Source organism: Sorex fumeus, unplaced genomic scaffold (genome assembly GCF_029834395.1).
Source record: "Sorex fumeus unplaced genomic scaffold, SorFum_2.1 ptg000131l, whole genome shotgun sequence".
In the NCBI taxonomy this organism is placed as follows: domain Eukaryota; kingdom Metazoa; phylum Chordata; class Mammalia; order Eulipotyphla; family Soricidae; genus Sorex; species Sorex fumeus.
The window spans coordinates 34,358,319-34,430,407 of NW_026606188.1; the positions used below are offsets into that span (position 1 = coordinate 34,358,319).

Genomic DNA, 72,089 nt, shown 5'->3' on the forward strand with positions numbered 1-72,089 from the left:
GTTCTTTTTTGATGAAAAACATTTAACTGACAATTTCATCTCATAGTATCTCATCTTCTCTTGACCCGAATTTGAATTTATATTACTTGCTCACTCTTTATTATACCTTTGGTCTCCATCTTAGTTATAACCTTTGGGTCTCTAACTTATCTCAGATTTTGGGACTTGTTAAAGTCCATAACCATGTCATCAAAATCCTCATAATAAATTTTCTTTGTAGTTCCTTTACGGTTATCTGATAACTATATAATAAAAATATTTTATTTATGTGAAGTTGTATATATCCAATCATTTTTGTTTCTGTCAAGAAGTCAAGTAAGTCTAACAGTATGTTTGTTACTTCTTATTTTAAATTTTCAATTGTTCTGGAAACTTTCAGATTTTATAGTATTCTATTTTTCCATACTACCCAAAATTTTTACTCCTAATTAGATTGTGAAATTTAAACAATATAAAAATGAATGAGAAGCAAATGTAGAGAAATTCATATTTACTCTATTAGAATAATTTTATTATTTTGCCAGATATCACTGTATCACTGTCCTCCCGTTGTTCATCGATTTGCTTGAGCGGGCCCAGTAACATTGTGAGACTTGTTACTGTGTTTGGCATATTGAATATGTCACGGGTAGCTTGCCAGGCTGCCCTGCTGTGTAGGCAAGATACTCTAGGTAGCTTGCAGGGCTCTCCGAGAGGGGTGGGGGAACCGAACTCGGGTCGGCCATGTTGGCTGTGTGCAAGGCAAATGCCGTATCTGCTATGCTATTGCTCCAGCCCAATGATACTATAATCAAGAGGAAATTTTATAAAATTGGCAAGTTTGAACATATTTCTGATATCAGTTCATGACATTTTAAGAATGAGACAAAACTTCATAATATATATTTACCAGAGTGTATACTTATTATGACTAACAGATTGCAAGAAGCTGAATTTAAGGACAAGGAAAATTTTACTTTACAAATATAAGGCAGGATATGTGCATAACTTCAAATATCATTAATTTGTATTAGGGAAATCTTAAACATTTTTTGTATAGTCAATTATTTAAAAACTACTATAGAATATCTACTGAATATCTTAGAAACAACAGAATTTTTTTTTCTCACACAGTTCTGGAATCATGGAAGTATAATATCATTCAATGTTTCTAGTAATTCAGGTGAACGATCACTTTCTGCCGACCTTTTTATTCTGAACAAACATGGCACTATATATGTTCCTCTTTATGATCTCTTTATAAGGGCACTAATTTTGTGCATGAAGGTTCCATCCTCTGCATCAATCTCCTCACAAAGACCCCCATCTCCAAAACCTTGTGTTTAAATACAGGAATTTAACAAGAAGGGAAAACATTACATTCAATCTGTAGTCTCTATTCTACAACTAATCAACTGTTAGATGTGAGATGTCCAGTACAGCATATGCTTTAAAAAAAACAATTTTTGAGTATTTGAGTATACTGAGAATTAAGCATTCCATGAATGACCACTAAAGACAATAATTTAAGATATCTAAATTATCGAGGGATAGTTAAGTCTATAATTGTAAGGAAAAATCAAGTTTCTGAGTGGCTTAACTTCTTATGAATCCTATGATTAGCAAAAGATCAGAACATTTCATATTTTAAAGCCACTTTTCACATTTCAAGTGTAACAAAGACAAAAACTCTTAGAAGGATTATATGATGTCAGCAAAATAGCAAACGGGCAATCCCAAGGTTCTCAATAAAGCAAAACTCGCCTGAATCAAATACTAAAAAATTAATAAAAACAAAATTTTACCAAAAAATTAGAAAACCAAGTCAAGGAAAAGACAACATAAAAATTGGAGAAAAGATGTGTGGCATTTTTTATTTGCTTTTGCTCCCGCCCTTGCTGGCTCAGCAGAGGTCTCAGACCACAGCTCGCATTCCCCACAGATGACCTGATGCCAGGCAGAAAGAGCAGAAACAGACTTTGTTCTTACAGAATTCGTGTCAGTCTGGTAGCAAACTGAAAGAGAGATGTAAGGAATGCATTTATTTTGTGTAACTTAAAGTTCCCACTGAGCAGAAAAACTGCAGACCGCTCAACCACGTTATGACGAAAAGAACAACCTGTGACTGCCTCAAGCAAAAGATGAGGCTTGAGGCATAGTTGAGGCTGCAGTTGAGTGCCTAAAACCCCAGCAGGAAAACAATGATGTTTCCTTGGGCACATTGAAGAATTTAGAAAAGTCCGCAGTGTATGTTCATGAAAGCAAACAAACAAAATTATTTTTTTTAAAGCAGAGAAAAACTCCTATAATTAAATATGGATTATCTCTAGACTCAGTACACGGTACACGCATGAAGCGAAGTTGGAAGCAGAAACTTAAAGGGCCATAATAAATATTGGAAAAGAGGTAATACTAAGCAGAAGTGCAACCTGCAAAGATTAGCATAGTGTTTTCTCTCTGTGTCTGTCTCTCTCTGTCTCTGTCTTTCTCTCTGTCTCTGTCTCTCTCTGTTTGTCTCTGTCTTTCTATCTGTCTCTGTCTCTGTCTCTCTCTCCTCCCTCCACCCGCCGCAACTTTCCAGGAAATTTCTGTTGTTCAAACATTAGTTAAAATTCAAGTAAGCACAAGGAGTAAGGAGCTTGCCTCGCCTTGAATCTTGGGCACTGATTATGGTACCCCAGCATTGCCAAGAGTGATCCCTGAGCACAGACCTGGTGATAAACCCTAAAAAACACAGTGAATAGACCAAAAACCTTCTCTTCCTCTTACACCCTTTTCTTCCTGGACCCTGGTACAAAGTACTAGTTGAAAAAAAATGTAAAGAAGCAAACACCAGAGACTGTATAGGAAAATTGCAGACTTTTCAAAATAATTTGCTAAAGGCACTGAAGAGATAGTGAATCTTCAAGAAGCCCAAACCTTGGTAGAATATACTGTGACTTGCACATGACTGCACAATGTGTCAATATTTCCAGGTTTTTTTCCCTTTTTTTAAGGGAGAAAATAAAAATACTTTTATTTGCTTGTTTAGTCATAAACACATTCTTTTGGAAGAAACTAATATTAGTAATTAGAGGTCATGCAAAAGAGACTTCATGGTACACCTTCCTTTTAATGTATATGCATATACAAACATACAAATATATATATATATATATTCAAAAGAAGTTATCACATATTTAAGAATACTAACTTAAAAATTTAAGATTGAAATTCAGGCTTGCTTTAAGAGTTGAAACCAAGCAAAATAAACTTCATAAAATTACAAAGGTAATTATTTAACAAAATGTAAACATCAGATATCCTGTTTCTCAGACATTTTGTATTGTGTCTCAAACCATTTTTTAGATTTTCTTCTAAAGAGCTTAAGAAAATTTACAAAATATCAAAAGCTTTCTCCACATTTCTCACCATGGAACCCAAGCCCAATAGTAGCACGTACAGAAATAAGTGATTCTACATGATCTATGGTAAATCAGGCAGCCCACCATACCTTCAGGGTCTCCTAGCAGACCAAATCTAGGAGTATCCAATGCTAGCAGACAGAATGCATGTTTACACTCAAGAAAGAATGAAGAGGAAGCATAATATGAGCAGAACATCAGACACACTTGGGGACGGTCATTTGTTAGGATCCACTGGGTTAAGGTATTTCACAGAACAATGCGCATCAGAGCACTGTTTCCATCCAGGAAAGAACTGTTGAGCAGATCTTAGTGACAATCTAAGGCACTGCATGCTGTGTGAAGTTTTCAGTATCTCCCTAAAGAAGCTCATGCAAAGCCAAGGGACGGCTTCGTAGCTGTGGCGGGCCCAGGTTGAGGAGAGTCTCACTTGAAACTAGAAGTCTATGGAATGCCAGAGTCTCTATCCCCTGACTGACAGGCTAGGGTTGTTTTGCTTTGAGGAGTATGGTGCAATCAAAATGGAAAGTCTGGGCTACAGGCTGCTCCTGCTGCGGTCTGGTTTTTCCACCACTCCTCTCCCAGATTGCTATCTCCATGCGGACTCCTTCCCCAGGGACCAGCACAGAGCGAGCCCGAATTCCCCAGGAAAGGAGCAGCGGCTGTCAGCGCAAGCAGAGCCCAGTCTCCAGGTTTTTTTTTTCTTAACAACAAAACAAAAAGTCAAAAAAGAAACTTTGGTACATCTACACAATGGAGTACTATGTAGCTATTAGAAAAGATGAAGTCATGAAACTTACATACAAGTGGTACTACATGGAAAGTATCATGCTAAGCGAAATGAGTCAGAAAGAAAGGGATAGACATAGAAAGATTGCATTCATCTGGGTAACACAAAGTAACAAAATAGGAGACTAACATCAAAGAATAGCCAAGATAGGTACCAGGAGGTTTACTTCATAGCTTAGAGGCCAGTCACACACACTAGGGGAAAAGGCGGCTCAGATAGAGAAGGGAGCACCAAATAAAGGGTGTCGGGAGCATCCTCCCAGGATGGGAGATGCATGCTGAAAGTATACTATAGACCGAATATGATTGCCACTCAATGACTCTTTTGAAAACCACAGTATCCAAAAGGAGAGAGAGAACGAAATGGAATGCCCTGCCACAGAGGCAGGGTGGGATAGGGAGGATGGGGGGTGGGAGGGATACTGGATCCATGGTGGTGGGAAATGGGCACTGGTGGAGGTATGGATATTTGATCATTGTATAATTGAAACCCAAGCACAAAAAATTTGTAAGTCTACAACTGTACCTCAAGGTGTTTCACTAATAAAAATTTAAAAATAAATAAACAATAAAAAAATAGAAAAAAATGTATGCCTCCTTCACTTGATCACTTTACTTCCCATTAATCATCGATTTTCTCGAGTGGGTGCAGTAACATCCCCATTTGTCCCTGTCGTGTGCTAGTGTAGCCCAATGGCATATGTTCGTTCTAGGAACACAAAGAGCCTCAAACCGATTGTTCATGATCTTGATGAAGAAGTCTGACAATCTGGTAGGTGGGCAGCCACATGGTCTTTTGACATCCCATGGAATCCAGTCGGTAATGGCTCTAGTCCAGCAGTCATCTCTAAATCTCATTACGTGTCCAGCCCATCTGATTTTTCATGCCTTGGCAAACAAAACAGTGTCCCTGATTCTTGATCGTCGATGGAGGTCAGAACTCCGGATTCTTTCTCTCATTTGAGTGAAGCATGATACTCCAAGCATAGCTCTTTCAATTCCTCTTTGGGAGACCCAAATAGTGTTCTCATCCTGTTTGTGTAGGCCCAGGTCTCTGAGGCATATGTTAATGCAGGAAGAACAGTGGAATCGAAGAGATGTGCCCGGAGCCGCAGGTTCTTTGTCCTCTTATCTATTTCTTCGACGCTCTTGAAGGCATTCCAAGCCGCTCTCTTCCTCCTGCACAACTCAGGTGCCAGGTCATTCATCATGTTGACTTCTCGACGTAGGTACACATAACTGTTGCATTTGGAGATGGTCATTCCATTGAGAGTGAATAGAATGTCAGGAACAAGACTGTTTCTCATAAACATTGTCTTCATGAGATTCAGCTGTAGTCCGACGTTTCCACACTCATGGTCGAAGTCGGTCAGCATTTGTGCCACTTGGCTAATGTTTGGTGTTATTAGAACGATGTCGTCATCAAAGTGGAGGTGGTGTAGTTGCCGACCATCTATCTTCATTCCCATTCCTTCCCATTCCAGTCGTCGCATGACGTTCTCAAGGGTGGCACTGAAGAGTTTCGGTGAAATGGTATCACCCTGCCGAACCCCTATCTTAACGTCAATGATCGCTTCTTTGTAGAAGGGTGAGATCCTGGTAGTGAATCCATAATACAGCTCATGGAGGATCCTGATGTATTAAGTATGAATTCCCTGATTGGCTAGGACTTTAATGACTGCTTCTGTCTCAACAGAATCAAAGGCCTTCTTTAAATCAATGAACATTAGGCACAGCGGCATCTTGAACTCCTGAGAAACCTCAATGAGCTTGGTTACTGTGTGGATATGGTCAATCCTACTTCCGCTACCCATCTGCCGCCACACTCCAGGATGCTTTCCGGATGCTTGGGCCGAGACTCATGCACGACTGAAGCCCCACAGAACAAGATAAGCGGAACTCTGAGACCTTGGACTCCAGGCTCAACGGACCTGGGGACAGAGATCCTCTGCCTGCTCCCACCAACCACAGGTGACAAAGGGATTAAAACCAGGAGCCCCACCCTACTCTGTCCTGTCTGCTTCCACCTGCGACCCAGGGATTGGATTATGCACAGAAGACCCACCCTACCCCTACAATCACAAATCACAAATCATCCTGTTAATCGTCGATTGCCTCGAGCAGGCCCCAGTAACGTCTCCTTCATCCTAGCCCTGAGATTATATTCAAGGCTCTTTAGGAGAATGAGACCCATCATTGTTACTGGTATTTGGCATATTGGGTACGACACAGGGAGTTTACCAGACTCTGCCGTGTGGGCAGGCTACATTCAGTAGCCTGCCAGTTTGTCCAAAGTAGGAATGAGATAATAAGATGTCATAATAGGATGTCGCACGGCCGCGAATGCGGTTGCGTGGTTCCGGAAGCTGGTTTTTATAGTCTCTGAGTCTTGGCCGTTGATGGGATTACACAGCGCCAGGGGGCCAGTTGGTGGGTGTGACCCCCGCCTACTGGAATTTGGAGGATCTGGGTGGAGGATGCTCGGCCCAAATCCGAGTAGGCTTGGAGATCTCGGTCCTGGAAGCTGCGTGACTTTGTCCCTCTGCCAGTACCTTCATGTGTGCGGAGAGTGGTCTCAGCATGGTGGTGGCTGGTCCTGGAGGTCTTTGGCTGCTGGAGCCCTGGTCTGGCTGCTGGAGCCCTGGTCTTTGGCTGCTGGAGCCCTACCCCTACAGGTACCAGATAAATACCTCACTGGCAGAGCTCCACTATCTCCATTATCTCTACTACCCAGCTGCTGCTATGCTTCAGGATGCTTTCGGAACGCGTGGCCGGAATATAACACACTTAATACCCATCTTCCAAGATTGCTGCACCATATTTGATAGGGTCCAAATATGGTTTTAGCCATGGGAACACCTTCAAGGGCGATTAGAGGCTGCCCCAGAAGCCTCTATCCCTCTCAGAGAGCCTGGAAAGCTACCGAGAGTATTCCACCCACATGGCAGAGCGTGGCAAGCTATCCATTGTGTATTCGATATGCCCAAATCAGTAATTACAATGGGTCTCATTTCCTGGACCCTGAAGGAGTCACCAATATGGCAGCGTTGAGAAGGATGAGAAAGGAGAGGCTGATAAAACCTCAACGCCGAACTAGGCTGCAGAAATGAAGAAAGACAAAAATGATTGTCTGTACTTTCAATGCACGTATGCTAGCACCAGATGCATCCATCGAGGGCCTGATGGTACAAGCATGAAAGATCAAGTACAATATCATTGGTCTGATGGAGACAAGAAGGCATCAATCACATCATGCCGTTTTCGACACTGGAGAAGAACTTTTCCATAGAACATGCAATAGAAGAGGCATCAGGAGCATTGGTGTCCTTGTCAACACGAACTTGGCCATGAGCATTGATTCATTTGAATGCCTAACAACTCAAATTGGGCAATTACACTTGAGTAGATGTGGCTCACTGCCAGCAGTTTCTGTCTTCGTTGTCTACTCACCAACATTCAATTATGATGAAGGAGAAATTGAGAAGTTCTACATTGAGCTGGAGAAGTTCTATAAAGAAGATCACACCTTCTACAAGATCATTGTTGGTGATTTTAATGCCAAGATAGGACTGAGAAGATCTTGAAGTACTGATCTGGGTAATTGTTAGTAAGTTTAGTAATCCAATGCCAAGGGTTTTGCAGGGAAAAGTCAGGTTTTCATATGGATCCACAGGAACAGGGGAATCTTGTACTTAACCATTCCCCTAAGTTCCAATGCTTACTTCAGAAGTCTTTAGCTGACTTTATCCTGGCCCTCTATAGAGACTGTGTGTTGTGTGCAAGCAGTAGTAAAATATCAAGTTCTTGGTGGTGTATGTTAGTGGAGTCCATTAACTGGAACTAATATTTTCTATAGTTATATAATAATTTTTTATTATTCTATTCATTGTACCAGCCCTGAGAAAGGTCAATTACAAATGTCTTTGTTAAATGGGCTTTTTATTTAATTAATTTGATATCTTTTACTTTGAGTGGTTGATTGTAAAATTATATGCAATTGAAAATAATTAAACTTCATTCTCACCCTAATAGTTCAAAATTCTTCAATTGAAATGTTCCATAAGGCTCACATAAGCATAATTATTTTTGTTACCTTTATAATCTAAAATAATGACTTTATCTACTATTGCCCAGACATTAGTTTTTTTTCTGAAGATACTTTCCTAATCCCTGTCCAAAGTCACGGTCACGGTCCTCCCATTGTTCATCGATTTGCTCGAGCAGGCCCAGTAACATCTCCATCATGAGACTGTTACTGTATTTGGCATACTGAATACATCACGGGTAGCTTGCCAGGCTCTGCCGTGCGGGCAAGATACTCTCGGTAGCTTGCCGGGCTCTCCAAGAGGGGCAGAGGAATCAAACTCGGGTCGGCCATGTTGACTGCTTGTAAGGCTAATGCCCTACCGCTGTGCTATCGCTCCAGCTTGTCCAAAGTAAGTCAATTTTTTTTACCACTCCAGAAACTACAACAAAATAGTAGTCATAGTATGAAATATAATGCCTTTAAAAATTAAAGAAGTGATCTATCACATCTTAGTCTTCTTAGTGGTGAGAGTTATAAAATGCAATACATATTCTTTTACCACAGCCCTAGAATTTGGAATAAAATAGATATCATGAATTTGAAAGTTCTTAATACACTTTCTTGCTAGGTATGGAAGGAATTTGCTTCCCCCAGGTCAAGAGCTACATATTGTCCACCTGAGGTCAAATAACCTGGTCACAGAAATTAAAATTCTGAAGATAGTGCTGAAGTAGAGGCTAAATTCATATTCTTTTCTATATTATGATTACATCCTTTATGCCTTTATGGGTTGCACAGTGTTTTCTACCACCTCATTCATATGTCTATAAAGCAAAATTGTTTTTCTGGTATAATCTTATTGGAGGCGGGTTTAATATTTTAAACCTTTTGTTTTTTATTTTAAATTTCTTACATGAAAAGTCTCACACCAAAAATGAGTAACCTCTCTGTGAGTTAAGAAAAAATATGATGTAGGAACAAATATGAATATAATAATTATGCATTCAAATTCCTGATAGATTTTTAAGGGGTAAATTATTTAGAACAAATATCCATTGCTTGTATTTATACATCTCTATTGTTAAAAGAGGAGGAGAGATCCAAGATTTCGAATTCTGAGTTATCAGCAATGTGTGATTTATTTATTTATTTTTTTGCTAGGGGAGAGAGGGAGTTGGGACAAACCTGGCTGCACTCAGGGAGTACTCTTGTTTCTGTGCTCATTGACTAATCCTGGGTGAGCTCATATGTCTGGAACTGAACACAAGCACAACAGGGAAGGCAAATGTCTTTCTCACTGTAATATTTCTCCATCCCCCACAAGATAGCTTTTAATACTCTTGTCATATATTAATTACTTAGTGGTAATAATAGCGACACTCAAGGTATGATGTGTGCCTTTCTCTTGGGATTTTAAGTCTGAGAACTATCTTGATTCTGAAAAGGAGTTAAAGAATTCTTGATTAAACGGTTCCTCAGTTTTAGGCCATCTTTGGATAATCTACAGCTATCATTTTAATATTATTATAAGTTGAATAGTGATTTTGATGTGTAAGTCTCTTGCTTCTAGAGACAATGTATTTTGCACATTTTCATAATTCTCTGTCTGAGTTCATCATGTTGACCAAGACCATCCATTGTTACTCACAGTTCCAGAAGGCAGAATCTAAACGTTGGACATGGAAGTCTCCCGGTGGACGATTCCACAACGAAATAGACCACATCATATCCAATAGCCAGTTTTGCCTGACCGATGACGCTGTTGTACCAAAATTCCGAACGGGATCGGACCACCATCTCCTTCGTGCAAAATTCTACTTCACAGAGCGGGGAGAAAGGGCTGCAAAGTTTAAAAAGAGAACTCCCAGAACGACCACCAACTGGGAGCTCTTTGGCACTATTGTGGCAACATGGGAAGATGCCATTGTTGACAACATTGACGAGGAATACGATCGACTGGTTCAGCACCTCCATGAATGTGCGAGAAACGCCAAGAAAGAGATAGCCACAAAAAAAATGCCTGTCTTCGAAAACTCTTGAGCTAATTCGCCAGCATGGTTTGGCGCATGCCTCAGGCAACAGCAAGCTAATGTCCGAGCTCGGAAAGCAGTGCAGAGATGCGATCAAGGAAGACCTCAAAGAGAGAAGAGCAGAAGTGCTGGTAGATGCGGCAGAAGCCGGGAAAAGTATTCGTAATGCCCGCCTGTCCTTTGCCAACTACAAGACCAAGATGACTGCCCTCTGATATCCTGATGGATCCATCACATCCTCCAGAACAGCAATGGAGAAGATTATCCATGACTTCTACTCATGGATAATTTTCTCTTCGATAGCCATGTCCACTTGCCGACATACCAAATCCCACAGGATGGATATGTCATTCCTAACGTTCTCCCTTCTGAAATCCGACACGCCATTTCATCGGTAAAGAAACGAACAGCACCCAGCCCAGACAAGGTCAGACCTGAACACCTGAAGAACCTGCCGTCAGTACTCATCAATACACTGGCTTGGCTCTTCACACACTACCTGTCTGAATGCAAGGTTCCATCCTAATGGAAAACCAGCAGGACTGTACTACTGTTCAAGAAGGGAGACATCCATGACATTGGCAACTATTGCCCAATCTGCCTATTGTCTGTCATCTACAAGTTGTTCACTCAAGTCATCCTAAATAGGATTGGCAGAACACTAGATGAAGGACAACCCTGTGAGCAAGCCGGGTTCTGCAAAGGATTCAACACCATTGACCATATCCACACAATAATCAAGCTCATTGAGGTTTCTCGGGAGTTCAAGATGCCACTCTGTTTAACGTTCATTGACTTAAAGAAGGCCTTTGATTCTGTTGAGATGGAAGCGGTCATTGAAGCCCTAGCCAATCAGGGCATTCAAGCCCAATACATCAAGATCCTCCATGAGCTGTATTGCGGATTCACTACCAGGATCTCACCATTCTACAAAGAAGTGATTATCGGTGTCAAGAGAGGGGTTCAGCAGGGTGATACCATTTCACCGAAACTCTTCAGTGCCACCCTTGAGAACATCATGCGACGACTGGAATGGGAAGGAATGGGAGTGAAGATAGATGGTTGACAACTACATCACCTCCACTTTGCTGATGACATTGTTTTAATAACACCAAACATCAGCCAAGCAGCACAAATGCTGGCCGACTTTGACCGTGAGTGTGGAAAGGTAGGACGACAGCTGAATCTTATGAAGACAATGTTTACGAGAAACAGCCTTGTTCCTGACGCCCCATTTGCTCTCAATGGAACGACCATCTCCGAATGCAACAGCTATGTGTACCTAGGTCGAGATGTTAACATGACAAATGACCTGGCACTCGAGCTGTGCAGGAGGAAGAGAGCAGCTTGGAATGCCTTCAAGAATGTCGAAGAAATAGCTAAGAGGACAAAGAACCTGCGGCTCCAGGCACATCTCTTTGATTCCACTGTTCTTCCTGCGTTAACATATGCCTCAGAGACCTGGACCCTACACAAACAGATGAGAATACTATTCAGGTCTCTCAAAGAAGAATTGAAAGAGCTATGCTTGGAATATCACATTTCACTCAAATGAGAGAAAGAATCCAGAGTTCCGACATCCGTCAACGATCAAGAGTCAGGGACGCTGTCTCATTTTCCAAGGTGTCAAAAATCAGATGGGCTGGTCACGTAATGAGATTTAAAGACGACCACTGAACTAGAGCTGATACCGACTGGATTCCACGAGATGTCAAAAGACCGCGTGGCCGTCCACCTACCAGATAGTCAGACTTCTTCATCAAGATCATGAACGATCAGTTTGAGGCTCTTCATGTTCCCAGAGCGAACAGATGCTATTGGGACAAATGGAGACATTACTGGCGACTGCTCAAGCAAATCGACGACTAACGGGAAGTTAAGTGATTAAGTGAATTCTCTGTACCCTCAGACACAAATATGCTCTTCATTTTTACCACTTGTCACTAAATTCTAAAAAAATTTAAGTGTTCACAGAGGAGCAGCAAAGAGGAAGATAGTACTCTAGAACAAGAAAAACATGACCACCATTGACTGAGCTCATCCAGAATCCTTTCTCGCAGTGAGAGGGGTACACTGATAATATACTGAAGAAATAGCACAAATCCCCACCATGAGGAGTGGATGAAGAAAAGAGTCCAGGAGCCTCAACAGGGATGACCCACAAATACGATCTCTTTGATAAAGAATTCAGAGATGAAATGCTGAGGACAATCAATGAACTCAAAAAAATGGTGGAACAGACAACCAGTAAATTAAAGAAGGACATGAAAGAAATAGTGGAACAGACAGCCAAGAAAATACAGGAATAAATGAGAGCAGAAATAAGAAATCGACAAACAGAAGTGTCACTAATAAAGCATTCAGGAGATAAAATGAAAAACTCGGTGGGTGCCCTCAATAGTAGAATAACTACAGCTAAAGGCAGAATCAGTGAGCTTGGGGGACATCACAACAGAAACCAAAGAAATTCAAAAGATCATCAAAGATTACTTTGAAAGTTTGTATGTCATGAAACAAGAGGACCTACAAGAAGTGGATAAATTTCTGGATTCCTATAATCTCCCAAGGCTGAACCAAGAATATTTGGAATACCTGAATAGAGCTGTTACCATCAAGGAAATTAAAACTGTAATCAAAAGTCTTCCCAAAAACAAAAACCCATTTCCAGATGAATACACTAGCGAATTCTTCCAAATATTTAGAGGACCAGTTCTTTTCAAGCTTTTCCAGGAAATTGAAGAAACAGAAGTACTCCCAAACAGTTTCTATGAGGCACATATCACCCTAATACCAAAAGAAAACAGACACCACAAAAAAAAGAAAATTACAAGCCAATATCCCTGATGAACATGGATGCAAAGATTCTCAACAAAATATTAGCAAATAGAACAACTATTCAACAACTCATCAAAAGGGTCATACACCATGACCAAGTGGGATTCATTCAGGGATGCAAGGATGGTTTAACATTCAGAAGTCAATCACATAATCCATCATATCAATAAAAGAAAAGATATAAAGCATATGATCATATCAATAGATGCAGAGAAAGCATTTGACAAGATTCAGCATCTGTTTATGATGAAAACTCTCACCAAAATGAGTGTTGAAGGAATTTTCCTCAATATAGTCAAAGACATATACCACAAGCCTATGGCAGGTATTATCCTCAATGGGGAAAAACTAAGAGCCTTCCATCTAAGATCAGGGACAAGACAAGGATGCCCACTTACACCATTTCTGTTTAATATATTACTGGAAGTACTTGCAATAGCAATTAGATGAGAGAAAGATATTAAGGCATCCAGATAGGAAAGGATGGAATCAAGCTCTCACTATTTGAAGATGATGTGATACTGTATTGAGAGAATCCTAAAGCCTCTACCAAGAAGCTCCTAGAAACAATAGACTTGCATAGTAAAGTCCCAGGCTATAAAATCAATACCCAAAAGTCCTTGGCTTTCCTATACACAAATAATGAGAGAGAAGAAAGTGACATGAAAAAAGCAATCCTGTTCACAATCATGCCTCAGAAAATCAAATACCTTGAAATCAGCTTAACTAAGAAGGTAAAAAGCAAACTACAAAAATGCTACTTCAAGAAGTAAAAGAGAACAAGAAGAAATGGAAATATATCCCCTGCTCATGTATTGGGAGAATTAACAGTGTCAAATAACAGTACTCCCCAGAACATTATACAAATTCAATGTGATCCCTATATAAGAATACCCATGACATTCTTCAAAGAAATGGATCAAACACTCCTGAAATTCATATAGAAAAACAAGCCCCCGAAAATATCCAAAGCAATTCTTGAGAAAAAAAAAAGATGGGAGACATCACCTTCCCCAACCTCAAACTCTACTACGAAGTGTTAATAATTATTGGAATATGGCATTGGAGCAAAGGCAAAGCCACAAACCAGTGGAACAGTGTGGAATATCCTTACACACACCCTCAAATACATGATCATCTAATCTTTGATAAGGGAGTAAGAAATGTGAAGTGAAACAAGGAAAGCCTCTTTAACAAATGGTGCTGGCAAAACAAGACAGCTACATGCAAAAAATGGGCTCAGAACTCTACCTAACACATTGGACAAAAGTCAGATCAAAATGAATTAAAACCTCAACATCATACAAGAATCCATCAGGTACATTGAAGACAAGGTTGCCAAACCCTCCACAACATTGATGCTAAAGAAATGCCACTGACCAAGCAAGTGAAAACAGATATAAACAAATGGGACTATCTTAAAATAAGAAGCTTCTGTACCTCAAAAAAAAAAAAAAACCAGTGACCAGAATACAAAGACACTATACAAAATGTGAAAGGATATTCACCCAATACCCATCTGATAAGGGGTTAATATCAAGAATATACAAGGCACTAGTTGAACTCTAGAGGAAGAAAACAGCCAATCCCATCAGAAAATGGGGCGATTAAATGAACAGACACTTTCTCAACAAGAAATTCAAATGGCCAAAAGGCACATGAAAAAATGCTCTTCATCACTAATCATCAGGGAGATGCAGATCAAACAACAGTGAGCTATCATCTCACACCACAGAGACTAGACACATCCAAAAGAACAAAAACAACCAGTGTTGGCATGGGTTTGGGGAGAACTCCTTTACTGCTGGTTTGAATGCCGACTGGTTCAGTCCTTTTGGAAAACAATATGGATATTTCTCAACAAATTAGAAATGGATCTCCCATTTTGACCAGCAGTGCCACTTCTGGGAATATATCCCGGAGATGCAAAAAATTGCAGTAGAAATGACATCTGCATTTGTATGTTTATTGCAGCACTATTCACAGTAGTCAGAATCTGAAAAAAAACCAAGTGCAGAGAACAGATGACTGATTAAAGAAACACTGGTACATCTATGTAGCACTGTAGCACTGTAGCACTCTCCTCCTATTGTTCATTTATTTGCTAAAGTGGGCACCAGTAACATTTCCATTGTGAAACTTGTTGCTACTGTTTTTGGCATACCGAATATGTCACAGGTAGCTTGCCAGGCTTTTCCACGAGGGCAGAATACTCTTGGTAGCTTGCTGGGCTCTCCTAGAGGGGTGGAGGAATCGAACCCAGGTCGACCGCTTCAACGCAAACATCCTACCTGCTGTGCTATCCCTCTTACCTGGTACATCTATGCAATGGAATAATGTGCAACTGTTAGAAAAGATGAAGTCATGAAATTTGCATATATGTGGTTCAACATGGAGAGTATAATGCTGAGTGAAATGAGTCAGAGAGAGAGGGACAGACATTGAAGGACTGCATTCATTTGTGGAATATAAAGTAACATAATGGGAGGATAACAACCAAGAATAGTAGAGATAAGGGCCAGGAGTATCCCTCCATGACTTGGAATCAAGCTTCACATGCTGGGGAAAAAGGTCAGTGGGAGAGAGAAGGAACCACCAAGTAAATAATGCTTGGAAGGCTCACTCAGGATGGGGGATCTGTGCTGAAAGCAGACTATGGACCGAACATAATGACCATTTAGTATCCATATTGCAAACCATAACACCCAAAAGAAGAGAGAGACTAAAAGGGAATGTGCCTGCCACAGAGGCAGGAGGTGATGGGGGGGGGGGGTGCAGGAGGAATACTGGGAACATTTAAAAAAAAGATACAAAATTTAAGTGTTCATAAGCAAGGTTTTTGACATTTTATTTATAACTTCATATCTATCACTTAATCACTTAACTTCCCGTTAGTCGTCTATTTGCTCGAGCGGGCGCCAGTAACGTCTCCATTTGTCCCTGTCACGTGCTAGTGTAGCCCAATGGCATCTGTTCGCTCTGGGAACATGAAGGGCCTCAAACCGATCGTTCATGATCTTGACGAAGAAGTCTAACCATCTGGTAGGTGGGCGGCCACGCGGTCTATTGACATCCTGTGGAAACCAGTCGGTAACAGCTCTAGTCCAGCGGTCATCTTTAAATCTCATTACGTGACCAGCCCATCTGATTTTCGACACCTTGGCAAATGAGACAGCGTCCCTAATTCTTGATCTACGGATGTCAGAACTCTGGATTCTTTCTCTCATTTCAGTGAAACGTGATATTCCAAGCATAACTCTTTCTATTCTTCTTTGGGAGACCTGAATAGCGTTCTCGTCTTGTTTGCATAGGGCCCAGGTCTCTGAGGCATATGTTAATGCAGGAAGAACAGTGGAACCAAAGAGATGTGCCCAGAGCTGGAGGTTCTTCATCCTCTTATCTATTTCTTCGACGTTCTTGAAGGCGTTCCAAGCCGCTCTCTTCCTCCTGCGCAGCTCGGGTGCCAGGTCATTTGTCATGTTGACCTCTCGTCCTAGGTACACATAGCTGTTGCATTCGGAGATGGTCGTTCCGTTGAGAGCGAATGGGGCGTCAGGAACGAGGCTGTTTCTCATAAACATTGTCTTCATAAGATTCAGCTGTAGTCCGACCTTTCCACACTCATGGTCAAAGTCGGCCAGCATTTGTGCCGCTTGGCTGTTTGGTGTTATTAAAACAATGTCATCAGCAAAGCGGAGGTGGTGTAGTTGCCGACCATCTAGACCATCTATCTTCACTCCCATTCCTTCCCATTCCAGTCGTTGCATGATGTTCTCGAGGGTGGCACTGAAGAGTTTCGGTGAAATGATATCACCCTTCCGCACCCTCTTGACATCAACGATCACTTCATTGTAGAATGGTGAGATCCTGGTAGTGAATCTGCAATACAGCTCACGGAGGATCCTGATGTATTGGGCTTGAATGCCCTGATTGGCTAGGGCTTCAACGACCGCTTCCATGTCAACAGAATCAAAGGCCTTCTTTAAATCAATGAACATTAAACAGAGCGGCATCTTGAACTCCCGAGAAACCTCAATGAGCTTGGTTATCGTGTGGATATGGTCGATGGTGCTGAATCCTTTGTGGAACCCGGCTTGCTCGCATGGTTGTCCTTCATCTAGTGTTCTGCCAATCCTAATTAGGATGACTCGAGTGAACAAATTGTAGATGACAGACAATAGGCAGAGCGGGCGATAGTTGTCAATGTCATGGATGTCTCCCTTCTTGAACAGTAGTACGGTCCTGCTGGTTTTCCATTGGGACGGAACCTTGCATTCAGACAGGTAGCAAGTGAAGAGCCGAGCCTGTGTATTGATGAGTACTGACGGCAGGTTCTTCAGGTGTTCAGGTCTGACCTTGTCTGGGCCGGGTGCTGTTTGGACAGGCGGGCGTTACGAATACTTTTCCCCGCTTCTGCCGCATCTACCAGTACTTCTGCTCTTCTCTCTTTGAGGTCTTCCTCGATCACATCTCTGCACTGCTTTGCGAGCTCGGACGTTAGCTTGCGGTTGCCTGAGGCATGCGCCAAACCACGATGGCGATTTAGCTCAAGAGTTTTTAAAGATAGGCGATTTTTTTGTGGCTATCTCTCTCTTGGCATTCCTCGCACATTCATGGAGGTGCTGAACCAGTCGATCGTATTCCTCGTCAATGTTGTCAACAATGGCATCTTCCCATGTTGCCGCAATAGTACCAAAGAGTTCCCAGTTGGTGGTCATTCTGGGAGTTCTCTTTTTGAACTTTGCAGCCCTTTCTCCCTGCTCTGTGAAGTAGAATTTTGCACGAAGGAGACGGTGGTCTGATCACGTTCGAAATTTTGGGACAACAGCGACATCAGTCAGGCAAAACCGTCGATTGAATATGATGTGGTCTATTTCATTGTGGAATCGTCCACCGGGAGACTTCCATGTCCATCGTTTAGATTCTGCCTTTTGGAACTGTGAGTTACCATGAATGGTCTTGGTTGACATGATGAACTCAGACAGTCTCTCACCCTGTTCGTTCCATTCTAGGCCATGGGTCTACTTCCACTACTTCCACTACCCAGCTGTCGCCACACTTCAGGATGCTTTCTGGACCCGCGTCGCAGCTCCGGCCGAGACTCACGCACAACTGAAGACCCACAGAACAAGATAAGCGGAACTCTCTGAGACCTTGGACTCCAAGCTTGGCAGACCCAGGGATAGAGCTTCTCTGCTTGCTCCCACCAACCACAGGTGACAAAGGGATTCTAATCAGGAGCCCCACCCTACCCTGCCCTGTCTGCTTCCATCAACCACCCAGGGATCGAATTGGGTACAGGAGACCCACCCTACCCAGACAAATACCCCACTGGCAGACTTCCACTATCGACACTACTTCCACTACCTAGCCGTCGCCACACTTCTGGATGCTTTCTGGACCCTTTGCGGCTTTGCGGCCGCGCGACACATCATAAGACACTAAATACCCATCTTCCGGAATTGTCGTACCATATTTGATAAGGTTCAAATATGGTAACACCTACAAGGGTGATTAGAGGTCGCCCCAAAAACCTCTATCCCTCTCGCAAAGACAGGCAAGCTACCGAGAGTATTTCGCCCGCACGGAAGAGCCTGGCAAGCTATCCGTTGTGTATTCGATATGCTAAAACCAGTAACTACAAGTGGTCTCATTCACCCGACCCTGAAGGCTTCACCGACATGGCAGCACTGAGAAGGATGAGAAAGGAGAGGCTGACAAAATCTCAAGGCCGACCTAGGCTGCCACAACGAAGGAAGACAAAAATGATCGTCTGTACTTTCAATGCACGTACGCTAGCATCAGATGCATCCATTGAGGACCTGATGGTACAAGCACGAATGATCAAGTACGACATCATTGGTCTGACCGAGACAAGAAGGCACGAATCTCACCATGCCGTTTTCGACACTGGAGAAGAATTGTTCCTCGGAACATGCGATAAAAGAGGTGTTGGAGGCGTAGGTGTCCTTGTCAACACAAACTTGGCCAAGAGCATTGATTCATTCGAATGCATAACAACCTGAATCGGACGTTTACATTTGAATAGATGTGGCTCACTGCCTGCAGTTTCTATCTTCGTTGTCTACGCACCAACATCTCATTATGATGAAAGAGAAATCGAGAAGTTCTACATGGAGCTAGAGAAGTTCTATAATGAAGACCACACCTTCTACAAAATCATTGTGGGTGATTTTAATGCCAAGATAGGACCGAGAAGATCAGCTGAAGAACTTCACATTGGGAACTTCATATCTATAAGTTCCAAAATATATTTTCAAAATATTATGTTACATCACATGCTTATTTCATGTAAATTCATCCATTATAAACTTCTGTTTAATCCTGAATAATAAAGAAATTCATGATCTTTAAAATCGACGATTGCTTATGGAGATATTTGTAAAGTAAAATGTGTCAATAAATGTATGCATATATTCGGAAAAAACAGCAAATTAATTCGCCCTACATACACATCACTTGATCACTTGATATCCTGATACTCATCGATTTGCTCGAGTGGGCACCAGTAATTTCTCCATTCATCCCTATTTTGTGCTAGTGTAGCCCAATGGCATCTGCTCCTTCTAGAAACATAAAGAGCCTCAAACCGATTGTTCATGATCTTGATGAAGAATTCTGACCATCTCGTAGGTGGACGTCCATGCCATCTTTTGACATCCTGTGGAATCCAGTCGGTAATGGCTCTCGTCCAGCGGTCATCTCTAAATCTCATTATGTCCAGCCCATCTGATGTTCAATGCCTTTGCAAACGAGACAGCGTCCCTGATTCTTGAGCATTGACAGAGGTCGGAATTCTGGATTCTTTCTCTCATTTGAGTTAAGCATGATACTCCAAGCATAGCTCTTTCGATTCCTCTTTGAGAGACCCGAATAGCATTCTCATCCTGTTTCCATAGGGCCCAGGTCTCTGAGGCGTATGTTAATGCACGAAGAACAGTGGAATCGAAGAGATGTGCTCAGAGCTGGAAGTTCTTCATTCTCTTAGTTATTTCTTCGATGCTCTTGAAGGCGTTCCAAGCCACTCTCTTCCTCCTGAACAACTCAGGTGCCAGTTCATTCATCATGTTGATTTCTCGACGTAGGTATACATAACTGTTGCATTCAAAGATGGTCATTATGTTGATAGTGAATGGAAGGTCAGGAACAAGGCTGTTTCTCATAAACATTGTCTTCGTAAAATTCAGCTGTAGTCCTACCTTTCCACACTCACGGTCAAAGTCAGCCAGCATGTGTGCCGCTTGGCTGATGTTTGGTGTTATTAAAACAATGTCATCAGCAAAGCGGAGGTGGTGTAGTTGCCGACCATCTATCTTCACTCCCATTCCTTCCCATTCCAGTCGTCGCATGATGTTCTCGAGGGTGGCACTAGAGAGTTTTGGTGAAATGGTATCACCCTCCCGAACCCCTCTCTTGACATCAATGATTACTTCTTTGTAGAATGGTGAGATCCTGGTAGTGAATCCGCGATACAGCTCACAGAGGATCTTGATGTATTGGGCTTGAATGCCCTGATTGGCTAGGGCTTCAATGACCGCTTCCATTTCAACAGAATCAAAGACCTTCTTTAAATCAATGAACGTTAGGCAGAGCAGCATCTTGAACTTCCGAGAAACCCAATGAGCTTGGTTATTGTGCGGATATGGTTGATGGTGCTGAATCCTTTTCAGAAACCGTCTTGCTCCCATAATTGTCCTTCATCTAGTGTTCTACCAATCATATTCAGGATGACTCAAATGAACAGCTTGCAGATGACAATAATAGGCAGTTTGGGCGATAGTTGCCAATGTCATGGATGTCTCCCTTCTTGTATAGTAGTACTGGCCTGCTGGTTTTCCATTAGGATGGAACCTTGCATTCAGGCAGGTAGTGTGTGAAGAGCCAAGCCAGTGTATTGATGAGTACTGACATTAGGTTCTTCAGGTGTTCAGGTCTGACCTTGTCTGGGCCAGGTGCTCTTTGTTTCTTTACCGATGAGATGGCATGTCGGATTTCAGAAGGGAGAACGTTGGGAACAACATATCCATCCTGCGGAATTTGGTATGTGGGCAGGAGGACATGGCTATTAAAGAGATTTGAGTAGAAGTCATGAAGAATCTCCATTGCCCTTTTGGAAGATGTGATAGATCCATCAGATGTCAGAGGGCAGTCATCTTGGTCTTGTAGTTGGTGAAGGACAGGCGGATGTTATGAATGCTTTTCCAGCACTTCTGCTCTTCTGTCTTTGAGGTCTTCTTTGATCAGTTCTCTGCACTGTTTTGCAAGCTTGGACGCTTGCTTGCAGTTGCCTGAGGCATGTGCTAAGCCACATTAGCAAATAAGCTCAAGAGTGTTCAAAGACAGGCATTTTTTTTATGTTTATCTCTCTCTTGGCGTTCCTCGCACAATTATAGATGTGCTGAACCAGTTGATCGTATTCCTCATCAATGCTGTCAATGTCGGCATCTTCACATGTTGAAGCAACAGATCCAAAGAGCTCCCAGTTGGTGGTTGTTCTGGAAGTTATCTTCTGAGCTTTGCATTCCTTTCTCCCCACTCTGTGAAGTAGAATTTTGCATGAAGGAGACTGTGGTATGATCTTGTTTGGAATTTGGGGATAACAGCAACATCAGTCAGGCAAAACCGTGGATTGAATGTGATGTGGTTAATTTCATTGTGGAACCATCCACCAGGAGATTCCCATGTCCAATGTTTAGATTTGACCTTCTGGAACTGTGAGTTACTATGGATGGTCTTGGTTGACATGATGGACTCAGACAGTCTGTCACCCTGTTCGTTCCATTCTAGGCCATGGGTCCTGATATGGAGTTCTTCGGCTGATCTTTTCAGTTCTATCTTGGCATTAAAATCACCGACAATGATCTTATAGAAGGTGTGGTCTTCTTTATAGAACTTCTCCAGCTCCATGTAGAAGTTCTCAATTTCTCCTTCATCATAATTGGATGTTGGTGAGTAGATAACGAAGATAGAAACTGCTGGCAGTGAACCACATCTATTCAAGTGTAATCGTCTGATTCGCGTTGTTAGGCATTCAAATGAATCAATGCTCGTAACTAAGTTTGTGTTGACAAGCTCACTGACACCATTGGCACATCTTTTGTCGCATGTTCCAAGGAACAGTTCTTCTCCAGTGTCAAAAACGGCGTGATGTGATTGATGCCTTCTTGTCTTCGTCAGACCAATGATGTGTTGTATACTTGTTCTTTCATGCTTGTACCATCAGGCCCTCGATGGATGCATCAGGTGCCAGCGTACGTGCTTTGAAAGTACAGACAGTCATTTTTGTCTTTCTTTGTTTTGCCAGCCTAGTTCGGCCTTGAGATTTATTACCCTCTCCTTCCACATCCTTCTCAATGCTGATATATTCAGGGTCAGGGGAATGAGACCCATTGTATTTACTGGATTTGGCATATCTAATACACCACGGATAGCTTGCCAGACTCTGCCATGTGGGTGGGATATTCTCAGTAGCCTGAAAACACAAATAAACTTTACAGGTATTCCTATTCAGGCATATATATGCTGGTATGATACTCTCTGTTGCCTGTCGGGTTCTCTGAGAGCGAGAATCAGAGAATAAGTAGTCACGTGGCCATGAATGCAGCAGCGCACTTCCAAGAGCTTGGTGTTATCATCTCTGGATTCTGGCTGTTGATGGGGTTACATGGTAGTTGGTGGGTGTAACTGTCTAGCTACTGGAAGGCCCAGTCCCGAACTATGCAGGCTTGGAGATCTCAGCATTGGGTCCCACACACTGTGTTCCTCTGCTGGTTCATCCAAGCATGTGGAGTGTGGTCTCAGCATGGCTTTGGCTAGATCCCGGAGGTCTTCAGCTGTCGGGCCCTGGTGAGGACCGCCAGGCACGGGGGTGGGAGACTCTGCTTTGCTTTTTTCCGGGAGCTTGGTGTTATAATCTCTAGATCCTGGCCATTGTCGGGGTTTCACGGCAGTTGGTGGGTAATAACTGTCTAGCTACTGGAAGGCATTGTGAATACTTTTCCTGGCTCCTGCCACATCAGCCAACACCGCTGCTCTTCTCGCTTTGAGGTCTTCGTTTATTGCTTCTCTGTACAGATTTGTGAGCTTGAATGTTATCTTATGATTGCTTGAAGCTCATGCTCAAGATAACCATCTATTTGTGGCTTTCCCACTCTCGGCATTTCTCTCACAGCCATGGAGGCACTGAACCAGTCAACCGTATTCCTCGTTGATGTTGTCAATGATAACATCTTTCCATATTGCCACAATACTGCCAAAGATATCCCAGTTGGTGTTTGTTCTGGGAGCTCTCTTCTTAAACTTTGCAGTCCTTTCTTCCTGCTCTCTGATGTAGAATCGTGGTCTGATCCCATTTGGAATTTTGGGACAACAGCGACATTGGTCAGGCAAAACCATCCATTGAATATGATGTCGTCAATTTCATTGTGGAACTGTCCACCAGGAGATTCCCATGTTCAACGTTTAGATTCAGCCTTCTGTAACTGCAGGTTACCATGGATGGTCTTGGTCAACATAATAAACTCAAACAATCTCCCACCCTGTTCGTTCCATTCTAGGTCGTTGGTCCCGATGTGGTGTTCTTCAGGCGACCTTCTCAGTCCTATCTTGCCATTACAATAACCAACAATGACCTTGTAGAATATATGGTCTTCTGGCTCCATGCAGAACCTCTCAGTTTCTTCTTTGTTGTAGTTGAATGCAGTGCTTAGGCGACTAAGACAGAAACTGCCAGCAACGAGCCACAACTGCTCAAACGTAAGCATCCGATTCTGGTTGTTAGGCATTCGAATGAATCAATACTCATGGCCAAGTTCATGTTTACGTGAATACTGACACCACCAACACCTCTACTGTTGCATGTTCCAAGGAACCGTTCTTCTTCAGTGTCGAAAATGTTGTGATATGATCTATATTTTCTTGTCTCGGTCAGACCAATGATGTAGTACTTGATCTTCTGTGCTTGCACCATCAGGTCCTTTATAGATGCTTCCAATGCCAGTTTATGTGCGTTAAAAGTGCAGATAGTTATTTTAGTTTTTCTTTGTTTTAGCAGACTAGTTTAACCCTGAGATTTTAGCAGCCTTTCCTTGTTCGTCTTTTCTATGCTGTTGTATTTTGGGTTCTTCCAAGGTCAGGGGAATTAGGCCCATTTTTTTACTGTTTTTGGCATATTGAATATGCCACAGGTAGCTTCTCAGGATCTGCCATGCAGGTGGCATATTGGTTCACTCTTGTCTGGTTAGCGCTGTTGCCAACTGCTCGCCACAATGAGACGGTGAATCATATGACACAACTATTCTACTTCTCTATATCTCTACAAAGAATACAAATTAAGATATGTACCCAACTTTTTCATTGTACTGTTTACACTACCTAAGTCATAGAAATACCAAATATCCCATGACAGACAAGTGGTATGCATACATAATAGAATTCAATGTGTCTAGTATAAAAGATGAAATCTTGCCTTTTGAGCCAGACATATATATCTTGTAATATGCTTTCCTTGCTTGTGACCTGCCTGTGTTTGTACCTTGAGGAATGCTAGAAGTGATCCCTGAGCACTGAGCCAGGAATAAATCCTTTCATTTTGGCTGTGACCCAAAATAAAAGCCAAATACCGTCAGGAGTAATACCTGAGTGAAGAGCCAGGAGTAACCCCTGTTCATCGCCAGCTGTGACTCAAATAGCAAAACAAAACAAAACAAAACAAAACAAAAAACAAAAAAAAAAACAAAAATAAAACAAAATAAAAGCCCAATGAACAAAGAAACCTTGCCCTCTGCTGTGACATCTGAATAACCAGGGAGGATCACGATGAATGCAAGGGAGAATGAGGAAGACAAGTCTAGATGATTTCATTCATGTCTGATATGGAAAGAAACAAAGAAAGGGAACAGACAAAATCAAACAGAAACAAAGCCTTAAACTTTATTATCACAAATGAAGGTACCACATTGAAATGGGAGAGTGAGTTGCAATAGGCAATAGTATAGGGATGTTGGCATTTTAGTGATGAGTGACCAGATACTACTGTACGCTTAAAACTTATAAACATGTGCAATCTTCTAAACTAATGTTTACAAGATTAAACATTAAGATAAATACGATACAAATTCTCAATAAAAATAAATACATAAGTTAAAATGAAAACATTTTCCTCCCTTTAATATATGCTGGGAAAGGAAAGGAGTCCAATGGGTGGTGTTCTTGTCTTCTATATGGCAGGTTCAATATCCAGCAGGCATATAATTAATTCCCCCTCAAGCACCAGCAGGAGTGATCCCTCAGCACAGAGCCAGAAGTAAGTTTTTAACACTGACAGGCATGGCCCCAAAACAAACAAACAAAAAAGACATTTAAAATTTTATTAGAAATCAATACTTGATAAGGTCAAATTCCAACAAATATTTATGGGATAAATAGGAAGAATTTGATGTTACACATCTTTCTTTCTTTCTTTCTTTCTTTCATTCATTCATTCTTTCTTTTTTGGTGTAAAAAATTGTTTTTATTGAATAAAATTTAGACAGAGATGTAAGTGGAGAGAAAGAACAAAAAAATACACATTGAAGAATGATCACAAGCTTCTCCAGAGTGGAAAAAGTCTACAACTTATTTTAATAAATAAAGATAAGATAAAGATAAAGGCCCTCCCGTTGATCGTCGATTTGCTCGAGCGGGCCCAGTAACGTCTCCATTGGAGACTTTGTTGTTACTGTGTCTGGCATATCGAATACTCTCGGTAGCTTGCCGGGCTCTCCGAGAGGGGCAGAGGAATCGAACTCGGGTCGGCCATGTTGGCCGCTTGTAAGGCGAACGCCCTACCCGCTGTGGTCTTTAGACCTTATTTAAATTAGATGTTTCCCTATATTTCTGCTGAGAAGTACAATTTCTTGAAAAATATAAATCAATTTTAGGAATTCTTGATTATTTTTTACAGGAAAGTATTCCTTTACATATGCACATTTTAAAAATATTTACTGCTTTCATTTTCTATAATCTGAGATCATATTTTTCCGTTTGGTCAGAACACAACTTCTGGTTAAAAACTGATGTCAGTACTTCCTAACACTCTTAAGGAAAATTTTAAATGAACCTGTGTGTGTAGTGACATTATGGTTTCCCAGGTGAATTTGCTGCTATTTGATGGAGAAATGGAAAACAAGTTGTGTATTTTGGTGGAGATGGTTAGAGAGGATATGGGTGTGATCATTCATGCTCAAGTTGCCAGTAGCTATAGTTACCAATACTATAATTGCCTATTTTATGAAATTAAAGCATGAAAGTATCCCCTCTCTCATATATATCTTGTAATGTACATACATTTCACTTATATTGAAAAATACTCAGAAATATGAATTTACAAACATGGAGAAACATGATTTAACTAAAAATACTGATATTTACTTAAATGTATTTTTATATAGTAAATAAGAAACCATGCTCTATATTAAAGGGATGTATGAAATGCTGTCTCCATTTCAACAGTTTTTCTTCTAAGTGTGTTAAATAACTTTATATTTTCTTTGCTAAATTGTACTAAAATGATGAGCTATTCTCATTATTGAAAATATACTAACATGATAATGAATGAGATATATATTTTAAGCCAAGTAACAAATGTATTACTGAAAGAATCACAGATTTGTAAAATAAGGTAGGTTTGTTTGTTTGTTTGTTTGTTTGTTTGTTTGAGTACCAGCAGTACTCAAAACCAGGCTTACTCCTGGCTCTGCTGTGCTCAGGGAGGACTCCTGCTGGTGCTCAGGGATGAAGTATGTGGTTCTGGGATCAAATACCACAACATCCATGCACAGGAAAAGTCCCCTGCCTGCTGTACTATAAGTTACTGGTGCCATTAGCTGACTTTAAAAAACTTCATTTGGTCTAATGTTATGTGAAGCACTACGTAATAGAGAACAATTCAAAATATCAGAGAACTTTTTAATACCCACATGGACTTTGCTAACATGTTGATTTTTGTTTTATTGTTATCTTCTGTGAAAATTTTAATTATTTAATGTTTTCCATGTAACTAGCATAGGGATGTTCAAACATTATTTTCTAAAAATATTTTATTTATAAGAAGCATAGAAGCTTGTAAAATATATTGCGTACCCATTCTCATTATATTTTATCACATTCTTACTAATATAATGAATAACTTTTTAGATGTGAAATCAGAAAAAACCTTTTTTATTGCTATAAAATATATAAAATATTAAAATTAAGTTTATCCTTATAAATGGAAAAGACTTAAAATAAATGATGTAAAAGTTGTCACCTAAATTAATAGGCTCTAAACAGGAAATGGAAAATTCCACCCAGAATGAAGTGGGCCTGGAAATTTAGTTCCAGTACCTCAAAGATTATTAAAGATATTTTTACTAGTAAAACAACTAAATATGGCGGAAATATCTGATCATGAAACTGAACTTACTCCTTTCTTTGTGACTAAAAATCTATTTCTGGAAAAATCCATTTTAAAGTATCACGAAGAGCTAAAATTTTGAAAGAGGAATTAAAGGGTTTAAAAGCTTAACTAACTAAGCTTTTGAAGTGAGAAAAAGAATGTAAGGTTTGAAACACCAAAGTTAATTATTACAGGCATGAACTCTGGGAAACCAAAGGCCATATCCTAGAATAACCTTTTCAGGTTTAGAATTTACTGAATGTTACTAATTATGGTCATTAGGCTAATTTTTTTAACCTTTATTTCTAAAAAGATTTAAAAAATTTTCACACCAAATTTTTTCCTTTTGAAAGTATCTAATTTAAAGCAAACTATTTTTCATAAAGTGAATTCATTACAGTTTACTGTTACCAAAATGCTTGACCTATATGATATACATATTAGAAATTAAATCAGGGGTATGTATGTAACAAAGAGCCTTTTGAACTATTAGTCTTTTGAATTCTAAAATGAATTTGTTAGAATATATTTTGTTGAAAATCAAGAACATATATATTTAGACACTTGTTTCCCACTTGAGTATTCAAACTGTGATAAACAATAGAACATTTTAGTTCTGAATACTTAGCCTTGAATTGCACAAATATTTTCAATTAGCATGTTTCAGGAGCCAAATCTCCCATCTAATTTAAATTGAAGTCATTAAAGCTATCATTTCTGTCAGAAAAAAATGAAAGTTGACACATCTGCAAGGCAATGCAGCTTGCCAAGTCCCACTGTCTGCAGGCAGGTTGCCCAAGCAAACAAAAAGTAAATAAATAAAATAATTAATGTCACTTTTAGGCATTTGTACTGAAGCCCAGCATTACCCTTTACTTGAATGGTGCTAGTGGAAGGAGTTCAAAAACAGGAAATAGACAGGGAAAAAGAGGTTCTTTCATGAATTACTGACTTTCTAGACACCAAACTGCCTTTACCTCTAAATTCTCTGCTTGTAAAAATGCTTACTTAACTTTAGAAAAGTAAAAAATATTATGTGAGTTAATGGTCTGATATAAATTAAAATGTAAAGGTTAACTTTTTCTTTAAAAACATTTCTGTACTAAAGTGTGTCTTGTCATAGAATCTGAAAAGAGTAGTTTCCTTATTAACAGTCTCTCTGTAAAAGTTGTTGTTTCTCAAAGAGATAATGAATGGTCTAATTTCATGCATTACTTTACAAGTTTCTATACTTCATTCTTAGGAGTACTAGTACTAAAAGAAAATAGAACCGGTAATAGAAAACTACATTTTGGGTTTCTAATTTCCATGAAATTTCTTGAGTTATTCCTTTTCTTAAATTTCAAGGTCCTTAAATGGAAGGAAAAATGCATTTTTTTTTGATTCATGGCCTGTTTTTAATTTTTTTCCACCCTACTTTAGTTGAGTACAAGCATGAAAAGAAACCTAAAAGCTATTTCACACTAACAGTACTGTAGGGAGGGAGTGGTGCAAGTGGTTAGAGAGTGGGACTTATAACTCAGGGTTTTTTTTTCTATTTTTAAAAGATCTATTTCAGTCTTAATCCCTGACTCAAACTGTGGCTTTGTGCTAGTTGCCTATTTGCTCATATATGGATTTGCCTATCTGAGACTAGGGTGTTATGAATTTGCTGAACTTGCAAATTTGCTGAGCTTGTGAAGTTATGAATTTGAGAATTTGCTGAATTTCTAAGATAGAGGGTTAAGCGGCAGCTTGCATTCAATTCCTAATACAATTGAACTAAGTTTGTATTTCAAACTTATCACCTAATTCTATCTCTTATAATACAATTCTTAAAATATTCTATTTACAAGTGTGTCTTCATAAAACTCTCTGGTATCTACCATGTTTTTTCGGATATTGAAATTGTTTCCATACTTCTAAATCTAACTGCTATCTCATTTCCTAGTGAGTACAGTTTATTTGATTGTGAGAAATAGAAATCTCCTGTGGTTAGCTTAGGTCACAAAGAAAATTATTTGAAAGTGTTCATCAGTATCCAAACAAAACTTCTCAGAATCCAAACAAAAATTGATAAATCAAGCATTAGGAAGCATGTGACTTAGAGTAAATTAGCAAAAAATCATTCATAAATCTGCAATACCATAATGTATATATTCTTGTTTCATGTTTATACTTGCTCTTTTCTCAAAGCTCTGTTTTCCAAACATCCAGAGAATGTGATTGGTATAGTAATGTTGAAAAATTTCATATCTGAATTTGTCCTCTGTAAACTGGATCAACATTTTTACTCAACAGATTTTCATAGCTAATATGTATGTAGAATAGCAGACAATTGTCAGTTTTTCATGAGCAGACAAAACCATAGGTCTCTACTATATTCACTATTCATCCATTAGACAACATATCTGTTTATTTATTGCATTTTCCAAATACTATGAGAGAACTTTTGAATATAAATGCAAATATAATGGTTTCTATGTCTTTAAGGAATGACTAATATTCATGGGGGAAATATAAATGATAACATATGTTACAACTGCTAGACATGCATGAAGTCTTACACAGTTGAAGAAGAAGAAAAAAAAAGAACAATTCTTCCTGAGTAAAGAAAGCATAGAATTAGTATCAATAATATTTCCCAGGTTTCAAGTAACAGAAAACTAAACTACTAAAAGGAAGTTGCTTAAAACAGCAACGCAAAAGAAAGTAGGTGATAGGTTAATTTTTATTCTTCTAGTAAGAATTCTGAAGGAATGTAGCAATTGTAAGTATTTCAGTGAACGTTATCAATGTATTTTTCTCAGTGTATAATAATTGTAAAAACCAAAGTTAAGCCATTTGGTGAAACTTTTTAAAAAAGTACTGTACCATTAAAAAGAAAAAAAAGAACCCCCCCCCCATAGAGGGTATGATGATTATATTCTGAAATACAAAAATCATAAGATGGCAACTGAACCCAGATAGAAATCAGTAACGCCATTTGCTTTTTTAAAATCAAGAATGCAACAGTTCTTCAAAAACACCCCAGTCACGTGCTTTTTCTTGTGGCCATAATAAGGTCAGAATAAATATAAGTAAGCACGGGGTTGGAGCAATAGTATAGCAGAGTGGGTGGTTGCGTTATATGCGGCTCACCTGGGTTGTTGGATCCTTGGTATCCCATATGATCCCCTTGAGCATGGCCAGTGTGACCCAAAATGTATATATGAATATATGTATATATGTATATATGTATATATGTATATATATGTGTGTACATTATATCTGGATATAATGTACATAGATATGCTTAAAAAATGACTATTTGATTTTCTTGAAATTTTAAGACACTGCCAGGCTAGAATACCTGAAATACTGAGACCATTTCTTCTTAAGTCTTTCATTCATTTGGAATCCATAATTTCATTTTCCACATGCTACCGGCATTAATCCTTGAACATATAAACCTTTCTCTGGACGATCTCCAGCAATGCCTTCTCTTTATAGTCATTACATTGTGCTCTTAAAAAATTTATTCACAGTAAAATAATTCTTCTTCATTCTTAAGATCTTAAGACAACATCCACTTTCCATAAAATTGTAATTTATTCTCTCTCACAGAAAGCTTAATTTCTTAGGCTAACCTGCCTTTGTCTTTATTAACCTTTTCTTGTTCACATTAATTCTTCCCTTTCACTAAAATTTATTGATTTTTAGTCAGAACTTCTTTTACAAGATTTCAGAAACAATTGATCAATTTTCTTTTGTAATCTTCCAAAAGAGTCCCGAAATTTAGACTTGTAGATATAATCCTAAATTCTGTCTTATTAATGTAACTATTTCAGTTTTCCCTTATTAGAATCAACAATATTATTTTGCCTATTCCTTTACTTTTATTATTTTAAAATTAAATTTATTTATTTATTTTGAATACCCATCCCTCCACCAGTAACCATTTCCCACCACCACGCATCCCAGTAACCCTCCCACCCCCCATTCCATCCCCATCCCACCCTGCCTCTGTGGCAGGGCATTCCCTTTTGTTCTGTCTTTCCTATTCGGTGTTGTGGTTTGTAAAAGAGTTAAGCCTGATTTTCAGGGACAAACATTGGAGAATTCACTTTCCATTGACCACTTTATATATAAGAAGATGTCGCGTGGCCGCGTAAGCGGCTGCGTGGTTTGGAGTAAGAATCCTGGTTCCTACATAAGCGAACTATGCTTGTAGAGGCTCATGGTCACCGGGGTTCCCTCTGGAGGAGGCGGGATGCGGCACCTACCCCATCTGGGACTTCCCGGTGATCTCGGCTCTCTCCGGGACCGGGACCATTCTCGGTAGCAGTGGAGGCCCCCACGCGGCCTTTCTTCTCTGTGGCTGTGTGCTGTAAAGATGGCCTTTACTTTTATTTTAGATATGTCTTTATGTTTTAATTGAGTTCTAATATATAGTAATTAGTTGTGTCTGTTTTCTCATACACTCTGACAATATCTGCCTTTAGTTGGTGTACTTAGATCATTATAGTTAAATTAACTACTTGATGCAATTATCAATATTGGCCACTTTGCTGACATTTTTCACTTAAAATACAATAGTTTCTCTCCCTGTTTTCATAATAAATATTTTGTATTATATAAAATTTAAATATAATCATTGATTTAATAAAAGATAAAGGTAAAGGCCCTCCCGTTGATCGTCGATTTGCTCGAGTGGGCCCAGTAACATCTCCATTGGAGACTTTGTTGTTACTGTGTTTGGCATATCAAATACTCTCGGTAGCTTGCCGGGCTCTCCGAGAGGGGCGGAGGAATCGAACTCGGGTTGGCCATGTTGGCCGCTTGTAAGGCGAATGCCCTACCTCTGTGCTATTGCTCCAGGAAATAATTTCACATATTTTAGTATACAACCTAAAGAGTTTTCTAGTATATGTATCTATAAACCATTTCAAACCACTACTAGTCTTATAATAATTAAAAAAGTTTTATATATGTCATGAACTTTGCTCTTATATGTTTTTTTTTCTACTACTTTAGGGTTTCGTGTTAATCAATCTCTTTTTTATTATTTTTGTTTTTTTTTTGTTGTTGTTGTTGTCTTTGCTTTATGGGGGTCACATCAGGTGATGCACAGGGGTTACTCCTGGCTATGCACTCAGGAATTACTCCTCGTAGTGCTCAGGGGACCATATGGTTTACTGGGAATTGAACCCGGGTTGGCTGTGTGAAAGGCAAATGCCCTACTTGCTGTGCTATTGCTCCAGCTCCATCAATATCTTTTATTTAATCTACAAAAATTTCTTCTAAACTTTTGATTGAAGTTATGTTGAATCTTTGGAAATGATTGGTATGAAGTGATACCTTTACATTGGATCATGACCTATTTATTAAAATCAAAATTACCATGACCTATTTATTAAGTTGTTTCTTTGTACACATTTAATTTTTTGTGTGTGGGGGAGGTGAGTCTGAACAGGTGGTGGTGCTCACATATCTCTCGGTGATGCTTGGGGTATCAACTGCATTTCAGGGACTCCAAACCAGATTTGGCCACCTGCAAAGATCACTATTAATTGTATTATCTGCATGGCTCTAAATTTTGAAACTTTTAAGCCATATACCTGTGTCTCATTAAATTTTGTGCTACTGTAAATGCTATTTTTACTTTTAATTGTTTTTGTAGAACATATTCTCTGTCTCTCTGTCTCTGTCTCTCTGTCTCTGTCTCTCTGTCTCTCTGTTTCTCTGTCTCTCTCTCTCCCTTTACTATTAGTCATACACCTTGTCTGTGCTAGACCTAAAGCCAATCAGTTCTATCTATTAAGATGTCATTTACATCTTAACTGGTGGATAAATTATTGTTATTTTCTGCTTTGATCTGTAATTTAATATGATTAAAACATGGTTTAAACTTGTTTCATGGCCAAGGGTACTGTTTATTTTAGTAACAGCCTATGTATACTTGAAAGCAATGTATATTCATATGTTTTAGATAGGGTCCTTTCAATCGTTTCTTCAAGTCTTCTCTACTGATATGTTTCATCTGTTACTGGGAGTTACTGAAGCCTGAAAATTGTGTTTTCTTTTCTTTCTTTTTTCACATTGCTAGTGATCACAGCCAAGTCCTCACATATGAGAAGTGTGTATTTTAACACTGAACAATACCCCCAAATCATGGACTCTAATTTTGGAATGAATTGTCTACTTCTCCTTGCATATCTATCAACTCTTATTTTCTATATGGTTTTCTTTGTGGATAAATCTTATATATTTTTGTCTTGTCTTATTACATTAGCTATATAACAAATATGATATTGAATAGGAATGTCTCCTCTTTTTGCATAGGAGCAAAGATGACACCTTGATATTAATCTTTGTATCTTTCTCAGATATAACTTCATTTTACCATACTAGAATCTTCAGGGCAGTGTAGTGTTTGTAATTTTCTAGGCAAGCTAAATCTGTTAATGAGATTTCTGCTCGAGAATTGGTCTTCACATGTGTTTTGTTTTGCTTCAGATAATATAGCTTTTTTTTCACAATTTCCTTTTCCTGGAACATTTCTGTTCTCTTTCCCTGGGACCTAATTTATTATAAAATAATTTTATCCCCATTTACAAAGGAATAAAAGACTTGATAGGCTAAAAATAAGGAGGAATTGTCTTCCTTCAGCTGATAGTTCCGCTTCTGTTAGAAATAGGTCTTTATTTTAAAGGAGGGAATGAATATAATTAGCAATGTTAGTCTTGTCTTCCCCGTGTGTTGGACACTAAAGGTTATTTCTAACTTCACTTAGTAAGAATTTGATAGAACTTTCTATTCACACCCCAGGATGATTGGCCACTGTGCTATTTTTAACGTAAGAAACTTCTTAGATAATCTACACAATATTCCATGAATATAGGGTTTTCCACACTAATTAGTAGGAATGACCCTTTCTCCTTGAATGTCTCTTATCTTCAATAATTTATGACGTAAACCCTAGTATCATGTCTTGTTTTATTGTGAACTCAGTCTTTGCTCTTCCACAAAATGAATTCTTTTTGTTCTGTGACAAATGCTTTCGAGCTATTAAAAGAATGATTACAGGAGTTGGAGCCATGTAAGATGCTTGTCTTGCACGTGGGTCACCTGGATTTGATTCCCGATATCACAACTGGTCGCCTGAGCAATACCAGGAGTAATCCTTCAGTCCAGAGCCTGGAGTAACTCCTGAGAATCACCAGGTGTAGCCCAAGAAACAAAATAACAAAAGGGTGATTATAACCTTTACCTCATTTATTTTCTATCTATAAAGGATAACTTTGCTTTCTGTTTTTCCAGCTCTTGAAAATTTGCTTCATGTATTTCCTGCTTATTTTTCAGTTGTTTCAGGTGAGAAAATAGATGGCATTTATTATAACATTTCAGTTGAAAGAGGAAATCACTTTAAAGTGTTTAAGTATAGGGACTGGAGCGACAGCACAGTGGGTAGGGCATTTGCCTTGCACGTGGTCAACCCGGGTTCGATTCCCAGCATATCCCAAATGGTCCCCTGAGCACCGCCAGGAATAATTCCTGAGTGCAAAGCCAGGAGTAACCCCTGTGCATAGCAGGGTGTGATCCAAAAGGCAAAAAATAATGTGTTTAAGTATAGTTTCAGAACCCAGATTTTTTTATCTTTAAATATGAATTGGTATTTACAATTGATCACTGTATCACTGTCATCCCATTGTTTATTGATTTACTAGAGCTGGCACCAGTAACATCTCCATTCATCCCAGCCCTGAGATTTTAGCAGCCTCTTCTTACTCTCCTTTCTCTCTAACACTACCATATTGGAGGCTCTTTCAGGGTCTGGAGAATGAGGCCTGTTATTGTTACTGTTTTTGGCATATCAAATATACCAGGGATAGCTTGCCAGGCTCTGTCATGTGGGTGGGATACTCTCTGTAGCTTTCCAGACTTTCCGATATATATGATAGATATTATAGCACTGTAGCACTGTGCACTGTCCTCCTGTTGTTCATCGATTTGCTCAAGCGGGCTCAGTAACGTCTTCATCTTGAGACTTGTTGTTACTGTGTTTGGCATAACGAATATGTCACGGGTAGCTTGCCAGGCTTTGCCGTGCAGGTGAGATACTCTCAGTAGCTTGCTGCACTCTCCAAGTGGGGCGGAGGAATCACACTCAAGTCGGCCACTTGGGCCGAGTGCAAGGCAAACCCCCTACCTGCTGTGCGATCACTCCAGCCCTTCCAGGCCTAGATCACTTCTGACTCTTTTGTTTTGAGAAAACTAGAGGATAAAATTGCACTTCCCAGCTATTAAATCTGTTTACATCTCTATTCTTCTCATATGCTGTAATATATAAAATATATCAATTTAAAATCAATAATATCTATCATATCATCCCCATGCCATGATAGATATTATTTTTTTTCTTTTTGGGTCACACCCAGCGATGCTCAGGGGTTACTCCTGGCTCATGCACTCAGGAATTACTCCTGGCGGTGCTCGGGGGACCATATGGGATGCTGGGAATTGAACCTGGGTCGGCCATGTTGGCTGCGTGCAAGGCAAACGCCCTACCTGCTGTGCTATCGCTCCAGCCCCATGATAGATATTATTGATTTTAAATTGATATTTGTTATATATCACAGCATATGAGAAGAATAGAGATGAAAACAGATTTTAATAGCTGGGAAGTGTTATTTTTATCCTCTAGTTTTCTCAAAACAAACGAGTCAGAAGATAAGTGATTTAGGCCTGGAACAAACTATAATTTGCCTAATTAGCTTGGAGCAAACTATAATTTGCCTAATCTAGGAGCATGTTAGATATTGAGATTGATATTGTTAAATGTTTCTCTACTCAATAAACAGCTCCAGAATTTGGGTGACGAACTGTGAAAGATGATTTCTCTGGAAGCAATTCTCGTCACTTTTTTTTTCTGTAACTACAAAGATTTCATAAACAACTTTTTAAATGTAGGAATTCAAAACCTATTGAGGCTCCAGAGTGGATAGGGCTTTTGCCTTGCATGCGGCCAACCTGGATTCAATCTCTGGCATCCCATATGGTCCCCTGAGCATCGCCTAGAGTAATTCATTCCTGAGTGCAGAGCCAGGAGTGAGGCAGAATAGCCAGGTGTGACTCAAATAAAAGCCCTCTCCTGCCCCCAAAAAGCCCTAAAAAACCTTTAGACTCACAGAATTAAAAAGAACCTTCAATGGGGGGTAAGGGGCAGATGGTCAGGCCTTTTAAGTATTGTTATAAAATAATCAAAATAGTCATAGGATAAGTGCAATCTACATGAAGTTGGAATTGGTATACTAATAAGTAACATCAATAATTGTGAGTAATCACATAATTCCTACTCTGATGTGTATACTCTATCAGACCCTCAGTTTGTACTGTTGTATAGATGAGTCAAAACCCTTATGGAATTTACAATCTCTTAGAGAAGGGGGATTATTCGGTTATCCTAAAAACAAAAAACTCACAACAAAATAGATGTAAATTTGTTACATATCAAGATCTTTGATCCACAAAAGATGTGGATATAATGATGAGAATTAAAAATGGTGATATTTAGACTGGTTAAGACTCCCTACAAAGTGATATTTGCAATGAAATATAATATGTGTAGGAAGTACCTAACCAAAAGGAACAAGAAAAAAATGTGGCTTAAGGAAATAAAGAGGAATAATGGACTGAAAGAATACTGAAATATGTTGAGAGACACAAAAAGGAAGAAATGTGGGGAAAGAGGTTTTGTCAAATACCTTATGGCTATAGTATGCAAATATCTCTTGGTTAAGCTATTTAAAGGGCAATGGAAATTAAATAAATATTTAAAGTAAAAAATTCTTAACATAATAAATAATTATTTTACTAGTATTTCAAATGCTTTGCCCTAGATGAGGCACGAAGGAAAGATTCGGTATAACAGAATAGATGTTTGGAGGGTTTTAAGGAATAACAAGAGTATTCATGCCATAAAATGTGAGTTTAAATGCAAATAGTGGTGAAATGGAACTCATTATTCAAATCAAAAGATATTCTGAAGCTAAAATTGACCATTTTAAATTATTTTGTAATTATCACTTAGTGAGATTGTTGATAAATTATCTGTGTAATATGATCTCTATGGAAAGCATATTATAGAGAATATTTGTTACTAAAGTAATTTTTCAGCATTTTAGTACATGCAAAATGGATAATTTTAGGTATAAAATTTGGTACCTCTGTGCAGTATATTCCAGATAAAATCCATATGTATTTTGGGAAATGTATAAAATTTCACAAAAAAGAGGTAGCTGGGGAGACAACAAAACAAAATTTCATGATACAAGTTTTTAAGAATTCGGATTGGAGTCGAGCATCTTCCACCCAGATCCTCCAAATTCCAGTAGGCGGGGGTCACACCCACCACCTGGCCCCCTGGCGCCATGTAATCCCATCAGTGGCCAAGACTCAGAGACAATAAAATCCAGATCCCAGACGAGAATAATGCAGTCTTCTGCCCCCGCGCCTGGGTGTTCCTTCCCGGGGCCCCTTGGAGGGGAGCGGGTTGAGCTTTCCTCCCCGCCCCAACCAGGGCTCCGGCAGCTGAAGACCTCCAGGACCAGCCACCACCATGCTGAGACCACTCTCCGCATACATGAAGGTACTGGCAGAGGGACAAAGCCACGTGGGTTCCGGGGCCAAGACCTCCAAGCCTACTCGGATTGGAGTCGAGCACCTTCCACCCAGATCTTCCAAATTCCAGTAGGCGGGGGTCACACCCACCACCTGGCCCCCTGGAGCCATGTAATCCCATCAGCGGCCAAGACTCAGAGACTATAAAATCCAGATCCCAGAACCGCGCGGCCGCAAATGCAAATGCGGCCGCGCGACATCTTATCAGAACTTTATTTTTATGACATCTTATTGTCTCATTCCTACTTTGGACAAACTTGCAGGCTATCGAATGCAGCCTGCCCACAGGGCAGAGTCTGGCAAACTCCCCGTGGCATACCAAATATGCCAAATACCAGTAACAATGATGGGTCTCATTCTCCTAAAGAGCCTTGAATATAATCTCAGGGCTAGGATGAAAGAGACGTTACTGAGGCCTGCTCGAGGCAATCGACGAATAACAGGATGATGAAATGAAATGAAATGAAAGGGAATTTAAATCCAAAGAAATCAAAATCAAGTTCTTCCTGCAACCAGGTGTCTGCTCTTTTGTCTGGGGCAGATCATGTAACATTTGGATCTTAGCAAAGGGATGATGTATAGCAGAAATTCAAAATATAAAGTGTGAGTTTTTTTTTCTCCAATAATGCCATCTTGAAGAAAAAAAGTCTTACTGAAAACTATTTATGGTGAGAAGTATTAAAGAATGGCCTTAGCAAGTAGTACTATCTAATATAACTTTTAAGATTGGTAAGCAATTGGTTGTAAATCCATCCTATTTAGGAAGGAGTAAACCAGTCTAAATTTGTCAGATTCTTCTAAGGAGTCTGGATTTTGTATATGCAAGTGGAGTAATGCTTTTCTCTTTCCTTTATGTCCTTTGCATGGTTTACTTTAGAGCAATGTCCTTTTGTATAGACACAGTTAATGCTTTGCTTTTGTAAATTGAGAGTTAATTGACTCCGAATAATATATACTCTTGAGCATCTGTCATATTTTCTCAACTTAAGCCTCAGTAGCTCTTAGTTCTGAGCACCTCAAAAGGGGGATCCTGATGAAGGGAATTATGATGGACCCAGGGCAAGGTATTCTGGCATTGAAAAGGAACAGGCCAAGGGCCATAAACTTATAATATGTTAAGAGCATGGTAATGGACAAACTCTGTCATCACCCAAAAAGAAGTAATTGAGTAAGGACCCTGCTTGGGTTAGGAAGGACTAATCTGGCCTGAGGACTGGGACATACAGTGAGATGCCTCCCTTTAAGCTTAATGTATTTCTTATTATGTTGATACAAAATGACTAGAAATATTATTAAGAAGCAAATTTAAGATGACTATCTAAATAGATTAAACTAAGGAAAGGAGAAATATGCCCCTACATGGTATTCTGCCCTTGGGCAGATCTCCTTGCAGTATGAGATTTTGTCCTAGAACAAGTATCCCCTAAAAGAAGGACTTTACATCTATTGATTGGACAACCACACCCACGTATAACTGCTACCCCCAACCCTCCATGTCTTGCCCAGGGTTCAGTCCCCTGAGCACTACCAGAAGTGTTCCCTGAGAGCATAATCCTGAGCACCATCTAGTGTGGCCCCCAAACAAGCAAAAATATTTAAAAAATAAAAACCTTTAGTGCTCCAGTAACCATGTTACCTAACCTATTACAAACATAAAATAAATGTAGCAGTGGTCATTCAGTGGTAAGATTTCCCTAAGCACTCTTCAAATATGATTTTCCTTTTGAAAGATTTTTGGATGACACTAATTACAGCAATGATGTATTAATGTGAGGTGATATGAACACTGGTCTTTGTGCTCCTGAGCTTCACAACAAAAGTGACAAAAGTTTAGGCCAAACAGACAACAAAAAAATCAAACTGAAAAAGAAAAACAAACCACAACGTGATTTCAAACATATGAAGCTGCTGTGTCCAAAGAACAGTTAGCCCCAACCAACATCTGCCTTTCCTACTCTTCTGATTGCTTTCCAACTATGGGAACCACAGGAATTGACTCCAGGCAAACAAAACCCTGGATGTGTGATGGTAATCTTTGCTACAAAATAAATGAACTGGTATGGAAAACCTCACCTTCAAGCAGAATTTTATTTTTTTCTGAATACATTACCATCTTTTGTGGAGATTCCTCCTAAGGAGAAGGCAGTCAAACCTCACAGTAGGTGAAAAAGAGGTAAAGATTTAGTAGAAAATCAAGAACATTCACTGAAATATTCTTTTCATTTTCTCTTTCAAGCTCGTATTTAACATGGTGCCAAAGACATTTAGCTATTTCCACCCCTCCCCTCTTCCCTCACCATAAATGATATTCTCATTCTGGTCACTCTTCAGTTACAGTTCAACTCCCAACTATAGATTTACAGACTGGCATAGACATTTAAATTTCAAAATACACAGTTAATAAAAGGCAAATGCCAGACCAAAACCCAAACCTCCAAACTTCAGCATTTCTCTCCCTTTGTGCTAGTTTCACACTGGAGGAAAAAGTTCCTTAAGGAAGATGAAGATGAATAGTACTAATACACTAAAATGGAAAAAAGTGACACAGGAATGAAAGGGTTTTGTTTGTTTGAGTTTACACAGTTTACCCTAGATAGTGCTAAATTCTTAGAAGAATAATAAAAGGTATTAGAAATCACAGATTACTTAAAAATAGACTAGGGTCAAACCCAAAACTTCAATTTGATATTTTATCTGAGATCATTATCCATTGCTTTTATTTTTAAAATAAAAATGGATAAAAATCCTGAGCACTAGATGGTGCTCAGGATTATGCTCTCAGGGAACACTTCTGGTAGTGCTCAGGGGACTGAACCCTGGGCAAGACATGGAGGGTTGGGGGTAGCAGTTATACATGGGTGTGATTGTCCAATTTTTTAATTTATTTTTATTTTAAAAATAAAAGCAATTTTATTTTTATCCAATTGTTTTATTACCTTCTTATGGTAAAACTGGGCTGGAGTGATAGCACAGCGGTAGGGCGTTTGCATTGCATGTGGCCAGCCTGGCCGAGCCAGGTTCGATTCTTCCGCCCCTCACAGAGAGCCCGGCAAGCTACAGAGAGTATCTCACCTGCACAGCAGCCTGGCAAGCTACCCGTGATGTATTCAATAAGCCAAACACAGTGACAACAAGTCTTAAAAAAAAATAGGGACATTACTGGGCCCGCTCGAGCAAATCGATGAACAATGGGAGGACTGTAGTGCTATGGTAAAACTACTGTGTAATCAAGAGTAAGAATTCATAGTATCCATGTCTTTTAGTATATGACCATGATGAGACCAAGGTGTGTATGTTATTTAATAGTATAATCTCAGTATCTGATAGACTACTAGTCATGTAGCAAATGATCAGTATATAAGTAGCATATAGATGAAAAACTGAGTCCATCATTTAAAAAAAACTACCACGACTCACTCATCATAACAAAAAAATTAAATTAGAAATGATGAGTTAATGTATATTATTTAATATATTTAAGCATTTCCCTAAAATAGACATGCTTAAAAAGCAATAACTCTTGTATTGTTTAATTAATGTATTAAATATCATGCTATGACTGTAATATTCAACAATATGTTTTATGGACTAAATATTGGTTTCTAACAGTTTTCTTCTGATATGTAATATGATACAACTCAAAATTTAATATTTGCTTGTTAATTAAAATGTATGGCAAATTCAAATTTTATATTACTAAGTTCAACATGTATGCTAAATGAAACAATTGTTCAATTTCCATTGTTCATAATATCACTATATTAGAGTTTACATGAAAAACATCTATTGGGGGTATGGTGCTACCAGCAGGTCAACCTATACTTGCGGGGTAAGTGCATCAGCAGCCTGATGGTGGGGTTAGAATTCCTGATAATGCAAAATCGACACTGTGCCTTTGGCCTACCCCAACAACTTGGGGCCAAGTTTACCAAGAAATTAAACAGCCAAAAGTTAGGTATGTGGGAGCCACACCCACATACCATCTCCGGCTCAGCTGCACAAGCTCATTTATTGCCCTTATTTCAGAGACCTATAAATCTCAATAGAGATCAAAAGCCACAGTTAGGGCCGGTGGCATGGTGTGCTATGGTCGAGTGGGCATATGTCAATAGTTAATTTCTCTGGAAAAGATGGAAACAAGGGCCACGATCCAGAGACACACAAAAGAATTTCCAAACTGAGCAGTTTGCTGCGGAGATGCTTCTGGACTTTAAGTCAGGCCGACTTCACCAGGGTGCCTCAGATGGGGGCAGGCCTTGTCCCTTCTTCTGCTCCCTAAAAATCCCTGGCAGCCGCCAACTTCCAGAACCCAATGAGTAGTGCAGATATGCAGGTTCAGTGACAGAAAACTCCAGACCTCAAGAGATAGGGGATGGGCCAGTCCCTCTCATCCCCCCTCACCCCATCCCCATAGGACCCAGGAGGTCACACCAGGAGGTCACAACTGTTTCTGGCTGCTACGTAAGCTCCTTAATGGCCATGATCCAGAGACACACAAAAGAATCTCTGAACTGACCAGCTTGCTGCAGAGATTTCTCCAGTCCTGATTTGTCTAAAATTTTAGAATTCCAGGAGCACACGGTCCCTCTCACAGCTGTGTGACATCTTACGCTATTTATAACAAGCAATACAAAATCAAGTATGGGGAAGATTGTCTGCCATAGAGGCAGATGGAGGGGTGGGATGGAGGATACTGGGGACATTGGTGGTGGAAGATGTGCACTGGTGGAGGGTTGGGTGATCGATTATTGTATGACTGAAGCTCAAACAAAAAAGCTTTGCAACTGTATCTCACAGTGATTAAAATAATAATAATAATAATAATCACTGTCACTGTCCTCTCATTGTTCATCGATTTGCTTGAGCGGGCCCAGTAACATTGTGAGACTTGTTATTGTATTTGGCATATCAGATACATCACGGGGAGCTTGCCAAACTTTGTGGTGAGGGCGAGATACTCTCGGCAGCTTGCCAGGCTGAGAGGGGCGGAGGAATTGAAGGCAGAGAAATCGAACTCGGGTCGGCCTAGTTGGCCGCGTGCAAGGCAAACGCCCTACCCACTGTGCTATTGCTCCATCCCAATAATAATAAAAAATAATAAAATAAAATTAACATTCTGAATAAAAAAAAAAGAAATGTGGAGTTCATGCTCAGTTCAGTCAGATAAATCAATGCCTGAATAAATAGCAGTACTCATGCATTGAAAAGAAATTATCTGTTTTAGGATTCTTAACAGAATTCAGATCTAAGGTTTCAGTGGAAATTGCAGGGTATAAAAACACTACCTGGCCAGAGAGGAGTGAGTGAGAGTCCTTCCTGCACCAAGGAAACCAGCTCCAGTAGCCGAAAACCTCCATAACTCAATTGTCACCATGCTCACGGCTGCTCTCCACACGCTTGGGCTCAGCCTCACCCATGAGTGGAATCCTCAGAAAATCCAGGTATGTGAGACTTTGTGACTGGGAACTCTGGGTTCAACGGGAACAGGAACGAGGATCCGCCATCTGTATCCCCCTGTTTCTGGCAACTCAGCAGTCACTCCCATAAGGCACCTCTGGCCGGCACCAGATAATCTCATCATTGGCCACCATCCAGTCGCATGTCCTTCTCTCACAGGAAGGATAATAACATGAAGCTCCCCGTAAGCATGCCACTGGACTCCATGCCAGGCTGTTTCATTTGGAGCACCCTGGAGGGGGATGGGTGAGACCCTTTCCTGCCCCAAAGGACCCAGCCCCAGAAGCTGAAAACCTCCAGAACACAACTGCCGCCATGCTCATGGCCACTCTCCACACACTCGGGTTGAGCCTCACCCACAAGTAAACCTATTCCTGGACCATGTGGACACATTTGTAGCCACACCACACTTCATACCACACACCCTACCCATACTCCAGGAGTACTGCGCCATAGTTGATGGTGTTTAAAATAGGAGGCAACCAATATTAGGGGGAAAATTTTTTTACAGATATATATGTATATATGTATACATATGTGTGTACATATATATACATATGTGTGCCATATATGTATATATCTGTATATATATACATGTATATATGCATGCACACAAGGCTCATCCTTTAAAAACATGTTAGTGATCTCTTATAGAAGGGTTTAATGGCCCCTCAGTGAAATACACAATCTTCACACTCCTTCCTCTAAGGATACATTTTTGTAGCATTTTCAGAGGTTTTTCATAACAAACAATACAAAATAAATTGGTTTAGTTTTGCTTTGGGGCAGGGGTTGGGGTCTGAGATGGAAACATCTGAAATATGTTGGTGGGAAAGTGTAATAGGAAGGTGGGATTGACGTTTGAATATTAAATGTATTAAAATGTGAACTACTTTACTAAATAAAAAATATTAAAAAAACACACTACCTGGGGTTGGGAAGATGGTCCATGGATTAAGTTGCACGATTTATATGCATGCAGTAGACCTGGGTTTGAATGCTGGCACCATATGATCCCCCAAACAATTCTGGGTGTATCCCTGAAGGCCCCCTGATCACTGAGCGATGGCCAGGTATAACAGCACCACTCACTGAACAACACCACACACGGAACTATACACCAAATTATCAGCTTAGATGGACAAGAAGGAGCCCACAGTTCTCCTGAGCACTTCTTGAGAGTCTCCCTCTCCCAAAAAAACACAGTCAAAATTGATTTTTATGAAAACGCAAGTTATTCTTTTAGGCAAATATAAAATGTTCAAGGTTTGTGCCTTAAACTGTATACTATTTCTCTGGTACCAAAATCTCTAATTAGCAAAAACATGTTCACTGGACACATAGTTACCTTCTCAAACGTATATATTATTGGTGAAGAACTCAGCACAAAATAAGTTAGTTTATTAAAGGGATATTTTAGGAGGAGGGAGAGTAGGGGAGGAGTTGAGGACTAGAATCAGGAAAGGTTTGTAAATCACACAGGTAGCAGCAGTAGGGAGCAGGGATACCACCACTGTAATAAGAAAGTCAAAGAGAAATATACTCTTCGAAGAGAGCCTCCAGACTACATTTTAAAATTAACCCCAGAAGCACGGTGCTCAGTCGGACAGTGTTGTCAAAAAGAACTATTCTCTGACTTAAAAAGTAATTTCAGTAGTCTAAGTCAATCAACTTTATTATATATGTACAGTCCAGGTTGCTTTACAGTTAGTAATTATTTCATCTATGTTTACTTTTCAGATGATTCATTCTTTGACTGCACCCTCACCTCAGCTGCTCTGATAACTGAAACTGGTGGTGTTGTGCGTAGCAATACAATCATTACAGTCCTGAAATGACTTATTTTACACCCTGAAAACAAACCCTTTCAGGTTCACAATTGTGGTTTACCATGTGTGAATGTAGACTCAATGAACGAGTAATGAGTGACTACATAATTTAGGTGTGAAAGCATAACCATTATAGCCTTGAGAGCTGTATCATTATGTTGCATTTCCTGTGCTCATTACTAAGTTGATGCCAGACCTGCTCTTATAACAGCTTATCAAAATAAAACCTTAAAAGGTATTAATCGCAACCCTAACTGTTGTTATGCATGTGTGGAGATTCTAATAGTTTATTAGAAATCCTTATTGTTCACAGCATATAGTGCTATAGTGCCAGTCTTACATAAAATTGTTAGACAGAGTACTTTCATAAAATACCATACTGGCAGCTTATTTCTCCCCTGCCTCTGATATTCTACATAAAATATTTTTACCTACATAATATATAAAAGAAATACAAAAAACTGTGCCTTGTCTTCATTTGATTTAGTGAAATCTTATACAGTTGATTTAAATGGCAATAAAGGGATATTTTTTCTGTATGTTAACTTTAGTTTTAGTAGTATTTAGCTTTAGTAAAATTTTGGCATCACTTAAGTGTATTATATTTAGTTTAGACTATTGAAATTGTTTATTAACCCAGTTGGCAAAGTCTGTCTCATTGTCAAATCAATTAACAAGTGAATTTTGGCTTCTGCTCAAAAGTCAGACTTTTAATTTTACATTTTTCATAAAAAATGTAAAATAATTTACATTTTATTTTATGTTATATAATTACATTTATTTTACATTTTTATATAAGTCTCTACAACTGTCTACAACTGTCACCATAATTTTAGAATTTTAAAAACTGAAGTGATAGTAACATTGTATTATATGCTTTAGTTGTGTAACAAGAAACATTTGTATATAAACTTCATTTTAAATTCACCACTTAAAATTCATTCTGTTCCTCATAATACAATTATCCACTTTTACCCAATTAGTTAATTCTCCTAGCCACTTTTACTCATAACAAATAATTGGTCTTATTGTCTAAAAGGTAATTTTATTCGGTTCATTAATTTGCTCAGTTTACAGTCATACAGGGTTTGTCTTTCTCTGATATTTTACTAAAAGAATATCCTTCAGATTGATCCATGTTTTTGCAAAAGACAAAATATCATCTTTTTATAAGGCAGGATAGTCCTTCACTGTGTACATGTACCTCATCTTCTTTATTTACTTGTCCCTTAATGGGCAAAAAACCTTTCACCCCCCCCCCCTATTGGTTTATAAGCACAGGCCTTGCTAAAAAGATGATAATTATGTTAGTACTAAAAATAGGTGAAGTAGCAAGACTCACAGCCGACATCTGTAGGAATAGAATTTTGCGCTGAGAAAAGAGCATATGTACAGATCTTGACGTGAGAACATGTCTGTAAAAATAAGAGGCCAGTGTAAATAGAATAAACAAAGAAAAGAGATGATGACTGAAAGACAGGAAGTCTGAATGACCACTATAAGAGGGCTAATAAACATTTATTATTCAGGACAGTGGCATAATGTTTATATTTTAATATGATTATTTAAAACTCAGTGTTGAGATAACACTGAAGGTCAACAAGTATAGACATAGAACGAAGTATAGACATAGTTACGAGGCACTGAAAACTGTGATGAAGGTACAGAAGACAGCAAAATGCTGGCAAGCATAGTAGTTGGATGTGGATACAATGTCATTTTAGAAGTTAGTAAGAGGGATAGGTAAGAGATTATTTGTAAAAAAAAAAGTGTGGACATGTATAATGAAATATCCATTAGAGATTTCCAGGTTCTATTATATGAGTAGGATAAGGCATTCCTTTATTTTTTTTTAATTTTTATTTTCCAGCTCTATGTAGAACTTCTCAATTTCTCCTTCATCATAATTAGATGTTGGTGCGTAGACAACGAAGATAGAAACTGCCAGCAGTCAGCCACATCTATTCAAATGTAAACGTCCGATTCTGGTTGTTATGCATTCTAATGAATCAATGCTCATGGCCAAGTTTGTGTTGACAAAGACACGAACGCCTCTGACACCTCTTTTATCGCATATTCCGAGGATCAATTCTTCTCCAGTGTCGAAAACGGCATGATGAGATTGGTGCCTTCTTGTCTCGGTAAGACCGATGATGTCGTACTTGATCTTCGCTTGTACCATCAGGTCCTCGATTGATGCATCTGATGTTAGCGTACGTTCACTGAAAGAACAGATGATCATTTTTGTCTTCCTTCGTTGTGGCAGCCTAATTCGGCCTTGAGATTTTATTGGCCTCTCCTTTCTCATCGTTCTCAATGCTGCCATGTTGGTGAAGCCTTCAGGGCCAGGTGAATGAGACCCATTGTAATTACTGGTTTTGGCATATTGAATACACAATGGATAGCTTGCCAGGCTCTGCTGTGCGGGCGGAATTCTCTTGGTAGCTTGCCAGTCTTTCCGAGAGGGATAGAGGCTTTTGGGGTGACCTCTAATCGCCCTCGAAGGTGTTACCATATTTGAACCCTATCAAATATGGTATGGCAATTCCGGAAGATGGGTATTTAATGTCTTATAATGGGTCGCACAGCCGCTTTGCACCCGCTGTGGGTCTGGAAAGCATCGTGGAGTGTGCCGACAGCTGGGTAGTGGAGCTAGTGTCAGTAGTGGAGGTCTGCCAGTGAGGTATTTATCTGGTCCAGGTAGGGGTAGGGTGGGTCTTCTTGCACAATCAAATCCCTGGGTCTCCGGGGGTTGGTGGAAGCAGACAGGGAAGGGTAAAGGTAAAGGTAAAGGCCCTCCCGTTGATCGTCGATTTGCTCGAGCGGGCCCAGTAACGTCTCCATTGGAGACTTTATTGTTACTGTGTCTGGCATATCAAATACTCTCGGTAGCTTGCCGGGCTCTCCGAGAGGGGCGGAGGAATCGAACTCGGGTCGGCCATGTTGGCCGCTTGTAAGGCGAACGCCCTACCCGCTGTGCTATCGCTCCAGCCCAGAAGTTCTATAAAGAAGACCACACCTTCTACAAGATCATTGTGGGTGATTTTAATGCCAAGATAGGACCAAGAAGATCAGACAATGAACTCCACATCGGGACCCATGGCCTAGAATGGAACAAACAGGGTGAGAGACTGTCTGAGTTCATCATGTCGACCAAGACCATCCATGGTAACTCACAGTTCCAGAAGGCCGAATCTAAACGTTGGACATGGGAGTCTCCCGGTGGACAATTCCACAATGAAATAAAGCACATCATATTCAATCGACGGTTTTGCCTGACCGATGTCACTGTTGTCCCAAAATTCCGAACGGGATCGGACCACCACCGTCTCCTTCATGCAAAATTCTACTTCACAGAGCGGGGAGAAAGGGCTGCAAAGTTTAAAAAGAGAACTCCCAGAACGACCACCAACTGGTAGCTCTTTGGCACTATTGCGGCAACATGGGAAGATGCCATTGTTGACAACATTGATAAGGAATATGATCAACTGGTTCAACACCTCCATGATTGTGCGAGGAATGCCAAGAGAGAGATAGTCACAAAAAAACGCCTGTCCTCGTAAACTCTTGAGCTTATTCGCCAATGTGGTTTGGCGCATGCCTCAGGCAACCGCAAGTGAATGTCCGAGCTCCCAAAGCAGTGCAGAGATGCGATCAAGAAAGAGAGAAGAGCAGAAGTGCTGGTAGATGCGGAAGAAGAAGGGAAAAGTATTTGTAACACCCGCTTGTCCTTCACCAACTAAAAGACCAAGGTGGCTGCCCTCCGATGTCCTGATGGATCTATCACATCTTCCAAAATGGCAATGGAGAAGATTATCCATGACTTCTACTCAAATCTCTTCAATAGCCATGTCCACTTGCCGACATACCAAATTCCACAGGATGGATATGTCGTTCCCAATGTCGTTGGGATATGTCATTCCCTTCTGAAATCCGACAAGCCATTTTGTCGGTAAAGAAATGAACAGCACCCGGCTCAGACAGGGTCAGACCTGAACACCTGAAGAACCTGCCGTCAGTACTCATCAATACGCTGGCTTGGAACTTCACATGCTATCTGTTTGAATGCAAGGTTCCATCCCAATGGAAAACCAGCAGGACTGTACTACTGTTCAAGAAGGGAGACATCCATGACATTGGCAACTATCGCCCAGTCTGCCTATTGTCTGTCATCTACAAGTTGTTCACTCAAGTCATCCTAAATAGGATTGGCAGAACACTAGATGAAGGACAACCATGTGAGCAAGCCTGGTTCCGCAAAGGATTCGACAATATTCACATGATAGCCAAGCTCATTGAGGTTTCATGGGAGTTCAAGATGCCGCTCTGTTTAACGTTCATTGATTTAAAGAAGGCCTTTGATTCTGTTGAGACGGAAGCGGTCATTGAAGCCCTAGCCAATCAGGGCATTCAAGCCCAATACCTCAAGATCCTCCGTGAGCTGTATTGAGGATTCACTACCAGGATCTCACCTTTGTACAAAGAAGTAATCATTGATGTCAAGAGAGGGGTTCGGCAGGGAGATACCATTTCACCGAAACTCTTCAGTGCCACCCTCGAGAACATCATGCGACGACTGGAATGGGAAGGAATGGGAGTGAAGATTGATGGTTGGCAACTACATCACCTCCGCTTTGCTGATGACATTGTTTTAATAACACCAAACATCAGCCAAGCGGCACAAATGCTGGCCGACTTTGACCATGAGTGTGGAAAGGTCGGACTACAGCTGAATCTTACGAAGATAATGTTTATGAGAAACAGTCTTATTCCTGATTCCCCATTCACTCTCAACGGAAAGACCATCTCCGAATGCAACCGCTATGTGTACCTAGGTCGAGAGGTCAACATGACAAATGACCTGGCACCCGAGCTATGCAGAAGGAAGAGAGTGACTTGGAACCCCTTCAAGAGTGTCGAAGAAATAGCTAAGAGGACAAAGATCCTCCGACTCCGGGCACATGTCTTTGATTCCACTGTTCTTCCTGCATTAACATATGCCTCAGAGACCTGGACCCTACGCAAACAGGATGAGAATGCTATTTGTGTCTCCCAAAGAGGAATTGAAAGAGCTATGCTTGGAATATCACGTTTCACTCAAATGAGAGAAATAATCGGGAGTTCTGACATCCATCGACAATCAAGAATCAGGGACACTGTCTCATTTGCCAAGGTGTCAAAAATCAGATGGGCTGGTCACGTAATGAGATTTAAAGATGACCGTTGGACTAGAGCTGTTACCGACTGGATTCCACGGGATGTCAAAAGACCAATTGGCTGCCCACCTACCAGATGGTCAGACTTCTTCATCAAGATCATGAACGATCGGTTTGAAGCTCTTCATGTTCCTAGAGCGAACAGATGCCATTCGGCTACACTAGCACGCGACAGGGACAAATGGAGACGTTACTGGCGCCCACTTGAGCAAATCTCCAATTAACGGGAATTCAAGTGATCAAGTGATCAAGTGAATTTTTATTAGTGAAACACCATGAGGTAAATTTGTAAACTTACAAATTTTTGTGCTTGGATTTCAATTATACAATGATCAAATTAAACTTAAAAACAAAACAGAAAGAACTTAGTTGATTTATATATGCAAAATTCACATTGGTTATATAAAAATTTCACAACAGACTTTATTTAGGCCATGTAGTATAAAACTCAAAAGTAGAAGCTTATCACAAGTATGTGGGGGTGGGTTCAAAGGGCAGTTAGTATAGCATAGGGACCAGTATGACAATAATGCCAGAAATGATCGCTCTGGACAAGAACTGAGTGTTGAAAGTAGGTAAAGAGATACAGATGATAACTTTTCAGTGTTTGCATTGCAAAGCATAATTCCCAAAAAGAAAGAGAGAGAATGAGACACACACACAGAGACAGAGAAAAAGAGAGAAGAAAGATGCTTCCGAAAGAGGCAGGTATTGGGAGGGGGAAGTATGCAGGAGGGAGACTGAGGTCATTGGTGGTGGGAACTGTACACTGGTGAAGGGATGCGTGTTGGAACATTGTATGACTGAACCCCAATAATGAACAACCTTCTAATAGTGCATCTCACTGTGATTCAATAACAATTTTTTAAAATATAGCTTACAATGTACCTTATCTAGAAATATTTAGTCTAAGGTGTGAAAATAAACTGTGTTTAATGTTTATTCTTTTCGATGCTTTGTTACTATTGACACATTATATACTCAAAGCTGAGTTTCTTTATGCCTTAACTTCATTTAAATTATATTTAGAAATATGTATTTTGCTGCAGTGTTTTGAGCACCACAATGTTTTCTACAAGATGCAACTCTGGAACCCCAACAGATCAGATGCTTAACATGTGGCTAACACAGGTTCTATCCCAGACCCCACAAATTACCCCCATACCACAGCACTGCTAGAAGTAATCCTTGAGCTCAGATCCAAGAATAAGTCCTGAGCATTGTTGGGTGTGGCCCCCCAAACAACAACAACAACAGAAATTACAGTTCTGTTGAAATATGTAGATAAGGCTCTTTACTTTCTCAGATTTATCCATCTACAGATTGACAGATGTTATGAATTGTTTCAGATATTTTGTATTGTAAAAAGTTTTTGTATTTTAAAAATACATGTATTCTGGAACATAATTTTGCAGGATTTGTGATCATATCTAGAACTGAAGTTGTTTGAATATAAGACTTGTATATATGTGTTCAACTATAAAATCATCATGCCAAATTGCTTTTCCAAACAGGGGTACTTTGAAAGTATATCTTGATCTTTAAAAAATACCGCCATCTACTTTTTCCAAGAAGAGTAGAGATAAGCACCAGGAGGATTAATCCACAGCTTAGAAACTGGCCTCACATGCTAGGGCAAAAGACAGCTCAGATAGAGAAGGGACCACCAAGTAAAGGATGCTAGGAGGGCCCGCTCGGGATGGGAGATGCATACTGAAAGTAGACTATAGACTGAACATAATGGCCACTTAATACCTCTACTGCAAACAACAACACCCAAAAGGAGAGAGAGAACAAAAGGGAATGCCCTGCCACAGAGGCGTTGTGGGGTGGGAGGGATGCTGGGACCATTGGTGGTGGAAAATGGGAACTGGTGGAGGGGTGGGTACTCGACCATTATATGACTGAAATACAAGAACAAAAGTGTGTAAGACTGTAATTGTACCCCACTGTGATTCACTAATAAAAAATTAAAATAAAAAGGAAAGTACCATATACTTTTGATTATACTCTACCAGTAGTATATATGAATTGTTGTTCATATTTTATAATACAAAGCAACCAATATTTTTCTCACAAAATTTGATTCCACAGTTATGATTTTTACATGTGTATATTTTAAACTAAATAAAGATCATATTTTCTCATTTTGGGAATATTTTTTGTTGTAGCATTCTGATTTATAGTAAATGCTTATCTGTTCTAAATAATAATCCATTGTTAGTTTTGCAGTTTGCTGTTCACCTCCTAGATTATATTTTATATTTTTCTTAAGGTTTTAAAGCCTATTAACAAGTAATATGCATAATTATAGTTGTTTTATGTTCTCAAAGAATACTTACATTAATACTTGAGGAATATGATATTTTTATAACTTTTTAAGGAAGAGCTTCTTTTTGAGGATAAAAAGACTCAAGTTAGTCTAAATATTTTTATTTTTTATTTTTATTTATTTTTGTTTGTTTTGTTTTTTATTAGTGAAATACCATGAGATACAGTTGTAGACTTACAAGTTGTTGTGCTTGGGTTTCAGTTATACAATGATCGAGTACCCATCCCACCACCAGTGCCCATTCTCCACCCCCACCAATCCCAGTTTCCCTCCCACCTCCATCTCCCATCCCACCCTGCCTCTGTGGCCCGGCACTCCCTTTTGTTCTCTCCTATTGGGTGCTGTGCTTTGCAGAAGAGACATTGGGTGGCAATCATGTTTGTCTATAGTCTACTTTCAGCACGCATCTCCCATCCTGGGCAGATCTTCCCAATACCCTTTATTTGGTGCTCCCTTCTCTATATGAGCTGCCTTTAACCCTAGAGTGTGCGGCTGGTCTCGAAGCCATGTCGTGAACTTCCTGGTATTTATCACAGCTGTTCTTGGGTATTAGTCTCTTATTTTGTTACTTTATATTACCCAGATGAATGCAATCTTTCTATGTCTATACCTCTCTTTCTGGCTCATTTTGCTTAGCATAATATTTTCCATTGTAGTATCACTTGTATGTAAAGTTCATGACTTCATTTTTTCTAATAGCTACATAGTACTCCATTGTGTAGATGTACCAAAGTTTCTTTAACCAGTCATCTGTTCTCGGGCAACTCAGGTTTTTTCCATATTCTAGCTATTGTAAACAGTGCTGCAATGAACAAACAAGTGCAGATGTCACTTCGACTATACTTTTTTGCCTCTCCGGGGTATATTCCCAAGAGTGATATTGCTGGGTCAAATGGGAGCTCAAGTTCTAAATTTTTGAGAATTGTCCGTACTGTTTTCCTAAAGGGCTGAACCAGTCAGCATTTCCACCAGCAGTGAAGGAGGGTCCCTTTCTCACCAGATCTGTGCCAACACATGTTGCTTTTGTTCTTTTAGATGTGGACCAGTCTCTGTGGTGTGAAATGATATCTCATTGTGGCTTTGATCTGCATCTCCCTGATGATTAATGATGTAGAGCATTTTCTCATGTGCGTTTTAGCCATTCAGATTTCTTCTTTGAGGAAGTTTCTGTTCATTTTGTCGCCCCACTTTTTGATTGGGTTGGATGTTTTCTTCTTGTGGAGTTCAACCAGCACTTTATATATCCTTGATATCAAACCCTTGTTGGATGTGTATTCAGGGAATATCCTTTCCCATCTGTAGACTGCCTTTGTATTTTGGTCACTGTTTCTTTTGAGGTGCAGAAGCTTCTTAGTTTAAGATAGTCCCATTTGTCTATCTCTGTTTTCACTTGCTTGGCTAGTGGCATGACATCTTTGAAGATACCATTAGCTTCATTGTCATGGAGGGTTTTGCCAACTTTGTCTTCAATATTCCTTATGGATTCCAGTCTGATGTTGAGGTCTTTGATCCATTTTGATCTTACTTTTGTACATAGTTTAGGCAAAGATCTGAGCACAGTTTTTTGCATGTAGCCATCAAGTTTTGCCAGCACCATTTGTTAAAAAGGCTTTCCTTACACCACTTCACATTTCTTGCTCCTTTATCAAAGATTAGATGATCATACGTTTGAGGGGAGATGTCAGTATATTCAACCTTGTTCCATAGGTCTGCAACTCTGCCTTTGTTCCAGTACCATGCTGTTTTAATCCTTACTGTTTTGTGGTAGAGTTTGAGATTCGGGAGGTTAATTTCTTCCATTTTCTTTTTCCCAAGAATTGCTTTATCTATTCGTGGGGGCTTATTGTTCCATATGAATTTCAGCAGTGTTTGCTCCATTTCTTTGAAGAATGTCATGGATATCATAATAGGAATCACATTGAATTTGTACAGTGCTTTGGGAAGTATTGCGATTTTGACAATGTTAATTCTCCCAATCCATGAACAGGGGATATTTTTCCATTTCCTCATGTCCTGTTTTATTTCCTGAAGCAGCATTTTGTAGTTTTCTTTGTACAGGTCCTTTACTTCCTTAGTTAAGTTCATTCCTAGTTAGTTGATTTTCTGGCATATAATTGTGAACGAGATTGTTTTCTTCATGTTATTTTCTTCTCTTTCACTATAAGCGTATAGTAAAGCCATGAACTTTTGGACATTGATTTTATAGCCTGAAACTTTACTATACAAGTCTATCATTTCTAGCAGTTTCTTGGTAGAGGTTTTAGGGTCCTCTAAGTATAGTATCATATCATCTGCGAATAGTGAGAGCCGGATTTATTCCTTTCCTATTTTGATGCCCTTAATATCTTTTTCTTGCCCATTCGCTATTGCGAGTACTTCCAGTACTATATTGAACAGTAGTGGAGAGAGTGGGAATCCTTGTCTCATCCCTGATCTTAGGGTGAAGGCTCTCAGTTTTTCCCCATTGAGGATGATGCTTGCTGTAGGCTTGTGGTAGATGGCTTTAACTCTATTGAGGCAAGTCCCCTCTATCCCAATTTGGCGAGGGTTTTCATCATAAACAGGTGCTGGATCTTGTTAAATGTTTTCTCTGCATCTATTGATATGACCACATGGTTTCTATCTTTTCTTTTGTTGATATAATGGATTATGTTGATTGATTTCCTGATGTTAAACCGTCCTTGCATCCCCGGGTTGAATCTCACTTGGTCATGGTGTATGATCTTTTTGATGAGTTGTTGAATTCTATTTGCTAATATTTTGTTGAGAATCATTGCGTACGTGTTCATCAGGAATATTGGCCTGTAGTTATAATTTTATTTTTTTGTGATGTCTTTGTTTCCTTTTGGTATTAGAGTAATATAGGCTTCATAGAAACTGTTTGGGAGAGTTTCTGTTTTTTCAATTTTCTGGAAAAGCTTGAGAAGAACTGGCAATAGGTCCTCTTTAAATATTTGGAAAAATTCTCTAGTGAATTCATCTCGACCTGGGCTTTTGTTTTTGGGAAGAATTTTGATTACAGTTTCAATTTCCTTGATGTTAATAGGTCTATTCAGGCACTCTATATCTTCTTGACTCAGCTTTGGGAGATTATAGGAATCCAGGAATTTATCCATTTCTTCTAGGTTCTTTTGTTTTGTGGCATAGAGACTTTCAAAGTAGTCTCTGATAATCTTTTGAATACCTTTGGTTTCTGTTGTGATATCTCCATTCTTATTTCTGATTCAGTTAATTAAGTTTCTCTCTCTATTTTTTTGTGAGTCTTGCTACTTGTTTATCTATCTTCTTTATTTTCTCATCCCCTAGGTCTCTGATTCTCCTTAGAGCCATTTTGAGGTCTTTTCCTATTGCTTGTTGTTCCCTATGGGATTTCTGTTGCTAATCTTCTAGCTCACTGATCCTCTCTTCAGCTGCACTTATCCTATTGCTAAGGACACTTACTGAGTTTTTAATTTCATCTACTGAATCCTTTATTTGTGACACTTCTTTTTGAAGCTTTTTTATTTCTGCTCTCATTTCTTCCAGTATTTTCTCGACAATCTGTTCTATTGTTTCTTTCATTTCTTCTTTTAGTTTTCTGGATATCTCTTCCATTAATTCTTTAAGTAGATCCTTGAACATCCTTTGCATTTCGTCCCGGAATTCTTTATCGAAGAGAGCATAATTGTGGACAACCTCGATTGAGGATTCGGAATTCTTTTCTTAGTATTCTCCTTGTAGTGGAGATTTATGCTGTTTCTTCATGTTGTTTTGGTTGTCTAGGGGTAGAACCCTGAAATCACAGGTACTGTTCCCTCTTATCGTGGGAAAGGATTTTGCATAAGGTTGGTCGATGGTAGTCACCCTTCACCCTTTCTAGAATCTGACCTTCTTCTCAGTCAGGTATTATTCTGTGTTTTATAACGGACGTTGAGTGAAGCTTTGGAGGAGGTTCTCTTTAATATTGAGCTTGTACAGCTTATTTCATACTGGTCTGGAAGGGAAGGGCCAATGAGGTGATGGGTTGTCCCGCAGAGCTGCGGCTGGTGTCCCCCACTGGAGGGTGTCTGTTTTGCCAGGAAACGGCTCGCGTTGCTGGGGGGCAGGGAGGAGCATCAGTCCTGGCTCCCCTTACCCACCTGGAAGGGAGGGGCTGATGAGGTGATGGGTTTTCCCGCAGAGCTGTGGCGGGTGTTCCCCGCTGGAGGGTGTCTGGTTCAGTGGGAAAAGGTGCGCGGGGCTGGGTCTAAATATTTTTAAACCAAGTTATTTTCTAGGGTTTGCTTTCAGATGTGTATTAGAATACATAATTTTAGGTCACTTCTCAAAATATTTTGTTCTTGTATAAAGATTGGGCTCAACTGCTACTCTTTAATTTCTTAGAATATTTGACATATTCAGTCTCTTGACTTTAGATTTTTTATTAATGTGAGCTTGATCAACTCTTATTGTCACTTGAACAAGAAAAATTAGTAATTTTGCTTGCAGTTAGAACACATGGGAGTTCAATAAAAAGAGGAGTTACAAATATATTACAAAACGAAACTATCACACAATTTTGTAGTCATTTTGTCATAAATATGGAAATAAATTCCAATTTGAATTAAAAATGTTTACAGATCATAAATTAATCCCAAGTAGTATCCAATGATACATTAATAGTATAATATTTTGGTGCAAAATGAATAAAGACTGTGTATAAACTGAGTTGACTCAGTAACACAATGAATGTCTTTTACTCAAACCTTCTGAATTTTAATCTGTTAAAAGAGAAATAAAACATCCCCTCATTAATACAACTTATTTTAAATAAAGGGAGATGTAATGATAATAGTACATAAATCTTCAGGCCAAAATTTATGATATATGCTAAAATTCCAAAAGTTGAAGAATTTGTATCAATGGTAGGTTAATCTCAGAGCTCACATATTTTAAATAAACCCTCTATTGTGTATTTTAATTGTTTATATCGCTTCTTCATATGGTCAGCAGCTGGGAGTTATGCAACATCAAAACCATGAAATGTTGTTCTACATAATTTCCAATGCCCTCCTTATGCAAAATCATAACAGTAGCAGAGTTATGAACTGAAGCTTTAGATAAATACTATATTTCAACGCATTTTGAGAGAAATGGCTTTAGTGTTTTACAACACCAAACACTGGCAGCATTCTTAAGGGCTCTAAAACTGGGCGAAAGTCAGGGAAAGTCAAAGAGTTCGTTAAAAGGCATATAAGAAGTCAACTGACAACGTAGGCTGTATCCAAACAGACCAACACCCTCCCTGCATTTCGAAAACAGATCTGAGTTTGTTTCCTTGTATTTTTTTAATATTTATTCACTTTTAATTTTTATGGATGTTGAGGACTACTTCTGACAGTGCTAATGGTTTACTTCTGATGCTGTGCTCAGAAATCAAACCCGGGCTCATTGTGTGCAAAGCCAAGGTCCTTACCATCTGTACTATTCCTATAATGTCAGAGTTTGTTTCTTATTTCTTTGTTTCTTATTTCTTATACACGTGGTCTGCTTTTATCTGCAAAATAAGGCATTTAAGACTCTCAATGTTAAGCTGATGTCTGGTGTAGCAAATAGTGTCCCAAACTGAATGACTTATGAAAGGAAATTTTCTTTCTTGCTCAGAATATTAAATTTTAAGGTGTCTGTGATGTGTTTTTATTAATAGTCATCATCTCTGCTCACCATATTTACTCACTCAGTGATAGTGACACAGTCTGACACGAAGAACCACTATCTCGAGTGATCTTTAGCCAAAGCAGAAAGAAAGGACTCAAATAAATAACTTAGCTCAGAAGTGAAACATATCACCTCTATCGTAAATGCATTGGCTAACACTCCAGTGATCCCATGTAACTGCAGTTGACGCTGAAATAACAAACCTGCTATAGTCATAGAAAGTACAAATTTAGAAACACTAGACGAAGTATAAAAGACAATAAGAGTTGAAAATTTACTAGTAATTTGCATAAAGTTTCTACCATTGTGTTTGTAAAATAATATAATAAATATATAAAAAAAACTTCATTAAGTTATTTTTTTTCTGACCAAACAATACAGGTAAGACAGAATGAACAAGTAGAGTTTGTCCATACTTACTTTGTAGTTCATTTTCTGTGGTCTACTTGGTGAAAATAAAATACATAAGTGTTCTTCATTATTTCTAAATATTTTAATGGAGTAACATAGATTTTTATAATTACTAGTTGTTACTGTTACTGTGTTTGGCATATCGAATACGTCATGGGGAGCTTGCCAGGCTCTGCCGTGCGGCCGAGATACTCTCGGTAGCTTGCCGGGCTCCCTGAGAGGGGCGGAGGAATCGAACTCAGGTCGGCCATGTTGTCTGTGTGCAAGGCAAACGCCCTACCCGCTGTGCTATCGCTCCAAATGTTAATTTATTTTATTTTATTTTTTCAGGTTTTAGACCACACCCAGCACTGCCCAAGGGCTCACTCTTGACTCTGTGTTCAGAGATCATTCCTGCCTATGATCAGGGGACCATTTGCAGTGCCAGAGGCCTACCCCAAGCCAACCACATGCAAGGCAAGTACACTGATCCCTTTACTGGCCTATACTAGCTCTGGCCCACCAGTTAACTGAATCTACAATTAATTAATTAATCTAGAAGTTTAGACAGAGTTTATATTTTCAGATTTTTGAATATTTCCGGGTTGGCGCGATAGCACAGTGGGTAGGGTGTTTACCTTGCACATGGCCGACCCAGGTTTGATGCCTCCACCCCTCTTTGAGAGCCCGGCAAGCTATCTAGAGTCTCTCGCCGGCACAGCAAAGCCTGGTAAGCTACCCGTGGTGTATTCGATATGCCTAAAACAGTATCAACAAGTCTCACAATTTGTTGTGAGACGTTACTGGTGCCTGCTTGAGCAAATCGATGAACAAAGGGAGGACAGTGCTACAGTGAATTTTTCCAAATTTATTAAATATGGTAGCGTTGAGAAAGATGAGTAAGAGAGGCTGCTAAAATCTCAGGGATGGGGCGCTGGAGCGATAGCACTGCTGGTAGGGCGTTTGCCTTGCACGTGACCTACCCGGGTTCAATTCCCAGCATCTCATATGGTCCCCTGAGCACCACCAGGAGTTATTCCTGAGTAAAGAGCCAGGAGTAACCCCTGTGCATCGCCAGGTGTGACCCAAAATGCAAAAATAAAATAAAATAAAATAAAATCTTAGGGATGGAATACATGGAGACGTTACTGGCACCTGCTCATTTAAATTGATGAACAATGGGATGAGAGTGATACAGTGATTAAATGTAGCATTCAAACTGAATAATCATAGTGTTCATAAGATATTTATAACATTAAGAGTATAATTTTTGTATGTCCATAAATCAGATATTATATAGCAATTCAAAATTAGAAAAATTTCCAACAAATGTAATATATCATATATTTTAAAAGCTTATCACCATACTCTATGCACTATATTCACATAAAATATTTTTATAATTTCAAGTATGTACATTATATTTGATAATTATACCCAAAATTTCTAAAATAAAAATTAATCTACACTTTTAATGAATTTTGTTTAAAGCATTAAAGAGTATTAGCTCTCCTTGTGAAAACTTTGGTTTTAGAATCATAATTATATTTTATACTTTGATTATTACTTACACCTTACAGTTGATAAACCTCTCAAATTTTAAATACTAAAAGTGTTCACTAATATTCCAAAAATTATGAATCAAATGAATTTTAAGGAATTGCATATAATATGCTTATATTATTTATAGCATACCATGCATTTTATATTATGTAAAACTACTTCAGGCAATTTTAAGGCATGGATATTTTTATTCTCATTATTAGAAAAAACTCAGAACAAAATTACTTCTTCAAAGAGTTATGGTTTCCTTTCTCCTGTCATTTAGGGTTAGACAATTTACCCAAATTGGGTAAAAGATTATACCTTGCAAATCTTGACTTAAGATATTTCTCAGGCATGGTTTACAGAATCAGAGATTAATCCTTAATCCCTCTTGAGAGATAAGGCTGGGCAGGCTGACTTGTGAGATAAATGCAGATTGACTCTTTGGTCAATACTTGAAACCTCTGCCCATTTTAGCACTTGGCTTGAAATTTAATAAATCAGTTCTCATCACTTATTCAACAAAGCAGTAGGATCCAGAGGGCAGTTTTCTTTACTCAAAGAAAAGGAAACAAAGAGAATCCAAATAAGATCTGCTGTTTGCAGACAGCCCTATAATAGACATAGATAACCTTGAGGGTGGGGCTGAAAAGGAACAGTCATGGAGGGAAATGCCACAATTGTGAGGGGGTGGTGTCTAAACATTGTATGCAAGAAACTCTACTGTAGCACTCTAACACTGTCCTCCTGCTGTTCTTTGATTTGCTCCTGCAGACACTGGTAAAGTCTCCATTGTGTGACTTGTTGTTACTGTTTTTGGCATATGGAATATGCCATGGGGAGCTTGCCAGTTCTGCCGTGTGGGTGGGATACTCTCGATAGCTTGCTGGGCTCTTCCACAGGGATGGAGAAATCTGAGTCGGCCATGTGCAAGGCAAATGCCCGACCCACTGTGCTCCAGCCCATGAAACTCTACAATTAATAGAACTATACCATTGAAAACATAGGAACTAAATCATTTTAGATAATTTGACAGAGTTCTCTGAGACCAGCTTATGAAAATCAGCTCTCTTTACTAAAAATAACCATGCTACAAATATTAAAAAATACTGTGATGAGTAACAAAAATATAATGGTACAAATATAACAAAATATAAATAGCATTTATACACTGAACTTTACAAAACACTAATGAATAAAAGCAAAGAATTAAAATATTTTGTTGTTTTGTGGCTCTTTCTCTATTGTTAACTTTAAAAAAATATTTTGGATTTGGGAGGCTACAAATGGCTGTGTGCAGTTTGCTGTTGTTTTCTGAAATTTATTTAGGTAGGTCACATGCTTATAATACTGTTAATGTTTATGGTTTTGGTGTGGTCAGTTATCACACCTCATCATTACCTTTTCAAAACCTCCATCACTGTCCCTATGTTGCTTCCAGGCCATCTCACCATTTTTGGTATTCTTAGTTCTACAACTATTATTTTTATCTCCTGCATTGTATGCAAATATTTTCAACCACTGGATAGAGTATCTTTATTTTAGGAACTGAAGAAATATTGCAGCAGATAGAGCACTTGCATCTGACTCAGGTTTGAGCCCTTGCACTGCATATAATAACCTTGAATACTTTCCTGAGATCATCTTTGGGCAATGTGAAAAAACTTTGATGTACATAGGTTTACCTGGATTTCTGTCCCTATCAACTAGAGTGGCTGAAGTCCTTCATTTAATTCTGGTGCCTCCTGAGTGCTAAGCTTGAAGTTGAGTTCCAGGTGTTGTCGTTCATACTATCAGGCTTGTGGTTATTATTCTACTGATGTCTGGCAGCCACGACTGCGTTGGCAGGATTTCTTGGCAAGACAGACAAGTACAGAATTTGTCTAGGACTCAAACTTTAAAGTGGCAGGTATTGGGGGTGCACAATGAAATGCTGCAAATCCACAGTCTGGGGAGGGAGCCTAAGATTCAGAGAGCATACCTGACACCCTGGAAAGGGAAAACATGGCTCAGGTCAAAGATACTGGGAAAGGTATTGGTGTAAGAGGAGCCAGTGTTTGGAGTTTGCTCATATGGTTGGCAGGGTGACGGAAAGAAAGAACATGGTAGGGAGTTAGGTCAGGGTACATATCCAGAGTAAGGTTTTGGGCAAGAGTGAGCCAGGATCTAGAGTTTATGGTCTTAGCACTTGGGACAAGCAAATGTTTAAAGAAACATATTCATGTTTAAGACTTGAAAATGTTAACATTGTTGATTCTACTCTATATTAATCTGTATGTTTAATTAAACTCTTATGTTAAAACTCTGTAACAAAAGATAACCAAAATGGGAAATTTCTAAAAATGCTTCCAGTGCATCAAGACAAATAATGCATTAAAAAATAGAATTAAAAACAGTATCCACTGTGGTGAGAAAGGGACACTCCTTCACTGTTGGTGGAAATGCCGACTGGTTCAGCCCTTTTGGAAAACAGTATGGACGATTCTCAAAAAATTAGAAATTGAGCTTCCATTTGATCCAGCAATACCACTCCTGGGAATGTATCCCAGAGAGGCAAAACAGTATAGTCAAAGTGACATCTGCAAGTGTCTGTTTATTGCAGCACTCTTTACAATAGCCAGAATCTGGAAAAAACCTGAGTGCCCGAGAACAGATGACTGGTTAAAGAAACTTTGGTACATTTACACAATGTAGTACTATGTAGCTGTTAGAAAAGAGGAAGTCATGAAATTTACATACAAGTGGTACTACATGGAAAGTATCATGTTAAGCGAAATGACTCAGAAAGAAAGGGATAGACATAGAAAGATTGCATTCATCTGGGGAACATAAAGTAACAAAATAGGAAAGTAACACCCAAGAATGGCCCAGATTAGTATCAGGAATTTTACTCCATGACCTGGAGGCCAACCACACATACTAGGGGGAAAGGGAGCTCAGATAAAGAGGAGAACACCAAATAAAGGTGTTTGGAGGATTCTCCCAGGATGGGAGAAGCAAGCTGAAAGTAGACTATAGACCAAACATGAATACCACTCAATGTCTCTTTTGCAAACCACAACACCCAAAAGGAGAGAGAGAACAGAGAGGAATTCCCTGCCACAGAGACAGGGTGGGATGGGGGATGGGGGGTGGGAGGGATACTGGGATCCATGGTGGTGGGAAATGCACACTGGTGGAGGGTTGGGTGTTTGATCATTGTGTAATTGAAACCCAAGCATAAAAATGTGTAAGTCTGCAACTGTACCTCATGATGTCTCACTATTAAAAAAAATTAATAAAACAAAAACAGTATCCCACAATGAACTTTGTGAATTTCAAAGGGAAAGGCACGATGGCATGCGGGACTCGTGACATGCATTGGCTGCAAACTGTTTCCCTGGCCGGCCCACAGTGATGAACTGATGAAGGACCAGGGTAATGGAGAAACAGGGGAACTGTTAATGTTACCTGTTAACTATTAACTGTTAATGTCAATGTTAATGTTGTTAATGGTTGGTTGGTAGCGAGTTTATTTCTCTCTCCTCCCCAGGGTGGTCTGATCACTCTCTTATAGCACAGTCATAATCATAGTTTGGGTTATAGCCCCAGTCAACATAGTTCCATCAAACTAGACTCCTTGTAGACCTCAAATTCCTCTACATAGTCCTCATAGTCAATCAACTTCCTAGTCCTCCCTTTCCCCTTAAAGTATATAGCACTGTCCTCCCATTGTTCATCGATTTGCTTGAGTGGGCACCAGTAACGTCTCCATTGTGAGACTTGTTAATGTTTTTGGCATACCGAATGTGCCATGAGGAGCTTGCCAGGCTCTGCTGTGCAGGCAGGATACTCTCAGTAGCTTGCTGGGCTCTCCGAGAGGGATGGAGGAATCGAACCTGGGTCGGCCGTGTGCAAGGCAAATGCTCTACCCACTGTGATATGGCTCCAGCAAATCATTAAGGCTGGGGACACACAAAGGTGGGGTTGAACATTGTATTAACAACAAACATATGTAAAGCTACTCCTTCAGGGGAAGTTCTAAGAGATTAACTCAAGGACAAACTCCCATTTGAGGGTTCAGCATTCCAGATTACTAGGAGATTCTCTCAAGGGCAGCATTCCATCAGGATGTATTGTTTTATTCTTTCCTCAGTTAGTATACATTTAACCCATCACAGTAATTTTACTTTTTATAATATTTCCAGACATTTTGTATGAACACAGTATCACTTGTATCACTTGTCATCCCGTTGATCATCGATTTATTCGAGCGGGAGCCAGTAACGTCTCAATTTGTCCCTGTTGTGTTCTAGTGTAACCCAGTGGCATCTGCTTACTCCAGGAACACGAAGAGTCTCAAACCATTTGGTCAGGGTTTTGACAATCAGAAGTCTGACCGTCTCAAAGGTGGGAGGCCACTCGTCCTTTTGATGTCCCGTGGAATCCAGTTGGTAACAGCTTTAGTTCAGTGGTTGTCTCTAAATTGCATTACGTGTTCGGCTCATCTGATTTTTGATGACTTGGCAAACAAGACATTGTCCCTGATTCTTGATTGTTGACAGAGGTCGGAACTCTGAATTCCTTCTCTCAATTGAGTGAAATCTGATATTCCAAGCATATCTCTTTATATTCCTCTGTGGGAGACCCGAATAGCATTCTCATTCTGTTTTTGGAGGGCCATATCTCTGAGGCATATGTTAGTGCAGGAAGAAAGGTGGAGTTGAAGAACATGTGCCTGGAACCGGAGGTTCTTCATCCTCTTAACAACTTCTTCGATGCTCTTGAAGGCACTCCACACCACCCTCTTCCTCCTGCACAGTTCTGATGCCAAGTCATTCTTCATGTTGAGTTCTTGACCCAGGTACACATAGCTGCTGCATTCGAAGATGTTCATTCCATTGATAGAAAATGGAACACCAAGGACTAGTTCATTTTTCATGAACATTGTCTTGTTGAGATTCAGATGCAGTCTGACCTTTCCACACTCGTGGTAGAAGTTGGCCAGCATTTATGCCGGTTGGCTAATGTTTGGTGATATTAGAAGGATGTCATCAGCGAAGCAGAGGTGTTGTAGTTGCCGAACATCTATCTTCACTCCTATTTCTTCCCATTCCAATTGTCACATGACATTCCCTGAAAAGTTTTGGTCACATGGTATCAACTTGCCGAACCCCTCTCTTTATGTTGATGATCACTTCCTTGTAGAATGGTGAGATCCTGGTGGTGAATCCGTAATACAGCTCGCTGAGGATCCTGATGTACCGAGTTTGAAAGCCCTGTTTGACTAAGGCTTCGATGACCACTTCAGTTTCAACAGAATCAAAGGCCTTCTTTAAATCAATGAACTTTAGACAGGGCGGCATCTTGAACTCTCTCAAAACCTCAATGAGCTTGGTCACTGTATGGATATGATGGATTGTGCTGAATTCTTTTCAGAACCCGGCTTGCTTGCATGGTTGTTCTTCATCTGGTGTTCTGCCTATTCTATTCAGGATGACTCTAGTGAACAGCTTGTAGATGACAGACAACAGGCAGATTGGGTAGTAGTTGCCGGCATCTTCCCACATTGCTGCAACAGTGCCAAAGTGCTCCCAGTTGGTGGTCATTCTGGAAGTTCTCTTCTTAAACTTTGCAGTCCTTTATCCCCTCTCCCTGAAGTAGAATATTACACAAAGGAGATAGTTGTTTGATCCCGTTTGGAATTTTTGGACAACAGCAACATCAGTCAGGCAAAACCGAGGATTGAATATGATGTGGTCAATTCCATTGTGGACTTTCTGTAATTGTGAGCTACTATGGATGGTCTTGGTCGATATCATGAACTCAGACAGTCTTTCACCTTGTTCATTCCATTATAGGCCATGGGTCCCGATGTGGAGTTTTTTGGACGACCTTCTCAGTCCTATCTTAGCATTACAGTCATCAACAATGATCTTGTAGAAGGTGTAGTCTTTATATTGCTTCTCCAGATCCGGGTAGAACTTCTCAATTTCTTCTTCAGTGTAGTTGGATGTTGGTGCATAGACGATGAAGATAGAAACTGTCGGCAGTGAACCACACCTATTCAAGCGCAATTGTCTGATTTGGGTTACTATGCTTTCGAATGAATAAATGCTCATGGCCAAGTTCATGTTGACAAGGAAAACGACAACGACAACACCGACGCCTCTTTTGTTGCATGTTCCGAGGAACAGTTCTTCTCCAGTGTCGAAAATGGTGTGATGTGGTTGACGACTTCTCGTCTCGATCCGACCAATGATGTCGTACTTGATCTTCTGTGCTTGCACCATCAGGTCCTCAATGGATGCTCCCAATGCCAGCGTACGTGTGTTGAAAATACAGACAGTCATTTTAGTCCTTCGTTTTGGCAGCCTAGTTTGGCCCTGAGATTTTATCTGCATCTCCTTGCTCATCCTTCTTAACACTGCCATATTGGGGGCTCTTTCAGGGTGAGGGGGAATGAGACCTTTTGTTTTTACTGTTTTTGGCATGTTGAATAGGCCACAGGTAGCTTGCCATGCTCTACCATGTGGGCAGGATACTCTCGGTAGCTTGCCAGGCACTCTGAGACAGATGGAGGCTTTTAGGGCTGCCTCTTATAGCCCTTGCAGGTGTTCCCTTGGTTCACACCATATTTTAACTCCATCAAATATGGTGCGGAAAATGGGTAGTAAGTGTCTTATGGATGCTTAGGAAAGCAGCCTGAAGCATGTTGGTGGCTGGGTAGTGGAGTTAGTGGAGGTTGCTGGGGAACAGAGATCCTCTGCCTGCTTCCACTAATCCCTGGCGAACCATAGACAACACCCAGAAGACCCACCATACTGGTGCCAGATAAATACCTCAGAGGTTGACATTCACTACTTACACTACTCAGCGATCACCATGCTCCAGGCCACTTTCTGGACACTCATGTCAAGTTTCACGCATAAGTGAGGCCCCACAGAACCAGGTAAAGTGGAACTTTGTGACCTTGAACTCCAGGGTCAATGGGACCCGGAAACAGAGATCATCTTCCTGCTTCCACTAATGAACACAGTAAGAGATATCTGTCACTGTCACTGTCCTTGTCCTCCCATTGTTCATCGATTTTCCTAGAGCAGGCCCAGTAACATTGTGAGACTTGTTACTGTGTTTGGCATATCGAATACATCACGGGTAGCTTTCCAGGCTTTCCGTGCGAGCAAGATACTCTCAGTAGCTTGCCAGGCTCTCCGAGAGAGACAGAGGAATCAAACTCGGGTCAGCCATGTTGGCTGCATGCAAGGCAAACACCCTACCCACTGTGCTATTGCTCTAACCCAGTAAGAGATATATTAAACTTAAAGGTTGGCTCTTCCTGGGTATATCTTGTTATATATCCCAGACTACAATCCTCAGGCCAGGTTACTCTTCCTTAACCCCAGGAGGGTCCTTATTCAGTTACTTTTTTTTTAGGTCATTATAGAGTTTGTTCCATGATCATGCTCTTAACTTATTATACTTATGGTGCTTAGCTTGTCCCCTTTTGATGCCAGGGTAGCTTACAGCTTGCCCTGGGTCCATCCAGTCCCTTCATCAGGACCCTCCTTTAGGGGATGTTAGGAAGTAAGGGCAACTGAAGTTTAAGTCAGATAAATATGATGGGGGCTGGAGCGTTAGTACAGCATGTAAGGTGTTTGCCTTGCACACAGCCAACATGGCCGGCCCAGGTTTGATTTCTCTGTCCCTCATGGAGAGCCCGGCAAGCTACTGAGAGTATCTCACCCGCATGGCAAAGCCTGGCAAGTTCCTGTGACATACTCAATATGCCAAAAAACAGTAACAAGAAGTCTCACAATTTGTTGTGAGACATTACTGGTGCCCGCTCGAGCAAATAAATGAATAACAGGTGGACAGTGCTACAGTGCTACAAATACGATGGATGCCCAGGAATAAATATTATTTGGAGTCAGTTAACTCCCATGTTACAAAACATAGCATATTCTTCCTGTTTCTATACAGAAAGGACATTGCTAAACCATGCAAGTGATATAAAGGGAAGAAAAAAGCAATAAAGGATTATTAGTGCTTGATGGAATTGGGAGTGGCTCAATAAACCTAAGCTCCTTGCCGGAGAAGCAAGGACAACCCAATGTTATCCAATTGAACTTGACAAGAAAATCACCATGAAACAGAGCAATTGTTTCAGGAAGATTTTCTGCTCAGTATCACAAAACTGCAACCAAGTTTAGAGCTAAGAAGAACTTAATTGAGACAGGATTAAAGAAAAACCTTAAAGAAAAATAAAAGGTGATAGCCTTAGAACACCAAACAAAGGTAGGAGGGTGCTGAGAGCAAATGTTTTACAGAAGTTCTGTTTTTACTTTTGCTACTAAGTTGGAATGAAATAACGAGCTTGTCAGACCTGACACAGTATGTGGCTACCCCAGTTCTGTGTTGGAAAGAGCCATACCTGCAGTGGGCCGTGTTGACAGTCTCTCCACTACGGCTGCACCAACAGAACTTCCAGCATATCAAATTTGCAGTCAAGGCCAGCTCTGAACTAAGCAGGGCTTCCCCAGAGTGAGTGCATCAGATTTAATCTCCAACCTAAGGCACAGGACACTGAGTGCAAAGAATCTAAGAGGCAAAGCTTTGTGCCTGCACCCACCCTCTCAAGAGGAGCCTGAGAACTGTCCGTAATCCCACCCTGACCACAGCTGCATCTGGGTGCCTCCTCGCTGAGGCTCTAACTGGGAGCAGACTCTAAAGATGAGCCTCGCCAAGAAGACTATGGTTGAAAGGAGACATTCTCAATCTAGTATTGGAAAAAGTAAAATCCTTAGTAGTTATGAGAATAAACTTACTGGGTAATTTATTGTTGCATTGGACCATAATTGCTGCCCAAGCTGGTCGAACTTTCACTCCACATTAGCAGCCAGACACCTGCAACTATGACCAGAAACCCAGCCAGCAAGACCTCAGTGCTCTAGCAAATGCAAGGAATGTGGAGCACAACTCCCAGCTGTCACAGGTGTACACAAATCTTAGCCATGGACACCAGTTAAATCTTTTAAACATAAGTCCTTGATCATTGCTCAAGCCAACTCATACTCAGATCTCACAAGTAGCCCTAATGTAACAACAGAAAAAAATGAAAAAAAAAAGCAAAGTAATTTATTTAGCTCCTTTGAACAATGGTAACAAAACCCAGAATGGTCTTCAAACATACAAACTGTCTAAATTGTTTGAAGGAAATTCAGAATAATTGTTTTGTTAATGTTCAATGTATTGAAAAAAATCAGTGGAAGAGGGTGTTGATGATTTGAAGAAGAATGGGAGGGGGGAAAAAAAAGAAGAAGTGAAAAAACCTTCCATCAAGAATCCTCTGCCTGTAGAGAGAGAACACAGGGGATTGCCCTGCCACAGAGGCGGGGGGGATGGGGGGATGGGGGTGGGAGGGATATTATCCATGGTGGTGAAAAACGGGCACTGGTGGAGGGATGGGTATCTGATCAATGTATAATTGAAACCCAAGCACAAAAAATTGTAAATCTACAACTATAAAAAAAAATAAATTAAAAAAAAAAAGGAAAAAAAAAGAATCCTCTGCCTGTGAAGTTATCTTTCAGATTTGAGGAAATACTATAAATATTTGAAGAAAAACAGGCAGAAAAACAGCTGCCTCTAAACCCTGTAAAGAATACTACATGGTCTCTTACACGAAGCAAGGAAATCTCACTGGAAGCAGAAAGGTACATAAAAGTCATTGAGTGGCAAAAGCCAGATGATCTATAAAGAGGTTCAGACTGACCTCTAGAACAAAGTGCCTTCAACTTTAAGAGGGGAGGAATGCAGCACCCAAAAGGAGAGAAGGAACAAAAGGAAATGCCCTGCCACAGAGGCGGGATGGGATGGGAGGATGAGAGTGTGGGAGGGATACTGGGATGATTGGAGGTGGAGAATGGACACTGATGGAGGGATGGGTACTCGATCATTGTATAACTGAAACCCAAGCACAAAAACTTGTAAGTCCACAACTGTACCTCATGGTGTTTCACTAATAAACATTTTAAAAAATAATAATAAAAAATAAAAGGGGAGGTATGTTCCATTTTGGAATCAACCACATTTCAAATTTGGGAAGTTTAATTATTTTCTTTTACTTCATGGTATTCACTTTTCATTTTGTGTCTCTAAAAAAAAGAGAGATTTAAATATAGAACTAATTAAAAAACCCTGAGTAAAATCACCAATAGGAAACTCAATAGATAAAATCCCATACATGTAAATTTTATTCCAGGAAGTGTAGAGAATTATAGGATGTTCTGGCAGCAGTACAAAGAAGGCAGTGTAAAAAGAAGCACTGTTAAGATTACTAGAAAGTTAAGGAAACTACTTAAAACAACAATTCTGAAGATAACAGATATTTTATTCCTCTTTGAAAACAGAGGAACATGTATCTATACTGTCAATTTGGCAATCCATTGAATATTGACTCATTAAAATAAAAATATTCAGATGATTATTTTATTTGAATGACTTAACGAATACAGTAATGACATTTGTAACAAAATATTTATTGACTTTACATATTTTTGCACTTTATTTGTAATGCATAATTTTGAAAATAATTAATTGTCTACAGGTGTAATCTTTAATAGAACATAGGGTGAACTGATTTGTAATGCAAGAATAGTTACATATGAGAATCTTCAAAATCTTGTAGATCCACATGGAAATTTTGAATCTTCAAGTACAGCAAAAGAATGAACTTCTTACCCAGTAATTAAAATAACTCATACAAAGTATAAAAGTGGAAAGTTTATGTTATTCTACATAAGTGAAAGCTCATGGAGAAACAATTACAATAATGTCGCACTTTTCCCAGGCAAATCAAGTAACTGAAACTTAAAAAAATGATCAAGTCTAAAACTAATCTTATTGTGTATGATTCTCAGTTGAATGTGGTATAACAGTTAGTTTCTATTAAAGACCTGGACTCACTAAAAGATGATGTCAAATTGATGAGATATTCTATACAGAGAACTCAGATAAATATACATTGACTAAGAAAATGCTCCTGCTCAAATTGGTTATTTCTCTATGGTAGGTCCATTTTAGCCCTCAAATGCCAATTGCCATATTTTATCTCTACACATTATAGTCTTAAACCTATGACATTCCGGGGGGGTTAGTAGTCTGAATTTATTGCTTGAAAGATAAGAGGATAAATGGCAAGGCTATAGATCATCAACTTAAAAATACCAATTGAGAACAGCTTCAAAAGTTCCACCTTCGTGATATGAAATGAAGACAGATCTGATGCATGAAGCATTTTTTTTGATCTGAATATTTTACAATTTATAAACAGCAGAACATGAGTTTATTTGATATGTAAAAAGGCTGACTCTTAACACTTCAAAGTTAATTAAACCCAAAGAATTGTGAATTTATCACTCGGTAATATTTTGTTTACTACCCAGGCTGGAGCGATAGCACAGTGGTAGGGCGTTTGCCTTGCACACAGCCAACATGGCCGACCCGAGTTCGATTCCTCTG

The 72,089-nt window shown here is 39.6% G+C and overlaps 3 pseudogenes; 2 read left to right on the top strand and 1 right to left on the bottom strand.

Annotated features, from left to right (window-relative positions):
- Nucleotides 1-7,294: 7,294 nt before the first annotated feature.
- On the top strand, nt 7,295-10,086 carry LOC130046059 (craniofacial development protein 2-like; annotated as a pseudogene).
- Nucleotides 10,087-18,829: 8,743 nt separating this feature from the next.
- Nucleotides 18,830-56,660, top strand: LOC130046102 (craniofacial development protein 2-like; annotated as a pseudogene).
- Nucleotides 56,661-66,208: 9,548 nt separating this feature from the next.
- On the bottom strand, nt 66,209-66,919 carry LOC130046103 (uncharacterized; annotated as a pseudogene).
- Nucleotides 66,920-72,089: the final 5,170 nt, after the last annotated feature.